Raw genomic sequence first — 72,089 nt, 5'->3', positions numbered from 1 at the left:
ATTTATCTTTGCTCAGATTTTGCTGCATTGGGCTTCAATGCAGCAGAATCAGAGGCAGAAAACTTGTTTCTCTTAGACGCTGATGATAAATCAAGAAGTTTATATTTTGTATATTCCTGCAAGAAATAAGGGCATGCTTTAAATACTATAGAAAGGATTTTCCTTCTTCCTGTTTTTTACTCCCAGCTCGACCTTCACAACTCTCCTCCAAACCATGTGTTGAACAAACAAACACACACCAACCAACTCCGACAAACATTCACTCACCCATCTCTTGATAGAAGTATCCATTCTTAGCCATCCCTGAGGGGGGAGCCTCTGGAAGAGAAATTAAAACCACAGTTAACAAAAGACTTCAAATTATCATGAGTGTGTGTTAAATAACACAGCATGAGTAAGTGTTTCTGATTACTGTGAGAGAACAAAGCAGGTGTAATCAAGCACCGATTCTTCAGAACTGGGACAAAACAAACAAAAAAAATAAAGGTTAAATAAAAAGTTATCTATCCAGGAATTACAGTATTATGGATTAATCTGTTCAACATGTTTGGTTGCTGACTCTGGCATCTATTTTCTCCCACAATGTGTTTTTCTGTCAACACCAACAGATACAAAAATAATGTTTAAAATAGTTATTATAAATATTGATCAATCTAGCATTCATTTTAATGAATGAATGAATTTAGACTACGGGATGCTTTCAAACTGATATTCAGCTTCATCTATTGAATTGTCACCACACTAAGAGAAAAACAAATACAATACCATATTACATTTAGAAGCTATTTTTTTCTGAATTTGGTTGCTACCACCAACATCAATTTAAAATTATTTACATTATTATTCACAATTTAAGGTTGACATATTATGCTGGGATATGTGAAAATATAAGCATAATTACTTATATTTATATTATTTAATATTATTTATTCATCTTTCACCCAATTTCATCCACGATTAAGATTGTCTGTTTGACTTTTTGAACTCACAGCAGGTTAAATATCTAAAGAGGACCTTCGGGATGAAGGTTTTGATGTTGACATTTCTTTTAAAAGAGTAATGTTTTTTTCTTTTTAATGAGCCTCCTTCTTCTGTCAGGAGACAGTAATAATTTTTCATAATTCATATTTATATCTCTGTTGTTTATTCAATTTTATATATATTTTGATGGATATGAAATTTTGTTATGGTCTAAGGACACTGAATTTGTGTTCAGGACATTCAAGAGTTAATCTTTGATTTCTTTCAAAACTGAAACATTGTTATCACTAATGGCAGGTAAAGTTGTCCCATGTGTTGTCCCATGTCTCAAGAATCAGTGTGTGAATATGCAACCGTGAATATGCTGTACACTAGTCATGCCCTTACAGTGGTCACTAAACAGCCACACACAATTCCACTGATACACATATACACACACACTCACACATTTACTCCAGCATGCTCACACTCAGATATAAACACATGCACATGGATCCAGCACACATATTCCCACACCTGTGGCCTACATTCATTTGGTGTGTTTAAGGGGATATTTATGAGGTGAAGTCAGCCGTGACTGAGGTTTCTCTTTTCCCACTTTCTGACTCACTTAATTGTCAGGTACCTCTCTTTCCAGCAAAACACCCTGCCTAGAGAGAGTATGCATGTATGGCTGGCATAAGTGTACCACAGCTCTCACATTTTGGAGCATGAAAATAATACACACAAAAACTTGCACATATCTTGTTAGGTCATACAGTGAACAGTCTACATCAGACGTAGTGACAGAGAGTGTGTCTCGTATTTCATTTCAGTGACATGAGCTGTTGTGCCGTCATATTCTGCAGGATGTAAAAAAGCGGACTTTTCCAGCAAAGGAAACAGACTGTCTAAATATTAAGCTGATATGAAACTCCAATCAGCTGAGACAGTCCAACATGAGAAGCCTCTGCATGCCTGACAACCCTCATTCTGTGCCTTAAATGAGCATTCCTTTCAAATCAATAAAAACTTTCACTGAAGACTGAAGATTTATATATAACAAAGACATAACTAAGCTAACATCCTTATGCTCATCACTAACTTAATCATTTTATACAATGATTTCTTGAGGGTTATTCTGAAAGCTCTGATATTATTAATTTGATGCCAGTGAAAACAAGGTTGTGAACGATAGAAGATCAGTCTTCTCAATATGGTGTACTGTCTCAAGGCAGTGTGATCTCATTAGTATTGTGACAACCTATGAACACACTCACACACATGCACATTAGTAAATGAACGAGACATGTTGATCTTACACTGCAACATTAAATAAACCTAGATGAAATGTGTTAATTTCGTAATTTACTAATAAACGCCACACACCACTCAAGTCTTACTACGTTTTAGATACTGTCAATATGCTTAAGCCCTGTTCACACCAAGGACGATAACTATAAAGATAACAATAAAGAAAATATAGTTCTTAAAATTGTTCTCAAAATCAAAGAATAGCAGAGTTCACACCACAGCTATAACGATAAAGGCACAGAGAAATGACATTGTTGGAATCACTTTCAGAACTATTTTTTTCAGCGGATGAATGATAAAAACACTGACACCCAATCAGAATCAATCCTGCTATCAAAAGCTCGAGAGTTGAAAGCGGCAGATGAGTGTGCACTTAGAATAAACAGACAATATCGCCCAATGGTGTGGACGTTAATATATAGTTATCATTCTCGGTGTGAATGGTCCATTGCATTAAACAATATGCATTTAAATAGGTGTCTTCACACATATGCCTTCTCCATTAATTTAACACTGGGGGGAACAATACCAATGATGTTTTCATGGGTACAAATGTATTTTCTATTTGTTCTAAAGAAATTTAAGAATGAAAGTGATTTAAAAAACTAAAAAGAAAGATTTTTTTAAATATAATTTATTTTAATGCATCTGGGCCATTTGTAAATAATATTTGCATTTTAAAATATCTATACAAGCATTCTTAAACCTGTGCCTAATATGCTGGAAAAGACTCTGACAATGCTTCTTGTCATGTCATATTCAATTACAAATTCCATCACATAAATTATATTAGGCTATTTTCAACTTAAAGCTGTAAAATTTGAGCAAAAATATATATATTTTTTTTTTTTGCAAAGTTGAATTTTTTGCATTAGGTTTCATTCTGTTGGTTGTATCTTTCGCAAAATACATGTTACTTACTTCAGACTTATTGTTTGATGAAACTAAATAATTGCACTGGAATTCATGTTTGACTTCTGTGAACAGTAAAGGTGGGTGAGTGGCTTGTCTTCTTCAATGTTTATAGTGGTTTGACTAGTGGTAGACCGATATTGTTTTTTTTGTTGTTGTTGTTGTTTTTTTGACAGCCGATGCTGATTTCTCGGAAAGCAGGGGGGTTGCTAACCGATATGAAGCCGATATATTTTTTATGTACAGTTGCTGAAAATAGTAATTTTAATTAGCAGTTTAACAGGTTTTATGTGTGAAAGTGAAACAAATGTTTAAGGCCTGAATCATGAGTTTTCTCCACTGAAGAGCTGTTTTAAGTTATATTTTAGTTTTTTCACCATCTAAATAAACAAAACCCAGGTATGCCACAGACAGTACAACAGCAAACAAACCTGTCCTTCGCAGTCTCATAGGTGCCTGCATCAAATAAAATACAGCATTTACACTAACTGAGGTCTATGATCACAGTAAAAACCCCAAGGTCACCGTATAAGGTCACCCTCCAACAGTAGAATGACTATTGTCAGGCTATTGCATTCCACCTCATACACTGCTATTACATGATGCTCACAACCCAGCCAGCTCTAATCAAAAACATGCACTAGCATTTGCATAAATGGCTTGGGCCAGCGAACCCATAATTCTTTAAATGTCCTCCCGTCGTAACATAATTTAGGAAGCCACGGATATGAGCTGGTGAGGCAGACAGGAAAAACGATGCTCTCCCTCCCCTGCCATTCAAAGTCAGTGACGACACAGCAGCCGATTGATATTCTGTGCATGTTGCCATCAGAACCGTCCTACAGACAAAACACCTTCAGCCCAGTCATGCCTACAGGCTCTCCAGAGGGGACGCAGTCACTGTGCTATTTACCCCTACTCTGACCTTTCACTGGGTACTTCGTCTCTGCTGCCTCCAGCTATGGGTACTGTGTGACCAACCTTTATCAACCCCTGGCTCAATGTCTTGTCTGAAGATATTTCTCTAATGTCACGTTACTGCATGCTTAGTTTCACCGCAGAAGCAGCTCATGGACCGCCCGTTGATATGTAAAGGAAGTGAGCAGGACTGACAGAGGAAGTGGAGCTGCAGCACTTTCCCCCTTAAATCACTCTGAACCAGGGAAGGGTATGACTTAAGCATCACACTTCCTTTTTTAGAGGTTACTGTAGGTACGGTAAGCAAGCTAAGCCAATACAGACACATTAAATCAAACAAGCCATGGTTTGCATTTGAATCCTCACCTAGGCATGAAGCACAAACAGACCCGTAAAGACACGCTTTCACCTTTACTGTTTTATTTGTTCACGTTTAAAATAAAAAAAAAAACACTACTTTTAGTCCTGCTTTTTCTTCACAGTCTCTTCTATAACAACATTTCCTGCAAACCAGAGAAAAAAATATGTTTCACATGGAGATGTGATCAAAGTGTCGAATTAATGAGAGATAAAAGAGACAAAAAGATATAAAAAAAGCTGATTTTTTTTTTTTTTTTTTTTTTGTATAAATCTTGGTTAAAAAAACTAAATTCCTGCCAATCACATTAATTCAATGAAACGTACAAATAATAACTCAAATCTAAAGCAAACAGAAAATACCTGGTGCAGGGTGGGTAGTGAACAGACTCCTAATATCTGATCATCATTACTAACACAGGAAGTGCTGTCTTGACAAACAGGAACCAAGAGCTAGCAGAGCAGGTCTTCATTGTGTGTGTGTGTGTGTGTGTGTGTGTGTGTGTGTGTGCGTGTGTGTGCGTGTGTGTATGTATGTACCTACTTAACCATATTTTGGGGATAAATTTGTACCCAAGACTGAGGAAAACCTGACAAAAAAAAACTAAATTTTTTATGTGTGTTCGCGTGAATATTTGAATGTCAGTGTAGTTTTACTCTCAAACGCACTGATCATCATTGTTTGCATGTGCATTTAATACCACAACTAGATACAGTTCAAGAGATAAGCTGATGTGTGAGTCAGACTAAAGCTTAGTAACCAGCGAGTCCTTTCCCTTCACACACACACACACACACACACAGGCAATTTCAGGCTCTCTGCGCCAGTGAGCAGTGAGAGGGGTGTCTCTTTAAAGCTTGGTGGTCTGGCTGTTAAGAAATACTCATGTATGTGGTTAGTGTGCAACAAAACCACAAACAGCCTTTGCATCTATTCAGATTCATAAGATAAAGATAAAGAGCATCAAATATGCCTCAGTATTACTCTCCCTCTCCTTTTCCTTGTCTCCGTGCTTTCATTTTTATGAAATATTTTTCAGACAAGAACAGACACGCTGAAAAAAAAAATACAGTCGAATGGACAAACTCTCTCTGGTGAAAAATGCAAATTTACAGATAAAAGTGTGCAAAGATGAAACAGTGCAAGAGCGAGTGTGTTGTTGCGCGCAGCTGAGGTGGCTGTGTAGTTTGTCTGGTGTGAAAGCCGGAGTGTGTAGTAAAGCTGTCCTCCCTCTCTCTCTCTTACACACACACAGTTAAATGAGCTCATCACAGAGGTGCTAGGTCACACAAGACAGCCGCTCGATCTCACTGCTGCCTTCAAGGCAGTAACTTTAATGTGATATTCTTCTTTGAAACTGAACCTTGTAATAAGTGCATCTAAATATGCATCTAGTTCATCAGAACAAAATCAACATTTGCAATCGCTATTCAAATGTACATTTTTAGATTCTTAAAGGGTCAGTTAACCAAAAATAAACATTACTGGGCAGACACTGTCAAGCAACAACAAAAAAGGCGTGTATGTTGTATATATCATATGTTGTATATTAGCAAATGCTTTTATCCAAAGTGACTTAAAAATAAGGACAATGGAAGCAATCAAAACCAACAAAAGAGCAATGACATGCAAGTGCTATAGCAAGGCTCAGTTAGCATAATTCAGTACATGTAGCAAGTATTTTAAAATCATATAATAATAAAAATAAATTAGAATAGAATAGAATAGAAAATAGAATAAAAAAGAATAGACCAAGCGAGAGGTCATTTTTGCTTTTGTTAATTGTATAATAAATAAAAAGAAAACAATAGAATACAAAAAGATTGTTTCTACTTAAAAGGTTTGGTTCTCATCTTGATGAGTCTTCTTTGGATGTATGGCATTGCACAGTGCTAACTCCAATTGTGCATTGACTCATTGTTCACTTTATATTAGGTATCTTAACTACAATGTACTTACGTCAATTCATTTATTTATTTAAATTTAATTTATTTTAAATTTACTTAGTAACAGTAAATTATGCAGAGTTACAAGCAAATAACTTTACATAACCAAACCATAAACCTAACCCTACAGTAAGAACATGTTGTTATTTAACATTACTTATTAGTAGGGCTGCACGTTCTCAAGTTTTTCATTAACCGTTAACCGAGGCCCTTAGCGGTTAATACTCGGTTAACCATAGTGTGCCATAGTAACCATAACCATAGTAATTTCCGGACATTGGCCGAAAAAAAAAAGGAATGTCCGACAAAATTTAATCTCTCCGGTCAAATTGTCCTATTAAAACTGCCTAATAATGCCGCCCATTAACACAATCTGAATTTGAGAATAAGCCTAAAATGTATAAGGCAAAAGGTAACAAGCAGACTCCGCGGCCGCCTCGCTAAGGCTATGACTATGACTATGTTTGACACGTACAATATTTGAAAATCGATAATTATTTATTTATTTATTTAAATTACATTTATATCTGAATTTGTCAACCTATAGACTTTCAAATATCAAAATGTCATGAATTAATATGTATTTTTGTACAAAATGACATATAAACATATTTTCCTATTATACTTTGCCTGGAAACGCTTCCAACAAGGCGTCGGTTCTATTCCTAGCATGCACGCGTCGAGCCGCGCCTGAGCCGCGCGTCTCACGCAGGCAGTCGGCAAGCTCTAACCCGTTAACATGGGAACCGAATTAAAAACAGACACGCCACGCAGCTGAGATGCTTTCGCCACGCATCCAGTGTGTCCTGGCCGGCCTAATGATGCCCGGGTGTTGGCTGTTGAGATTACAACAACGAGGTTGTACTTGAAGTATATCTAAGCACTGTATTGCAATACTTGCATTTTGCCCCGTCACTCGTATTAGCCATAGACAGTAAAAGAAATGGACACAGCGACCCCATTGGAACGCAATTGAGACAAATGAAGCCCAGTTTTAGCGGTTTTTAGCACTTCCGTTTCTGACGCGCAGACTCAAACGAAGCTTGACGACGTCAGCAACCTGTCTGCCAGATGTAAATCTTCTAGTAGCTGTGCGTGCAAACTGCCCTTGTTAATCTTGCAGAGACGGCGAGCTTGAGCGGGGAGTTCTTTGTCGTGAGTGAGCAGGAGTAAGTATTCTGATTAATTATTTTGTATAGTATTTTAAAATTTAACGCCAGTACGCCATATTAAGTTAATTGCCTGCGAGCTTCTCCTCCTGTCTGTACGGTAATGCGACAGAGAGCCGAGTGGTTATGACGCAATCGTTAGCCTATTTTTTACAAAAACTGTTTATACGGGGCCATAATGTAACATAGAAGGTAATGGAGCCCTTTATACATTGTCGTGTATCTTTAGAAATAAATAATGGACAAACAGAGTCTTTAAACGCAAATTAAATTAATGGGAGTCAATGGGAATGCTAACGCAAGTGAAGTTCTGCTAAAAGATGGCAGCCCCCACCCGACTTTAACTTCCGGTCGAGTTCCTTGCCCCTTGGTATTAGCCCGCTTCATATTAGAAAAATGACTTCTTCTTGTGGACATTACAAATGTCTGGGAGCGCTCTGGCGGTCTCTGGTGATGCAAAAATGTATTACAACTAAATTCAATGCACGCCATTGACGTCACTTAACCGAGCAAAATGTTTCACTCGGTTACACAATTTTTAACGGTTAATCGGTTAACTGGTTAACCATGGACACCCCTACTTATTAGTGCAGTTACACTGCAACAAGGACACGTTCAAATAACCCAATGCGTAACCCAATGTACTTATTGTGTTGATGTTGCATTGCAAAACCCTTTTGTTGCTACTGGGGAGGGATATGGTTAAGGTTAGGGACAGGTTGGGTGTGGTATGGGTGGGTTAAGAGGTCAACAGTAATTAAAGTAAATAAAGTCATGACATGCAGGGTTAAAAAATTTTATATATATAAACACAATAAAAAAAATTACAAAATATATGCATTTTATTAAATGATTAATTTAAATGTTAGTACACATTAGTTAATTTTACAGTTATGCTACAGTTAAGTATTTTTTTTTATTTTGATGAAAATATTTATTTAGTCAATATTTTGTCAAGCCACATCTATTCCTTTTGTTTATTAAAACACCATTCAAAGTTCAAAATCACACAAATATGCACATATTTGTATATATTAATTGAAACTTATCATACACACACACACACACACACACACATATATATATATATATATATTTGTTAATCTCAGAGCTATCATATGTCTTCAGAGGACTTGGAATATATTGGAATATATATAAGTCATAAGGACTTCTTTACAAAAATCTTCCCCACTATCAGCCCCTATTTCCATACATTTTCAATGTATGAGAAGGATATTCTTCAAAACATCTTTCATATTCCATGGTAACAAGAAAATCAAGAGGCTTGGAACAACGTGAAAGTGAATAAATGATTACAGAATTATTTGGGGGACTTTTCATCAAGAGAGGAATTCATTTATCACATAAATCTCACGGCACATCTCAGCAAGTTTGCTTAATGTCAAAAAAATAAATCTAGTAAATTGAGTTGAATGAATTGAGTGAGGCTGTTACATCCAGCCATATGGCACCACGCTCTGGCAGACCTAAAACATTAATCCCTGCCCTGACAAATGGACAATGTGCATTAAAAATTGGAGGTAAGAAACAAGGCACATGGCCTGTAATATGAAAGCACATCAAACATGTGAATGCATTTTTTATGTAAGCCATTACAGCTGTATCATGAGAGAATATACAAATGCAGAAAGCATGTGCTTTGGGTTTAGAAAGGCTGCTTAGGAATTTAGTCAGTTATTTCACAGACCTTAGGCTTTTTAGATCTTTTAATCCAGCTATACCTGTACGAGTAGGGCCATGCTTTGACCCAGATATGACTTTGGCAATGTGAGAGATAAGGTTTGAGAGAAAGAAAGCCATCTCTTGCAGGTTGTGATGGTATTTTGGTTGTCTAGCAGTGTGTAGTGATGGTCCTTTAGCTTAGAAACATCTCTAATAAACAGACAGACAGAAAGAAAGCCAGATTAAAGGTGCTCTCTGCCACTTTTTAATGTCACTTACAGCCCTGATCTATGAGAGAGCGAGCAGGAAAGAGAGAGAGTTAATATGCCCGCCGGCTTTTTGGCACTCGAGTCTCCGACTGCTTAGAGAGGGAATTCCTTCTGAAGACCAATAATGACACACATACATACACACATGCTGCTCTTTTGGGAATATGGGAAGAGTGTGATGAGGCGAGGAGAAGGAGAGAGACACGGAGTTGTGTCTGCACGTGTATGAGGCTGCTTGACAGAATACTGCAGGAGAGAAAAATCCAAACAGTTGAGTATTCATTCTCTCCACAAATAAACTGTGGAAAGCGGCAAAGAAATATTAATACACATGCAGTTGTCGGAGCAATAGAGAAAAGAAAGTTCAATGCTATAATTATTCAATGATAAAAAATTATGTTTCTGCGTGCAAATGAGCATCAACATATAAACACACATTAAAAAGATTTTAGAAAAGGTTAAGCTGAATTACTTTCTTCATGCAAGTTTGACATCAGATTCAGCATACATGGATTTTCCTCCACTGGAAGAAGCTTTTGATTCTCGGCATAAAGTCTGGTCCGGTTTGGAGCCTATTCTTGCCAAGAAATCGACTAATTATGTTTTATGATTTGTTTTTACACAACTTTTAGGAGCACATTTATTTCATAATTTGAAGATTTTGACATTTTATATTTTAACTGAAACGCATAATAACCCAGCATGAAAAAAAACCCCTGAATTAATTCAAACAAGGGCACAGCAGTGTTGATCTGTGAGAAGCAATGATCAAAAATATGTGTAGAAGTTTGCAGAAAATGCTGATTATTTCACATACATCATTAAAAAAGTCAGACATCTGTTTTGCTTATTGATAGTAATGTCATTGTGAAAAGACTGAACATCTTTATTCAGCGATTTCAGCCAGCTCTTGCATTTTCTTTCTTTTCTTTTTTTTTGAGTGCAATATGCATCAGTGAACAGACTGTGGGCGGTCTGTTGGCATGCCATCTGAGGATCTTCTGATTGTAATAGAGAAGATACCGTTCTGATGATAGATTTATTAAACACTTGACACAGAATAAGGTGTAAGGCAGTTCTAATGTTCTTCACATGTTCGGTTGAAATAACTGTTCATGGCAATTTGCAGGGAAATCCTGAAGCTGCAGCCATTTGCTTTCAAATGAATTTCATACAGCAGAAATGTTTCTGCAGCATGCAGCTAGGGCTGATGCGTCTGTCCCACCTCATTCTCTCGGTGTGATGGGAGCAATCACCAGGTGACCCTGATAGTGATCTGTGCATACTCTACACATCACATGGTGTTATACAGTCGAACGTGAGCCAGCAGCACCCCTTCTGCCTCTCTTCGTCTCACTCTCTATAAGCCATAGGAGAAAATACGCAGATCTGCATGTGTGCAAAAACAAAACACATCAAACAGTAACAGAAAAGCCTAGGTAATATTATGATGATGGCATCAGATCTCGCTCTCTTTAGCACATTTATTCCTATAAAACATACTCTTGGGCATTGGAAAGAGAAATGGAGACGATGATAGAGAGAGAAAGGTGGACGTCAAGATCTGGCGACTGCAGTGCTAACATGCTTCAACATGACAGCAGTCTTTAATCACACGCCACCAAGGGAATGCACAGCTTAAACATGTTTGCATGGACACTATTGTCCCGTACATCAAGGGAATACAGATTTTCCTTTCCTTCATATCTCGGCTGCTCTGGTTTCGTGAGCGCTCTGCTGGGGGATTCCTGCTAATTGCTTGCACATTCTCTTCTTCCTCTATTAAAGCCAGGCCACCATTCCCTCTTAAAATCTACAGTATCGCTGGCACAAGAGAAGAAGACCAAACCGGAGACAAAAAACACAAGTGAGAGAGAACAGACAAAGGATACAGCTATATAATACGAGTAATGTGAATTCTGAACTAAAACAGAAAGACTGTTTAAAATTCGAAGGACATGATGGTATCAAGTTTATGTCAAAGATGGTTTGTCAAACAGCCTGGCACGATGTCTGACTGTGTGCATCAGAATAGTGCTGTTTACATCTTTGTGTTTGTCTGCCGTATGTGGATCAGAATAGTGGCATGTGTGCGAGGTTTCTCCCCTGGCGCACGGGCAGCATCACAATCAAAGGTTGGAATTCATCAACATTGGCATCCTCCGACATCTTGAAGCAATCTAAGATTTACTCCAGGGGTGGGCGGGGGGCGCGTCTGTTTGCCTGAGCGTGGGTGTTTGTGTGTGAGTGTGGATGCGAGAGGGGGTTCCTGACATTCTCTTACAGAAAGTGAGGACCGAGTGTTTGTAACTTTTCCCGTGAGCTATATTTAATCCATTACAGAGAAGCAGAGGCATGTCTATCTGGGATCAGGCTTTTAGCGGAAGAGATGCCCAATTAATTAGGTTCAAGCAAACAAAACACAGCACTTGGCAAATCACACACATATTTGGGCCTCTAAAAATATCCACATTACGGCCGTGTCTGTAAATCAGAAGAGGGTCAAGCTCTCCATCATGTGAACGTCTGTGAAGGCTGTTTCTTTCGCGCCCACGGACGCCGCTCTTTGTATGAGAGAGGATGCCCATATGGCCGTTTTACAGCATACCATAAACAGAGGAGACAAACAGAGGAATGTGTGATTCTAATTTCCCTTTGCAGACTGTAATGTACAGTGGGTGGAAGACAAACAGGGAACAGAAAAGTCAGAGATGCCTAACTGCATTACCAATCTCTCTGGGACTCGGCGGATGACTGTACACGCACATACAGAGGAAAATAAAGGGACACACAGCCATGCAAAGTAAATCAGCCCTGCATAAAAATTACATCTATTCATATCCCACCATCTGCAGTGCAAATATGACGTTCAATACCCAAACATGATGGGAAATCGTAAATAAAGGAATCTGGGGACAAAATGTCCACGTTTCATGTGAGTGTAATGAGAGGCGGGTGAGCAATCACAATACTGGTTATTTACTGCTAATTACATAGTCCCATCACAAATTTTATTCTTTCATCCATCATTCATCTGCTAATCTGTTTAAACAACTTCAATCCTGTTGCAGCAATTGCTCACCTATGTGAAATTGTGAATCGCAGAAAGTTCTCAGGCGGCCACAACACGCCGAAGGCCTGTGACCTGCCCCAATGACATTGAGATTCTGTGGAAATTATGGTATTGACAGAGTGTCGCAATAGTTATCCACAAGCCAAGACTGGAACAAAGTAAGTACCAATTACAACAGCCTGATCAAATGCGCACACTAGATGCTGTGTGTCACATACACATGGAGAAACACACATGTAAACAAGTGAGGATAGACTATTGAGACATCAACTGATTTGAAGTTCAACCCTCAAGTGAAGGATGCAAATCACAGTCTCATTATGTGTGTGTGTGTGTGTGTATGCGTGTGTGTGTGTGTGTGAGTGTGTGTGCGTGCGTGTATTGGCAGAAGATGAGCACAAGATTTAGTGTCTTCCCACTTCTATTACCTACTGTGTTTACACTGAGGTTTGGAGTGAAGGGAAAGGACAGAAACAGAGTGATGTAGGTGCACTTGTGCAGTACGACAGCGCATGTGTGTTGCATGCAGTATTAGACTGACTTCTCACAATGAGACGAATTGAACAGCAACATTGCGTGCAAATAAGACCTACTCTCCCAGAAGACTACCAGCTACACATACCCACTGTTCTCACACACGCATACTCGAGTACAGCCTGTTCAGGCAGATAGGTTTTGTTTCTAGTGCTGCCCTACAGGTTCTTGATTTTGATCTGTGTTCACATCAGTCTCTTTTCTCACGTCCCCCTCTCCCTCATTTGTATTTGTGTGTGCATGCTTTACTAATGTGTGTGTGGGTCTCTCAAACTGTGTGATGGCATTTTTCTTTTTTCCTGTTTTACTCGTCTAAGATTAACAGCGTAAAAGTGTTTACGACGCATTCCGGAGAACAAGCCTTGAAAAAACCTGTCTCATTCCAGCATAATGCACCCCAAAAAACACCAGCGGCAGTAGCAGCGCGTGAGAAAAACAATCTACAGACCTGCAGGTTTCAACAGAGAGAAAACTTACAACACCACACAAACACACATGCACCCTCTCCACTGTACATGTTTAGCACACAGAGTCTCAAATTTCAGGGAACCCTCGGATGCTCAGTCGTGACAGCACAGGAGCATGTGCATATGTGTGTATGTGTGAGAGTGCATGTGGATCTTACCGGATGGCACAAAATGAAGAACTTTGTTTGCTTCCATCATTCCCTTCTCAACCCATAATCATTCTGTAGTCCTGACACTAATGGGGGCAAGATCACCTCTGCTCCGGTCTCCTCTCTCTACCCTCCTCTCTTCACTTCTACCTCTCCTGCTCTCTCTCTCTCTCTCTCTCTCTCTCTGTATCTATCTTTCCTTCTCTCTCTCATTCCTCAGACATATTTAGTGAGTCAGACGTACCCTGCCTCCGTTGAGGTGTGACTCTGGGTCCTAAAGCCTATGTTTCACTTTGCGTACTCGATGCTTGCAGGCATAAATCGACACAACAAACTGACTGGAATTTAGCATTACTTTTGTGTGAGAAAGGCATGAGTGTGCATCATAAAGTAGCCAGTAAAATGTGTATTCTGATAAATGTTTTCCAATGTGCGACATGTGTTGTGCCTGTAAGTTTTCATACTGATGTCACTGCAATGTCCTTTGTTTCTTTCACAATAAGGAATAATGTCATTTTTGCATCTAGTTAAATCATGGCATGATAAAAATACACACCCTGTTGTGAGGTGTGGTTCTTCTGGATTATTTGACGTTCTTATTTTTGGTGAAGACATGTTGGAACAACGTTTCAAAGAGATTTACTGCAAAGATGGCAGCAGAAATTGGGTATATTAGCTGAAACACATTTCAAGCTATACGGTTAAATGCAAGAGGGTAAAGACCAGTTAAATTAGATATCATTATGGATAGCTCTAATAGCACTAATAGCACTATTGCATTATTTTAGTCAGTTTGATTTTATATGGCAAATATTCTATCAATTTAAGCCAATGGAAGACTTAAAACATATTGATAACTTTAATTTAAAATTATAAAGATTACACACCAAAATATATTTTACACACTTAAGGGAATAGTTCACCCAAAAGTGACAATTTTGTTATAATTTACTAACCAAACCTGTATGATTTTATTTCTTCTGTGGAAAATAATAGATATTTTCAGAAATGTGTTTTTATAACCACACAATATAAGCAAATGTTAACCAAAACTTTTTACCAACATTCTTCAAAATAGGGAAAAAAAAGAAGTGGTTTGGAACAATATGATGGAAAGTAAATGATGAAAAAATGTGTAGTTTTTGAGTGAACTATCCCTTAAATGCTAAAACTATCTACAAATTGATCCACACATTTGAACAGAAGCTGAATAAATAGCGGAAAGAAGACAGTAGACAAAGAAGAAAAATAGGATGATCATGAAGAAAACAAAAAAATCAAGCAACAAACGATGACAATAAACAAGATGACGACAAACCATAAGTCCAACAAAAGAAGTAGAAAACAGAAGAACAGAATGTGTGAGTAATTTTTAGCAAGCGCGGTAATGGCTTATCATTCCAAGTCTTGTTTGTTTTATTTCTCTGTCGAGGGGGTGGGGGATCTCTTTTTTTATTTCAGCCATCACAATAATTTTAAAAAGTGTAGAACCCCTCTCTCGTCCCTCCACTGTGTTGCCATCAAAGACTCATTTGAGAATAAACACCAGCTGGCAGCATGTGAAAGAGTTTGTTGAGGTGTGTGTGTACATGTATTGTGATGCGCTGCTCTTTAAACTATTCTGTTATGGTCAGACTGAGTACCTCTCACAGTATGACATGCAAAGCATTTGATTCGGCCACCTATGTGTCCATGCATTCAGTGTAACAACACTACTGAAATATCATACCTCACAATCATCATAGTCCAATTTATTTAAAAGAGACTTGGTGTACGTGGGAAGTAGAGGGTTAAATTCTGATGTGGGCAGAGGATGCTGTGGGTACACAGACTGAGGTCAATCCCTGACCTTGCTATTGTCCTTGAGTTCAGCGGAGTTGTCCAGAGGTGCCAGAAAAACACACATTCTGCACCACAAAATATTTTGGCTAGATTAGGGACGCAATGTGCATTGGCCAACAGAAAGAGATCTCTACAGCAAATCAAAGAGTGTTCTGAGTGAAGCACTGCCCCCTAGTGCCCTGTGCGACTGTAAGAGATCTACACACCAACCTTACACAACGACTCTTTGGAGCCATCCCATAAGCGCGCGCACACACACACACACACATTTGATGAATACTTTGTGCTTTCACTTGTGTGTCCTAGACCTCACTTCCTATCTGTGTTTGACTGTGATAGTCAGATCATAAGCTTCACAGGAAATGTTTTGTTGTATTTCTGGACAAACAATGGGTATTAGAGATTTATGGGTAGTGACTGCTGACTGTAACACTTTAAGCTACCAATCTGAACTACCTATTCACACCGCAAATAAAAGTAATTGGTTTTCAGAAAAGTAAATCTAATAACATATTCCCAAAACAGTTTTAGTTCATTCCAATTAGTAGCAAAATGAGAGATCAAAAATATGTGATCAACTATATAGTATATCCAAAATGATACAGTTAATTAACTTGCATGTGGAAATAGAGGGTGGTTTTGCAGCACAGGTAGGGCTCAAAAATACAGAAACAGTTTCAACAAACATACACTATTTTTATGGCTTGCAAACATATACTGTATGTTTTTAGGTTCCTGTGATGTACTCTAGATTTTTGTTAAAAATATGTTTATTATGCTTTGTATCTTATTATCAAGCAGGCAGAGACAAATGAGGTTTTGGCGAATGTACCTGTAATGTAATAGTCTTTTTTTTTCTTTCTTTCTCTTTCTTTCTTTCTTTCTTTCTTTCTTTCTTTCTTTCTTTCTTTCTTTCTTTCGTTCGTTAACTATTCTAAGTAGTTAATACTTATAAAACAATTTAAAAAATTTAATGAGTCCTGCTGTTTTACTTCTATTTATGAAACAGAGGTATTGACAATATTTTTCTCCATATTGTGACATATCCAGGTGAAATGAATTATCGAAAAAGAATAGTGTAAGGCGGGACATAGATCTATACTTTATTAGTTGATTGGATGAATGCGGATCTAAATTTGAGTTTGAGGTTGATTGTCAGAAAGGAGTAGAGTTTAAGAGAACTAAATGATTGGTGAAAAATGATCATTGTTATAAGCCGAATTGAGTTGTATGACTGAATACATTTAAGTTTCAAGTTCTTTCTTTGGAACAAGCAATAAGGTGCAAACTCCAGATCTTTTTTGGGTTTGTTTCACAGACACATATACACACACCCACACACACACACTCACACAAGAACACAGAGTTGTATTGTACCTCCAGGAAGAGCCAACAGTCAAACCGAGTGAACAACAAAGGGTGGAGCTTCCTTCCCCTGGACCCTCACCTAATGTTCGAAACGTATCTGTGAGACCATGTGTGTCTGTGTGAGCGCATGTGCACGTGCTTGTGAGAGGGCATGCACGTGCATTCACAGTGAGATTTGGGATGAAGAAAACAATTATTTTATATCATAATATCTTGAAATGCTAGAATGAAAAATGAAGCAAACTTTAATACAGTCTGTCATAAGATCTATTGAATTCACAACCTAAGAACGATACAACAATAAAGAGCGAAACAAAAATTCAGAGTTACCTCACACTTGCAGTACTTCATCAGCTCCAAGGACAAGAGAAAATGTGGGAGAAAGCATGTTATGTCTACATGTCTATTAAGGGCACAACAGCTATGGTGGATGCTTATCATTATGGGTGTGCAATGATGCTTTAAAAAGAGGCTTTTCTTAATGTTTTGTAGGTTGATAAACATGATATCCTCTTTGGTCAGACAGCCTGATAGCTTTTGACTTTGTGAGACTAACAGCTGAAAGTCAGCAGAATAAAACGATGAATCTTTATCCAGCAGTCCCTCCTTCCCTCATTAACCTAGGAGTATGAGCCCAGGCAGCTTTTGTGCAGCTCTATTGTGTAGCAAGCTATTGGGACACTCATCCTTTCTTTGTTGTGTCAGTCTTGATAGGAAAGAGAAAATACAGCTAAATCACAAAGGTAATTGTGCTGATACAAAATCATTGTTCATACACATTTTTCATTTATCCAGAATTATTTATGTCTAAACTGTTCATCCAAAAAAATAAAATAAATAAGATCAGATAAGATAAAATCAGATTTCTGAGTTTTGCAGCGATATCTTTTTAACGAAAGACCTTCTGCAATGCCTGTCCAAATAACTGCACACACAGCAAATTAAGATATATATTAACATACTGTATTTGTATTATATTTAACATTATAATATAATTAATATATAACTATGAACAAACACTATTCGGTTGGGCGGTAGTTATCTCTTTTGAAGTCTAACTTTGGCCTTGTGCTTCTCTCAAATTACAGGACTAGATAATAGGACTGTGGCAGTGATAATGAAGTCTAGTGTTTGGATTTTTGGAAAATGCGAAATCCCTTTAATAAATTACCATGGTAACCATAAAACAATAACATATTTATAATTATTGAGATTTTACAGCAATATAAATATGAATACAAACATATTTGTGTTCATTTGATATTCATTTATAATGACCTTATAGTACAACTGTTACAAATTGATGATTGCCATGGTAATGTTTGTTACGATTGTCTGGATATGGTTCCAAGAGTAGCATTGGAAAACAAACATTTGTTGCTTTTCTATATTCAAACACGCAAAGAGTGAGACATTCACCAAGAATTTCACGTTTACCACAATAACAAACATGAAAATTCTTACAAGTACTGTAACAAGCATATTTCCTTACATATTTCCTTTAAAAAGTTCCTCAGCTTGTCCGTTTCGATACAAACATCCTTACCTTGAGCAAAGCGGTTGACAGTCACTCCCCTCATGCCTTCACAGTCTTTATCCGTCTTCATGATGTCTTTCAGTTTGGTACACCTTTTAATGTCTGAAATCACATCCACGGGAAGCTTTTCTAAGAGTTAGTTTATCTTTATATCCAGACTAGCTAGTCAAGTTGTTCTCTTTTCTCTTGAGTGTGAAACACAGACTGGCATTATTAACCGTGCGCGCGAGTGTTCCACAGGTGTGCATGACAGCACGAGCGCAAGAAGTGCAGCACGCGAACAAAAGCTCCTGAATCTGGACCAATCACGCTCCAGGAAAACAATGCGACTGGACAGCACTGATGGACCGCCGATATCATTTCTGTGTGAATTTAACAGGGAAAACCTGTTTCCCGTCCTATTTTAGACTATATTTTTAATTAAATTAACAGCGGACTGATAACTGACATGTATAAATTAAAACTAATATGCGGGAAAGGTTTCCCACAAGAGCGCGCGCAGAGAACGCCATACACGTGCTCTGCGTGCGATTTGAAGAGCCCTGCAGCAGTAATTTATTTTTTTTTTTTATCCTTTCTGTATAAATTCCGAGTGACTGTGAATTTAGGATTCTTTGTTCAGTTCAGTCTTGAGAACTTTAGAAGAGAACAATGTGTTACAGTACTCAGTACTACTGATCCTTGAGTATCAAAGCACTGGACATTTGTCTCTCTTATCTGATTCACCCAGGTCAGTTCGTGGAGCCTCTGCTAATGAGCTGATGAGTTGAATCAGGCATAGCCTAGTAGATAAGGGAGACATCCACTGTGAAGTGCAGGTCAATGATTGAGAACCACCGGTCTTTTATGTTCTGTCGACATAATATAGGTACACTCTTAAAAATAATGAATCCAAAAGTGGGTTTTCACAGCGATGCCTTAGAAGAAAACAAATTTTCATAGTGCAAAGAACATTTTAATATTCATAAAGAACCTTCATCTACCATAAATAACCTTTTGTGTAATGGAAAGGTTTCATGGATGGAAAGTGTTCTTTATGGAACCATAGAAGCCAATAAAGAACCTTTATTTTTAAGAGTCTTGGAGACAGAGCATGCCTCATAAATGTTTCTTATGTATATTGTTCAAGGCTACTTTTGGAGCTTTTTTATTACCACATCTTGAGAAGGAGAAAGTGTCACCTCATGTTATCTACAAGGCTGCATGTACATAGTTAAGTCTTCATGTTAACATGATACAAACCAGAAACAGGAAAACTTATGCAAGTTTTATTCCAAAACCTGGAGGGGAGAACTTCATAAATAAACACACAAATGTAGTCATTGCTATTCTGGCACACTGCCGATAGGTAATTGGTCTGGGGTAATTCAGCCTGCAAGAGGGGGTATGTAAGAAGACCCTTGAGGGCCCCCGACAGACTGTCTGACATGGAGCCCGAGCCAATGAGGATGTTTTCAGAGGAAGGGTCTCTATGTATGGAAATAAAAACTGCTTTGTTTTCCTGCATGGCGACAGTATCCACTGAAGTCAGCTACAATTTCCATATCAGTGATTTTATTTACAGAAGGACAAGTAATTTGGAGAACAGGGTTAACAAGTTCAGGACTGGCACTGAAGGAGATGATGATTACTGTGATTAATTATTGTTATGAATTTGTGTGTGCCACCTCCCATTTTTTTATCCTGAGTAGACTAAACATTCAAGCAAACTCTTTAATACTCTTAACAAGGTCAAGAAAAAACTTTATGCATCTTTGTTAGCTAATAACTTTATCAGTTACCAGCCACGACCTTCTTCACCCTCCGTGTCAACATCAAATGCCCTTCTTTCTCTCCCCCTCTCTTGTATCTTTGAGCTCATTGGCTGTCATGATAAGTCCAAGAGTATTTTTAGCACGCTATCCTCTCATAGGGGTGGACACAGGGAGAAAATAGATATATACAGACCCCTGCAATAGAATCCAAGACATAATATAAATCAGCTACTACCAACACTACTAGAAGTGACAGAAGGTATGAGTGTCACAATTGCAAAAGGTAAGATTTTCCATCTTATTGCATTTTAAATGTATTTTGGAGTGTTTTGAAACTAAGAAGAGATTAAAGTTTGACGTATGAACTATGTCAGATGTTGGTTTCTGAGTTTAAAATGATATAACAAGCAGGGTGACATACATTTTAGTTCAGCTGTTTCCTTTTCCTTTCATCTGCGCTGATGAAGCTCAAATTGATCAACATCCAATCAAGTCAGAAAACAGCAACCGAGGCCGCCAACCAGAAGAAGTTGTCACAGATTCAAACAGTGACACGCATAAACAAAATTTTGATTTGAAAGTTGAAAATGGCGTGTTGAAATACAAACTTCAGAATGTATCTGAAATCCAACAGACCAGCATGAAGGATGAGAACAGCACTAAAATCTGTTTGACTATAAAGAGCCAGCGAGGAGTTTCTTCACTGGAGAAAAATGACCCAAAGTCAGTAACCGCTGTACAGATACAAGAAAATGTGGTTTCACATAAGGCATCATTAGAGAACTATGAAGCGAAGTTATGTGAGGATCAACGGCCGAGTACAAAGCGCCAACTGTCCACTGAGAGTGCGGCGAAGTCAGTGAATGTAAGAAAGAGGAGCACTGTGAAAAAGAGCCAAGAAGAGATTGTGAAACTCTTCTCAGTTGCCAGCAGTGGAACACAGTCTGGGAGACCTTATCTGCCCGCAGTCTCCTCCTCTCAGAGGAATCCCAGAAAATTGCTGTTCTCCAGCACTGATATTTTCAGCAAAGTAGACACATTCTCAATCCAAAAAGGAAGAGAGGTAACAGACAACACACAAGTCTTTGCTTGTATGTTTTTATAAAACAGGTTTGTCCAATCACGTTCCTGGAGGATCAATGTTCTGCAGAGTTCGGCTCCTACTTGTCACAAAATACCTGCCAGGTAGATTCTAGCAATTCTGAAAAATTTGATAACCTTGGTTCGGGTGTGTTTAATTGGGATTGGAGCTAAATTCTGCAAGACAGTGGCCCCCCAAGAGCAAGATTGGACAGCCATGATGTAAACAATAGATTTTGGCATGAACGTGTTTTTCAGTTGAAAGAGAAGGAAGTATTTGATGCTCTGAAGATTGCTCGTGCAGTCACTGAGGGGTGCAGAAATGATGTGGAAAAACTCAGGGCCATATGGATCTGGCTGTGTCATAATATTGGTAATTGCACATGCAAAAAAATGCATGCTCAAAAAGTTTTTACTCTTCAGAATGATACAAATTTACTAGCTGTTTTTGAGTGAAAATATTTCTACACAAATCATTTTAGTAAGTCAAAAGACTTATAACTTTTTTAGTGAGGGTACTTCCTGTGGCACATTGTCTTATGTGTTTGTCTGCTTAGAGTATGATTTGGAGGGATACCTTGGTTTTTCTCAGAAGATTTGCTCTTCAGATGAGGTCATCAGGACAGGAAAGGGTGTATGTAGTGGATACTCTGGACTCTGTGTGGAGATGTGCAGGTAAACGGCCACAAGTGCATATATATAAATACATCATGCCAGTAGAATGTGGCTCTGAAATTTCTCTCTTTCTCCAGGGAGGTGGGCATTGAGTGTGTAGAGGTGAGCGGGTACAGCAAAGGCGTTGGATACCAGGCCGGGGACAGTTTAGCTGAGAAATGTTCCGATCATGAGTGGAATGCTGTGTTCGTGGGGGGTCAGTGGTGGCTGCTTGACGCTTGCTGGGGCGCTGGCACTGTGGATATGAGACGCAAAACATTTGTGAAGAGGTCAGGCTCCTCAGAGTGTCAGTTATTCATATCATACAGTACACACATACTGCAGACAATATACACACATATCATGAGTAGTTTTTACATACTACAACAAATCCAATATACTTTTGGCTGGGTTTCTGGGAGAAAATAATGCATTCATTTATCCATTGTAGAGAAATAGTTTTTGAATTTATTTAATTTTGATGTAATTGATGGTATATGCATCTGTTGAAGCCATCAGTTAGCATATAATTTCATATTAGCCATTGAAGAATTACACTACCCATGAAGAGAAATATCCAAGAAAGAAAGAGCTGTGGAAAAACAAATTAAGACAACCGTCCATTCTAATAAAGCACTTTAAATGAGTCAGTCTCCCTACACTCTTTTTTATGAATTTATAAACTGAAAATGTATTGTTTTTATACTTAAAACTCATGACTATAAATCAATATTTATATTTTACTATCATGTTTCATTTGGTTACATCATTAGTAATGCTTATGGGATAATAGTTAATTCCCATCATAAATTACATTAAGGAGACTACAAAACCTTTTATATAAAGTACATCTTTTTCTGATTTACAAATACTTTCTTCAAAAGCCAACTTTGTCATGCGATTCATCTCAGATCTGGTTGGTTTGGTTTAGCAGATATATGCAAATTAACAATCTTCTGGGAAAATGGAACTCATATTGCACTCCGTACTGGGAATGAAATATTCAGCACTAAATAGAAGGAAAATCAGTGGTGATGTCTGTCTGTTTCAGGTATGATGACTTTTATTTCCTGACTGAACCTAGTGAGTTCATAAACTCACATTTCCCTGATGACCAGACCTGGCAACTTCTTACCACTCCCATCTCCAAAGAAGAGTTTGAAACAAGACCCATGAAGACCTCAGCATTTTATCAGTTTGGATTGACCCTGACACAACCCAAACAGTACAAAACAATCACAGGTATACATACACACACAAAACATATAGTGATACAACTGCACATATGAAAAAAAAATAGAATAATGCACAAACTCAAAAGGGAAGATTAGTGAAGCACACACAATGTCACACTGTAATGAGATAATAGGCTGCTGCTGTCATCAGCTCATGGTGAGAAGCTCTAAAAAAAAAAAACAGATTAGACCGTTTGCTGCAGAGATTAGACTGTCTCATGGGGAAAAAAAGTTATTTTAACTAAAATTTCCTGAATCTGTCTATAGCATGCACTGCAGAATATGCAGGCAAGAGTATTAAGTTAGTGTAAACATTAGTGGAACCACAAAGAAAGCTTAACAAAGCCTCTGCTGGTAACCTTTGGGCAATGAATAACATGCATGCACACTGAAGCTAAATGCAGTGTCACTCCTGGAAAACACAGGGTCTTGAGATGAGTTTTTAAAGCTGAACTTCTTTAAAACTGAACACTCGTCCATGAGACACTGTAAACTGCAGCAAGACACCTAGCAAACACTTTGGTCTAATATGCCAACATTGAAAACCAATGAAAAGTATTGCAGTGCAATACAGAAACAACCCACTAGGGTTTCTGGGCTCCCAGAAATCGTGATCGCGTTCCAGGGAGGGGCGCTACAAAAAATAATTTTTGGGCATCTGTCTGTGTAATCCACTGTTGACAGATGAAAAATAGTGAACACTGATTTAGCACCCTCCAAACTGCTACAAAATTCTACTACACTCGAATGCATTCTGATTGACTAAACAAAGAATCTGACAGCAGCCAATGGCTACGTTTTATGTATTTTACCATTAATGGAGAGTCGTTTGTGGAAGATTTTTTTTTTGTCAAAATATTAATTGATCAAGCATAATCGCTTTCACAGAGATCCACATAATATCCCAGGTCTATCATTAATGTCTTAAAGTGAGTAAGATTGGCCACTTCAGTGTGACATTCTAATAAGCGTGCATATTTTTAGTTAACTTCCACCAGAAGCCAATTTTTTTATATATAAAAATAGGATTGTTATTACTATGTCAGCTATTGTAATTTCTGGAGAGGTCTTCAATGCATATATTTAAAGATTTTACTTCCTTATTTACATATTGTTGTCAGTGCTAGAATTGTCCAGTTTGAACATATAGGCACAATATTACTGTAACATTTTGAAAAATTTGTCAAAATGTGTTTTCTGCAGACGACGGAGAAGCAATTGTGTCCGTGAGCTCCTCTAGACTGTTGACCTTTTCGTACGAGATGAGGCAGCGGGATCCCCAGACAGGAGCTCTAAAGCAGGAGGAGGTCGACAGCTCCTGCGGTCTCATGTCAGTGACTCGTCAAGGGATGAAGTTGCGATTACTGCCCCCAGAGCCTGGGGCTTATGAAGTGAAGCTGTTTGCCCGGCGAGAGGGTGAACCTGGGGCTCTGCTGTGGATTTGCTCTCTTGAACTGGAGTGCCCGAGTATCCAGAAGAAGCAGGCCCTGCCTAATAACCCCTACCTGAACTGGGGCCTAGCAGCAGGGGCATCAGCACTAGGTGTCAGGGGTTGTAGCGTCGTAGGAGAAGAGGCCATAGAGGTGGGTGAGGGTGGCGAGTGCAAGGTGATCTTAAACACATCACGACCTCTAATGATGGTGTGCGAGCTCACGCACCATGAGCTTAACGCCACTGCAGCCAAGCGCTGCCTTGCGTCACAAATCACAGCAGAGCAGCTGGTGTGTAATGTCATGTGCCCGTACAAAGGATTTTACCGGCTGTCTATATTCGTGCAAGATTATGAAAGTGGAAGTGGGAATTTTCAAAATGCTGGGAACTACCTGCTGCACTGTCAAAACCGAGGGTTGAACCCAAACGCATTGTATCCTCCAGACTTGGGTCTGTGGTGTGGTCCTGGGTTGCGTACTCAAGAAGCCGGACTGTCCCATTTCAGCCACACAGGGGCGATAGTGAATGCACCCCAAGGCCGGTGCAACATTACCTTTCACTGTGCTTCACCAGACCTGCAAATACACGCGGCCCTCTGCGCTGAGCTGCATGAGCAGGCTCATTTTCCTCTGTCCCGATATGTACTCTTGACATTTACAGATGCAAGTAAGGTAACCTTGAGTGTGCATGCACCCAGAGCAGGAGTCTATCGTCTTGGTATTTATGGACGCAAACCCCCTCAGCAGGACTACATGTCACTGTGTGACTTTATAATCAGGAGTGTGTGTGAAAAGCCTTGTGATCCGTTTCCAAGTGTGTATTCAGCATGGAGGAGAGGGTGTGTGCTGCTGGAGCCCCACACAGGTGTGCTGGCTCCCCAGAGTTCAGTGAGTTTTCGAGTGCGGGTACCAGGTGTGCAAAGAGTGTGTGTCGTGGGAGAGAAACGGACAGATCTGAAGATGAATAAGAGCAGAGTTTGGGAAGGTGAGGCTGTCACTGGAAATGCCACACAACTCAAGCTCGCTGCTGTCACTGAAGAAAGCAATGACATGCATGTTCTCATGACCTTTGATGTCCTTAACCTGAAGAATGAACTGTGAACAGAACAAAATTTTGTCTAGAGGGCAAAAGGGCTACATTCACACTGCAGTTCAATGTTTTTACCAACACTGCAAAAGGAAAAAAAAATAAAAAAATAAACTATTAATATTTTTTTTGTTTAAATATAGTCACGGGAGGAGCACAAGACAGACACAGTGGGCGTGGCGTCAGGCCTCGGAGAGGCTTTTATTAACAGAAATCATAAAACAAAGGGAATAAAAGTGGCCAAAGGGGGTAAGTGTCCAAAATAACAGGGAATCTGGTGTCCTCGTCGTGCTGCGGGATTTGTGTAGGTCGGGCAGTGTTCATCAAGGAAGGGTCCAGGCAAGGGGCGGAGTCCGGCGGCCGCACGCGCTCCCCTCCTTGGTCCGGGGCGCGAGGGGCGGCGGCTTCTCCTAGCGGCCGCGTCTCTCTCGTTGGCCGCGGCGCTGGTAGGGGATGGACGGCCCGGCATCCTGGCCCGTCAGCCGTGTATACGGGTGCAGTTCCCATCCGGATCGCGGGTCCGGCAGCTCACGTCTTGGTGGCGCGGGAGTCCCTCAACGCACCCTTCCTGGACCCACGAGGACACCAGTGTGCATGCACGGGGAAGAGACCGGTCTCCTGAGGAGAGGCGCGTTGGGCTTTTAAACAGCGGCGGTAATGAGGCTCCACTTCCTTCAGGTGTGCCCCATCACACGCCGCCAGCCCTGACTCGTCCAGCGCCCCTCCTCTCACACACCCACTCCAGTCGGGAGCCTGGTGAAAGGCGGCGATTTAGGACGGGGTGCCGGTGATAATCAGGGAGGAGGCAGCTGACTCGTCACATTCCCCCTCCCAAGCGACATCCCCGTCACCAGGGCGCCGCCCACACGGGAGTGCTACCATCCTCAACCAGGCTCCAAACGGTCGGAGTGGGCGGGGCTTCCTCTCCGGGCGGTCCTCCCTCTCGCAGCGCACCAGAACAGGGACAGAGAAACCGGGTTTTAGTGACAGCCTCAACCAACCACAGGGTAAAATGACAATGGAAAAGTCACTTACCCCTTGTGTGGCTGGGAGGCTGTCCCCAGTTTTCCTCCGTCCCAGTCTGGGTTCTCACGAACGTTTGCAAGCGAGAGGGAGTGACGTCACCAGACGTTTCCCAACTGCGCTGTCTAGGCTCCGCCTGCCCGCATTCTCCACCAGTGTCACGGGAGGAGCACAAGACAGACACAGTGGGCGTGGCGTCAGGCCTCGGAGAGGCTTTTATTAACAGAAATCATAAAACAAAGGGAATAAAAGTGGCCAAAGGGGGAAAGTGTCCAAAATAACAGGGAATCTGGTGTCCTCGTCGTGCTGCGGGATTTGTGTAGGTCGGGCAGTGTTCATCAAGGAAGGGTCCAGGCAAGGGGCGGAGTCCGGCGGCCGCACGCGCTCCCCTCCTTGGTCCGGGGCGCGAGGGGCGGCGGCTTCTCCTAGCGGCCGCGTCTCTCTCGTTGGCCGCGGCGCTGGTAGGGGATGGACGGCCCGGCATCCTGGCCCGTCGGCCGTGTATACGGGTGCGGTTCCCATCCGGATCGCGGGTCCGGCAGCTCACGTCTTGGTGGCGCGGGAGTCCCTCAACACCAGTGTGCATGCACGGGGAAGAGACCGGTCTCCTGAGGAGAGGCGCGTTGGGCTTTTAAACAGCGGCGGTAATGAGGCTCCACTTCCTTTAGGTGTGCCCCATCACACGCCGCCAGCCCTGACTCGTCCAGCGCCCCTCCTCTCACACACCCACTCCAGTCGGGAGCCTGGTGAAGGGCGGCGATTTAGGACGGGGTGCCGGTGATAATCAGGGAGGAGGCAGCTGACTCGTCACAATATAATAATAATATATAATATAATGTGTTCCTGTAGCTCAATTGGGAGTTCGCTTCCCCGGGAACATATGATAAGTAAAAATGTATAGGTTGAATGTACTGTAAGTCGCTTTGGATAAAAGCGTCTGCTAAATGCATACATTTAATTAAATTACAATTTTTAATTTAAATATGAAAACATATTTAAAGCAAAATACATTTACATAAGATAAACTTTGTAAAATAATTAGAGTACAAATCTTTCACTATCTTTCAATATGGATAATATCCACTCATATTTTTGAAATAAGCTGTTTCTTAATGACATTTATGTCACTGTATGTATGTGTGTGTTTGTGTGTACATGTGTTATATTTGCATGTTGACACAAAGAGTCCGTATCCTCAGCTGTTCTTAGGAACTGCAAGTATCAGGGACATAAAGTGACTACCAGATTAAAGGTCTCTGTGGCCTCAGTGTATGCGCAACAGAAGGGAACATTACCATCTATCCTACACATCAGTCCCTGGCAGTGATCAAAAGACAGAGATGACCAAACAACTGCCACATTCAGTGTAACCCAAACATGGTGCTGCATGATGCTCTAGCAATACCAAGGTCATGGGTTTGATTCCCAAGGAATGCATGCATTAAAAAAAAAAAAAAAACTATTTATTCTAAACAAATGTTCATCCTACTTTTAAATGCAGACGGATACATGTAGCCAGTGTCAAAATCTCTCTAAACTCCACTATGAGGAGTTATGAGAGACAAACAGACCTTAGCAAGGTTTACATGATGCAGTCATAACCAGTCAGTGCTTTAGAAATGAAACCTTGAACTCATCCCACTGGCCAGTGAGAAACAATGGCTACTATGTGTGCAAAGGGTGGGTACCGTCTCCAGGGAGAGATGAAGAGAGCCTGATGTAAGTTGAAAGAAATGTGGGTATTGTATCTGCAAGAGGGTGAGCGCATTGTTTAGACCCACTTTGGAGCCAAATGCAGGTTGTATAATTGGCCGAGGATGGGCTGGGAAGCATGTGAAGATCCTTGGGGTGCGTTACAGTAGAGTCTCAGTGGATCGAATACAAGTATTTTGGAAGGTGGGCTTGGCAGAGACCAAAATTTAAGCCAGGAAAAGGATGTGTGTGGTAGATTTGACACACAAAACAGTGCTCGATTACATATTACAGATACACATACTAAGTTATAAATAGCTTCTGTTGTTGCAGGGTCCAAACTGGGCTTGGCATACTAAAATATGTTATCACCATGTGTCAAATCCACTGCTGATTTGATAACCTTACACACACACAAACACTTCTCTTCCAGGCTGTTTCTGTCAGAAGACACTGTGAGTGACTGATAATAAAAATAACTAATCAACGGAAATAGCTTATAAATATTTTAATGTGTTATTTTGTCATTAATACAACATATATATTAGAAAAAAGCATCAGTCACAGGAGAAAACACGAGTTACAGTAGTTTTGTGCAAACGACACTCAAATTGAGATTTTTCACAAACTTTTGTTTAACCCCTTTAAACAAAAATATAACCAAAAAACTAAAGTTTTCTAAAACTTCAGTTTTGGCACTTTTCAAGTATACTCATCTGAAATCTTGCTCAGTTATGAAGATATCAAAGCTATCATGAATTCCAAGCACTGGATATTCTGAAACTTAGGTCAAGACTTCTTCAGAATCTTTATGAATTTCACATTTTCCCTCTGGGTCAAAAAGGTCCAATGTTTCCCTAAAACACCAATGTAAGACCTTATGGGTGCATGTTTAGCTTTGTGCAAATAACTTATAATATCTACTTTTAGCTATTTCAATTTTCAGGCTCGTTCCCAGCCAGCCAGCAGCAATTGGAAATAATTTATCCCTTTAGCTTGTCCTAATTTTACTGTTGCCCCCAAAGCACAGCACATTCATCCACAACATAATGCACTGAATGTAGGCTAGTTGTGATGGGTGTTTGAAATAAAACTTCAATGCTGGTGTTGCCATCTCTACTAGATACCTGAGAACACAAGACATGTGCGGTCTGAATAAAATTCATTATTAAAACAACGACCAGATTTAGGGGCTGGACAAGGTCAAACGTTTTTGTCAGGAACAAGCCTTCAGTTACCACTGAAGTTAGAATATTCATCTAATACTAATAGGTTGCCACCAAAGACAATGTTAAAAAAAAGTGCTTTTCTTTGAATGTCTGACCTTTTGGAAATCCCAGTCCTGTTTGCGTTCAGCAAAACAAAACGAAGAAGACATAAATCTATCCCTCCTATCTGAACAGCACTGCAGCCGCAAATTTAAGATTATTATTGACATATTCATGTCATAAATCTTTCCACCAAACTCTGTTTTATTCCTCTAACTTCAGCTCTGCGAGCACAGCTGTGCGGGCCAGAGGGGGTTCGCATAACATCAGGAACTGCGTCTGGAGGGCCTCACTAGGGTCCTCTATGATGAGGAACAATCCAGATTCAATGCTCATCTATGACCAAAAGTCTTCAAAAACCATCGGCCCAAATTTCTTGAGTTTTACATGGTGGCCCTCCAGTGCCTTTTTGTTACTCAGCAGACCCTTACTGGCCCTTTACACTGACATAGACAAACAACTCTTCATATCCTTTCACCAACACTGGCTCTTGGCTCTGCCAGGGGATGCCCCTGCTCTCTGCCAAGACTCTGCAGCGGCAGCCAAATATCTCTCGCAGGAGAGAATCTGCTTCGCCTGAGGAGTACTATCATCTGGCGCCAATTTAATTGATTTCACAGTATTAGAAAAATAGAATTTGCAAAGATAAACCCATTTTTTTCCAATATGAAAAATAGATCGAACTCTTGCTATTTCTTTCTTGGATGTTCCAGTTTGGTGAAAGGCATTTCAGTTAGCATAAATAGAACTTGATAAGACATCTCAACACATGCAGATAGTATGTGCTAAAAATGGCTTCTACTTTGAACTACACATTATATAAGTGTTACGTAGCCCTGTACCCTTTAAGGACAGCTGCTTTGTAGAATCTGACTAACAGCAACAGCACCAGCTCAATGAGTGTGTGTGTGGCTCTGCGGCACTGTGATTGTGTTTCAGTACTCTTGAAGTGACTGCTTACCTCTGAGGCTCTGTCACCTATTAGCGAGTAGTCGGTTTCTCTTTGCTTGCTCAGATCTACATCTCAGCAACGTCCTTTCAGAGTTTGTTCACAACAGGGCGGCCTTGAGTAAAACTGCACTTGCATACTGACAAGGTACAGAAGTGTCAAGAGACATAAAGGCAACGTCACAATAGTATAAATCTCAAAAGGACCACTAAAAAGGCCAAGAGCAACATTAGCACTATGTGGCTCATAAATCTTCACGCTAAAGAGTGAATATGGCTTGGTGAAAGAGCTGCTAACCATGTAGTGTATTAACACCGGTACAGTATATTGCATCACAGAGGAGACCAGCAGTGTCAGGGTTTCTTTGGAAGTGCATGAATGGTTCTTTAATAGCGCTGTAATTGTAATTTATAATCAAAATATAACATTTAAGGCTTGTCTTGTAGACAAAAGGTCACGTGTGTGTATCTACACACAAGACACTGCTGCTCTCCTGCTGTGTGTCCTTATTTGAAGTATACATGCATAGAATAACACACACCCCAAGATAGAGTTAAAATACGACCGTAATATCGAACGATACGGATCTAGTAAGTACAGGGGTGATTTAAGCAAACTAATTCTGCTTCTACCACACCTTTGCACCAGCATGCTCAGCAAGCATGGGTTTAACACACCAAAACGATCCCTGGTGCTACACACATACCCGACACCAACAAGTCAATCTGATAAAGAACACATTAGAACCTCTTTTAATAAACCCTTCATCGTACCCTGACTCCCTAACCCTCCCAAAATGGGGTGACTTGAAGCACCGGCGTGTCAGTTAATTACTTCAGAATGTCTGAAAAGACAAGAGCAGCACATGAGAGATCCTCAGCCCTGATCCACACAGTGGGGTCGATAGATTGGCAGAGGCTGAATGAGGGCAGGTGCAGTGCACCTGTCTTTCCAGATGCACACGGCTGGAAATGAGCCTTCTGTTTGATCACTTTCAGCCTCACTGATAAACTTCATTACGATTCAGCTCAATATGTCTGCTAGGCACTGGAGTTACAGTAGAACAACCTTCACAGCATGGAGCCTTACCACTACAGTATGAACACCGCAGAGAGCGTAATGATCTGGGTTTCCCTTGTACCCTAAATATAAGTTTCACATTTCTGTTCACCTTCTATTTTATAATAAAGAGAAAATATTTTTCTTTCCCAGAATGTTTTGACACATCATGGGCTTTAGCATTGCCGTTTTACACAACAGCATTTCAGCTTTCTCAGGGCGCTGGTACTATTTACAGTCATGGTATGTTGGGCAAAGGATCTCTTATTAGGCTGTGATATTTCTTCCTGGCTGTGAGCTAAATCCTCTTCATCCCTCAACAGTAAATCCCTCATTGTAACATATGAAATGGAAGGTTTTGAGTGGGTAATTGGATAGTGGACGTTAGTGATTGTAAAGTGACCCTCCCCTCCCTTTCCCCGAAAAGTGAATTTGTCAGATGAGGGGATTAGGGGTCGAAGAGGTCCGCGTGTGGCTTCAGGTCCACCTCTCTGTTGAAGCGCTCAATCTCTTTATTGGCCTCCTGGACGTATTCATCAATGAACTGATCCAACACTGAACACACGCATGTAAGGAATCAACATGTGGTAGACAATACAAGACTAACACAAACACATGGGTTCTGACAATCAGTAATATTCAAAACTATTCAATATTAATTTTAACGCTGCTGATTACAAGCGACATTAATATGAAATGATGCCTCAGTGTGTATAAATGCCTTTACAGTAATACACTTTTAATGAAAGCGTAGGCTTGCAAATGTGCTGCTTTTCAACACTCCTGATTAAACACTAAGCCTACTTATCGGATTAATAAAAGTAAACAGGACGTTCCTGTTCGTTTATACAACACACTGGGACGAGTTGAAATTATTTTCTGTGGTAATCAACAGCATGCTACTGTTGCAGCATACAGACATTAGGTTAAAAGTATACTACTGTTCAAAAGTCTGTGGTTGGTATGATTTTCAAATGTAATGGAAATTTAATGGAAGTCTCTTATGCTCACTAAGGATGCATCTATTTGATCAAAAACACAGTGAAACAGTAATATTGTGAAACAGTGTTTCAATTTAAAACAACAACATCATTTATTCCTGAATTTTCTGCATTAGTCATCTTCAGTGTCACAAGATCTTTCAGAAACCATTCTAATACGGTGATTTGAACAGCATTAAATATTTTCTAGCATTATCTTTACTGTCTCTTTTGATCAAAGTAATGCATCCTTGATGAATAAAATCATAGGAATAATAATAATAACAACTTTTTTACGGATCCCAGAAGTTTGAACGGTAGTGTAACCCAGAAAATTGAACCAAATCTGGTTAAAAAGTTACACTACAATTTAAAGATACGAGGATGAAAGTTCTGCTTTTCTCCAAAGAAACTGACAAAGTGATGACCGTTGTAGAAGTAACCGGGAGGGAGAGGATCAAGGTGTCTTTTCACCTAGTGTCACATAAGATGAAAATATTTAAAGTGTTAGATAAACTATTTGCTTTGGTGCTAATTTCACGAAAAAGTGTGTCTATACTCACGTGAATGTATCTGATCTCCTGTGGGGTGAGTGTCCTCTTATTCTTCTTGACTTTTTTTTCCACTTTCTTTTAAACACAAAAACACGGACATTTTAAAGCCCTAACCCTCAAATGATTCTTATTTCAGTAAAACGTCATTCTCTAATATATATAGGAATCTGTGCTCACAGAAGCCTGCAGAATTGCACTGTAGCTCTTAAAATTGTTTATTAAGTATTTTGGGTTATAAGCTACCAATATGTTGTTGCCCTCAGCACACATTTTATTATGCTTAAATCAATGTTCATTCCTCCCACAAAATTAGGGAAGAAAATACGGGGTCTAAAGTCTGTGGATTCCACCTGCTCATACCTATGAGAATTTACCTGTTTGGCACAATGCCGAAGCCAGTCTTTCAGCCCCTCCTGGGTGAGCCCCACTCCGTGAAACATTAGATAACAGTTGTTTGTTGTCCGTGGGCCATGGTGAGTCCCCTGATCTGGGGCAATGGTCACATTCCCACTGATAGAGTTACAGTTTACCACCATCTGTCTGTCATTGTCTACAGTGAAAACAGACACCGCATGCAGTCAGATACATACACACACACACGCTTCACTGAGTCCAACATGCCGCACACTAATTTATCAAACATGTCATCAGACGGAGCTATGTCTAGCATGGCGTGCCAACAGCCATCCATCCCATCAGTCACTCCTCTGCAGTGTGGACTATGACTCTGCACTCTACAAACAAGCAAGGAGTCAAACTTGAAAACAACTGACCACAATGCACTGAGTGTTACGAAAATGTTTTATCACACACCAAACCGAACATAGGCACCAAAACTGAAAAGATTTCTATGACAAAACACAGATGACAACTAGGCATCACAGATGGTGTTCAGACCATATGGGTCCTAAATGAACTACACTATCTAGCGTGCTTTAACTCAGGCTCTGTTAAATCACTCAGCTCTCTCCATTCTGTCAGTCTGCCCACTCTCTCCATGCAACTACAACACAGATTCAAAGGAACAGAGGAGTCAAAAATGCTCCTAAAAATGTGACCACAGGAGGAAACGACTGAGGAAAAAAAAAAGAGTGAGAACAGATCATTTTGAGGATTCGGAGGTGAGAGTCCTACCGTGTGGCGTTACCCCACAGGCCCCCTGCCTACTACTTCTCATAGAAAAATCATACATTAACCACACAAACAAAACCAGAGCAAGAGACATCCGGGAATCAAACAATACACATTTATAGACAATCGTAGTTGATTTGTGACTATGTCACACTGTATTTCCCATAGGAAAAATTCATATTAAGACAGATTCGGAGGAGGTTATGGAGAACGACTGTCCTACCAGAGAATAGCACTTTCCCACTGATGTGATAGATGTTTCCGGTGAAAGGACTGGGTTTGATAGAGGATTTCAAAGCTAAGAAAAGAAAAGAGACAGAGAGACGGTAAGTTGTGTTGTCTTTGATCACTTACTTTTGATACTTCCATTTTTAGCACATGGTTGTACAGCATCCTTACATATACTGTCAGCAGTCACTTTAATTAAACCCTCTTGAATATTTATCACTGATGATTAGGCCTCTCACAATTATTATATAACCACCTGATCACAATTATTTGATCGGATTGCTATGATTTAAAAAGACCCCAATCATTCTGCATGTTAAATTACAATCACAAATTGGCATCAAAATAAAGTCATTTTAAATAAATATGCCATTAAATGCACACTTTTTAAAGCATTAATGCATTATTGCAACATTCTGATAATCTCAGGAGGTGGTGTTCACATCTTACTGCAACTAACCCTATGTCATTTCTTAATCTTTAATTAAATATACATTTTAAGGTCTCCTTTTGTGCAACATGAAAGTTTGAGGGCTTCATCTAGAACCCCTTACAATGCTGTGTGAATAATTTAGAATGGAAATAATAATAATAATAATAATAATAAATATTTGTATAACTTTTCATGTCATTCTAATCTGTGCCCGTGCTATTTAGTATTATGTCTATACTATTATAATTATTTTTAATTCGTTTTTATTTTATTTCCCACTCAGCAGTTTTTATTTTAGCATTAGTTTTAGTAACTTAGTAATTCATCTTAAACTTAAATTCAACTTATTCCAGTTACTTATTTCCAGTATTTCTAATTCTCATTTTATTTTGCAAAGTAAATTTTAAAGCTTTACTTCAATTAACAAAAACTATTTCAGTGCTCTCAGAACAATAATAATAGTACTCAGTGCAATATTTTTCTGTTACAAAAGCTTAAAAAGTTTTCTTTTTTAATTGTTCTTCTTTTGTAAGGCAATTAATAAAAACAAAGAAAACAAAAACAAATGTGCCATGATTGTCATGGTCTTCTGGGTGGTGCTAAATACACACACAAACAGATGCTTACCTTTGCAGCGCTGCAGAAATAATGCTCTCTCCAATGGACGACTGAACTCAACACAATGCTGAGACATAGACAATGATCCACTTCCAGAAACAAACCTGCCTTCCCACCTGAAACAATAAATAGTATCGTCCAAAACATTCAACTATGTGTACGCACACATACACTGAGAAGAGTACAGAACGAAACAATATTACCAGCCAGGATACAGCAGGTATCGTGCATTGATCATATGAGACTGTGAGAAACCGCTGTCATTCAGGATAAGCCTTATATCTTCAGTTCTACAATACCAAAAAAAAAATTATAATCCATAAGTACCATTAGAATTGAGTGTGCATGTCAAAGAATTATGAAAGCACAAACCTTTTAACTACCCCTTTCTCTGCTGAGATAAATGCAGTGCTGGGATTGGCTGCGCGGATCAGCTGTTGCATGTGTTTGAGAAGTGGATGCTTCTGCTCAGTCAAACTCGTGAAGACAACATTGCTGACGACGCCTACAATCATTGAGCAGACATTTTATCCAAAGCCACTTACAGTGCACTTATTACAAGGGCAATTCCCCTAGAGCACTGAGGTGAAATGAGGCTGCTTTAATTAAGGGCGCACTGTTGATGTCTCACTGTCTTCATACACTGAGTACACTTTGATTGATATTGTTCATTTCAGACCGAAATGATCAGGGACACTGGTAAAAAATAATGCTGGTTCCTACCCATGGGATTCTTCAGATGGATATGTGGATAAATGAAGTTGCTAAACACCAATTAAGCATTGTTGATGCACTTTTTCAAGGTAAAGAAGAAGTTTCAAATACTGAAAATTGTAAGTTCCAAAGATCCAGGGAAATTGGATTCCATAAGATACGACCCCACAACAGTGACAGATCTGATCATCTATTCTGCAACATCCACACACAGGCACCATATTGAGAGAAACTCACCCTGACTGCACTGCTCCAGGAGCTTGGGGAAGAGAAGCCTGTAAAGAGCAGTTTCAGATACGACATCAAACAAAGGTAATTACAGTGTGTTAACAGGCCCGTTATAAACTTACATTATAATTACATAATTACATTTATTTATAATTATCAGAACTACAAGTGTTTGCCTGGAAAAGTAGGTGTGATAAATGTCATGTGGAAAAACTCTTGCCTGTGTTTGATGAAGGAAGTGAGTGGGTTGATGCATGCTGAGACGGCACCCACTGTCACTTGGCTATGAACTTGTGGGTCTGGATGAGCCGTGATTGCCTGGATTACATCTAGCACATCGGTGTACCTTTAACACATACAGAGACATAAAATGACAAAAGTATGCATAAAAACTAATTTAATTGTTTTTTGAGTTGTGAAACAAGTTCAATTTTGCTATAAGCAGCTCTAAAGAAGGAGACAGTGTTGTTATTCGCCTCATGTCCATTCAGTGTTCAATAACAGTGTCATGTTGCAAAATTTATCAATAATGAGCCGCTTAAATGAACAGGATCCTCAAGTTTTTGAGAATCAGTGTTCATGCCTGTCTTACCCTGGTACAAGCAGCACAACTCTGGATGAATTCAGATCTGTCTCCGTCTGTTTGGCCAGAAGGCTGCTCAGGTACCGTTGAAGGTGTGACGCACTGAACTCCTCAGAGCCCTCCAGAGCAGGGCAAAACAACTCCCACCTGTCAATCAAACAGTCCTCAGTTTAGGATTATAAGGGTATAAAGACAGTAATTAGTGCACCAGCATTCAAGATGCTTTCCACTGAACTCAGAGTCAGAATTTCCAACCTTCAATTTGGATAAATGCAGTAGAACACAAATTACAAATAGCCATTTGGTTTTAATGATCTTCCAGTGGCAGTGCAGCAAAAATCGTTATGGTAAAAGTCAGAAATATCACTCACTAGGAATCTGCCACATCCAATCTAAAATGTTACACAACATTACAGTTATAATGATTATAGTTATAGTTCATGACGTCTTGATTGTTCTCTCACCAGGAGCGATTTTGATTCACTTCCATCAAGAAATCACACAGATTCTCCTTATGACTGCCTGGCAAGCCTGCGATGATAGTGAGGACCATCTACACAAACAAACACATAACTATTATCTATTATTATTCATATGCTCTGTTTCCTCCAGGCTGACCTGTTGGCTAGATTATGTATGACTGCGTTACATTTATACACATGCATTTCACCTTTCTCTTGCATTCAGGTTTGTTGATTTCAGGTGCTGTGTCTGAAAACACAGTAGACATGTGATCGCTACAGACAGATTCTTCACCCACACTGCTGCTGATAGCAAAATGCTGTAGGAACCTGAGGAGAAAATGTGATAGTCATAATCGTGCATGAGCAAAGCCACATATTCAATGCATGACAGCACCATTTTCAATAGTGGGCTCAGAAATGTGGACCCAACTGACAGACAGGAACCAAGCAATTGGCAAAATGTCTTGTTGCTTGTCATAGTCATATCTGGTTAAAAACTCAGAATAACAAAAAAAAAAAAAAAAAAGAGACAGAACATTCTGTCACAACCATCCCTAGTTAGGACAGGGTGGAAGTGTGTATATGCGCGTTACCTGTCTAGCTCTGGAAGATGTGGATAAGCAGTCTTCAGAACAGCTCTGTTGCTGCTTGCCGCTGGTGTATGTATCTCACGAAGCTTTAACAGCCGGAAGTACCTGAGAAGAAACACGTCACTGGATACATGTATGTGCTACATCATGACACCTCAAGCACAAGAAGATCTTAACAAATCAGGCTGCATACTGTTGGCTGAGCTGATGCAGAATGAAGTGTTAACTCACATGCTCTTGTGCTCAGGGCTCAGCTGATCGCTGAGGACGTGCTGCACTCTCAGCCCAGAGTCTGACTTACGCCAAGCTGGCAGGACCTGAAAATCAGATCACAACTCGTTCACAACCAAATGCTATTCAGAATGCAACAACTCTGCAGGACCACAGAAAACGAAATGTTCTACCTACATATGTATATATGTGTGTGAGAGCACCTGTGAATAGAGGCTTTTGTAGCTCTTGGTTTTGGCAAGCAGACCAATAGCCAGACAGAAATCAGCACTGTGTAAAGGGAATGGAAGGTGTGGAAGCAAAGAGGTCTGATAGTCAATGAAAAGCATTGAGATATCAGACAGAGAGCCCTGTGAAAACAACATTACATACATTTAGACAAAGCAATATTGATGATATATAGAGTACCGTTCAAAACTATTGAATCCTTTAAAGAAATCATTTTGACCCCAAATATATTGTGTATGACAGCATTGCTCACCCCATCATAGAGTTTAACAGTGTTGATGTGACTCATAGAGAGTGTAATGGAGCCGTGATGGGGATGCACAAACAAGATTCCCTCAGAGAAAAACACCAGCTTCCCTGCAGGACAACAAACTCATTAATGCTTATATGCACAAAGACTACCTGAAACCTTGACATTGCAGTAAAGATGAAATCTGACCTTCCTCAGGTGTAGACAGCAGGCTGTTAGAGAACATGTACACAGAGTCTCTCACTGTTAGAGGAATGCCCAGATATGTACCATCCTCTTCCTGTTTTAAAGTATTAAAGTATATATAGCAATAAGTACAGCATAAGGAAGCAGCTTCAATGGTTTGTACAAACCAATGCACTGTAAAACATCACCTTCAGTAGACGTTGAGCCTGTTCAGACATTCTGACATCAGCCTCATCTACCTATCACAAAGAAATCAATGAAACAATTAGCTCAGCATTATATATATAAAAAATATATATAATTCATAATAGCACTGTTAACATATTTTGGCATAATTTATCATGTTGTTAAGCAGAAATGCAAATTTTAGCACAATTGGGCAGAGAGACAATGAGTCCACTATACCAGCCAGCAGACATGACGAGGAACTGAGGAGGTGAGCACTGTGAAACAGCTGTCAGAGCAAAGAGCACCATCTGCAGGAGAAGAAGTGCCTTACAATCTCACATGACCTGTGTTTTAACAGAAATTAATTAATCTCCAACAGAAAACTCAAAATGGATTCTTACCCCTTTGCTGAATGTACACTCTGGACTCTAGAAAGGACTCAGAGAAAACTATTGAACCCAGGTTTTCTCCACACTGGAGATCTGGTATATCATGCACCGTCATGGATGCCTGTGGAGGAGTCAGCCATTTAATACAATTTGCAGTACAATGAAAAGCTTGGAGTTTGCATTTTGGATGTAAAGTTTTATACTCACAGTTTTAACCATAAAGCGACTGTCCTCATCACTGAGGGGAATGATTCTGTTTAAAGGAAGATTATTGTGAAATACAGAAAGTGGAAAATGCAAAATGGGCTATTTTGTGTGAAGGTAAAGGGAATAGATGCATTGTGTACAGACACTCACATTCCCTCATTGTTGACAGCCTGTATGCTAAACACAGCTTTGGATCTGAATTAAACACATGAAGTAGAGTCTCAATTTACAAAGCAAGCACAAAATGTGTCCTACAGTGAGACATAAATAGAACTTCACTTTTAATAACCACTGTCTAATAGCCAAGACCCACAAGGAATCTGCAAGCTCAGAACCCCAGAGAAAGTTATGCAGAATTGGAATTTCTGCTAGTTCTACACATTCTCTACCCCTTGTGTGTTTAATAAATGTTTTGGATAATTTGATCATCCTTCACATCTCTATTAAATGCATTCCATAGAATTCACCGCCAAATCAGCTCAGCAAAGTCAAAAGCTCTGCAGATATCTTCTGGGCCATTTCTTTAATTTTGGTGTGCATTGCATACCTGAGAGCTCCCCTGTACTGAATCAACCCAAAGTTGTCCAAGGCCAGTTGAAACGTTTGCTCTGCTACATCCTTCGCCTTGAAATAAAAAATGTGTGCATCATTTCCTAAATTGATAATCTGAGCAAAACTCTTTCTTAAACCTGTAATTCTGGCATCATTAAATTACTGATGCAGTATAAGGACTCATTCACTCCAAGAATAAAAACTATAACAATAACTGTATTAGGGTCCTTGCAAATGGACGATAACTTTGCGTTTACTTTGTATTCTAAGAAGGCTTTAAATGTTTTTATTTTTAACGTTCATCACTGAAAGTAATTCCAGTGATATTTATTTATTGTTATAGTTCTGGTATGGACTCCACTGTTCTGCTATGCTGTTCACGCATTGCTACATGTGACAATACACAACAACCCCTTTATGCCCATAAAACTTCGCCAATGTGTCCACACCTTTTGAGATTTTAAAATCTGTAGTTATCTGTAGTTAGTTATAGTTATCGGAAGGCTGTTGCTGAAATCAAAATTTTTACCCACATTTAAAAACTGCCTATTAAGTTGCCTTTCCCATCCTAAGTTGCCTTTTAATTTCATTTGTAAATAAGCTTTACTTTTAATGTGATCTTACCTTGCTAGCACTGGAGCTGATGGAGAAACATTTGATTCCTGCTAGTACAGACTGAACCACAGCTGAGTAGATATGTGAAAGCAGCCTGCAACACAACGAGACTACCTTTAATACCAATCCAAACATCAGAACACAGTACAAAGCACAAATGGAGTACTAACTGGAGATCTGTGCCCTTCTGCTGGGTGTTGTCATTTCCTGTCAGATTAAAACAGCGAAATTATGAGAGAGTGCAGAGAAATTAAAAATGACTTAATGAAAATATTTTCTAGAGGTTTTCTAACCCAAGTATGGGACGTGTGTGCTTCCAAAGAAATAGGTTCGAGCACAGGCTAGTGGCCCTTTAGGAGCCACACATTGCAGCAGCTGTGAGAGAGGTAACAAACACAGTTATTAAATTGCTTTATGTAGAAGAATTTCAAGTCATCAAGTCATCAGGCCGCTGTGTGGAGCTCTTACCATGTGTTTGGCAACACCCCCACCGGGACCAGTGTTGCGAACCTGGTGGCCTTCAGAGGGGAAAGTGAAACAGTAGTTCTCCAGATCTTCCTTAGTAGAGTGGCTCCCAAACAACGCAAATGGCTGCCTGCTTTTACTGGCGTACAAAGTAAAATGAATTACTTGCCTTTCAAAAAGAAATAATTCCTGTAGAATGTCTTAGAAATAGAAGCTACTGTATCCTACGTAATTACCTCTTGTCTGTGATGTTGCTGGAAATAAGACCATGCGAATAATATGTTCTGAAAGGCTGAAAGACAGAAAATTATATTAAGCATCACACAAGGAATCATATCTGAAATCATATAACATTATTTTCAGTGACTGTTAAAGCCAACATGAACCACAATAATAATTAACCATTTAAGTGTAAGTTCCATTCTAGAATGGAGAACTACAATGCCTTAATAGCTATTAAAATATTAGTTAATCTTTTTTTTAGATCCTAGGTGATGTCATCTGAATGTAAATAAACCATATTTTAGTTCATTTGGACTATAAATGGTTGCAAAATTATGGTTGTGATAATATAACAATCAGCACCTCTGCGACTTGGGCTTCTGACAGTTCCTGCATGGAAAGTGCACTCTCAATTTCCAAACTGGAGAACAGACAGCTCCACTGTCTTTCAAAAAGCTGAAGGTCCTGCGAGAGAATATCACATCCACTCTTGTATAAGAAAGAAATGTGTGCATGGGCATTTGACAAAAAAATCAAGCTTCGATATATGTAAGTGTTTTACCTTATTAAGAAGGCAGTCCAGAGACACTGGATCCAATCTGCTGTAGACTTGCCAAAGCCTCTGACTGATATCTGTGAACTATAAGATGCAAGAAACAAACAATTTGTGTGAAGGACACAATAAAAACAGGCGTTAGTTTATTTGCACTTACTCTAGTATCAATCATTATTATGTAACATATGATTGTTATAAAATGCATATGTAACCCATTAGTCATTTATAAGTAAAGGTCATAGAGTACAAATACAAAACCTTATATTTCATGGTGAAAAACACTCCAGCCCCAATTCCTTCCAAGGCAAATGCCTGAATGATGGGCCATTTCTCCAACATGAACATGTCAAACTTCTGAACATGGCCTATGGAAAATATGAATCAACCATAAACATGATGGTTAAAAGTACAATGCTTTTGCAGTGCCTTCATCAGTGCATCACATCATGCTTACCATGTGAACTGTAGGGGATTCCAAGGCAACGGCAGTCTTGAACCATGGACACAAAACTTGAAATTTTGAATTCCTCCGCAACCTCTTCATCCTCATACTGAAACATACAAAATGAGGAGAAAACAAAAATAGTAAGCAGATGAATGTAAGCATGTGACAACCAATATTGGATATACATCATCCAATATTGAATAGTTACATTGTTCACGCTCGTTTTCCCTTTTTTAACATTTAGATTATCTTTGCCATCATCTACATATTAAAGTTAATATGTAAGGAGACTAATAATTTGATCACACTGATAATTGTAATCGCTAGCAAGACAAATTTATATATACTTTATTAATTTATAATAGTTTAAAGTGTTTTTTATTTTTTAATTATAATATTTAGTATATTGTATTATATTACTAGACATACAGACACAATTTGTTTCCATTATATATAATCAAAACAGTATAAAATTTTAATATCTGCCATCACATCAAAATGAGCCTATTGTATCGGCCTGAATTGTAATACTGCTGCATCCCAAGTACATGTGTGGAGATCATGCAAAGCAGTGCTGAAGATAATTACTTCTGTCTCAGTCAGACAATGGAGCTGCAGATTCCTCCAGTGAGATACATAGGGAAGCAGGTATCCATAATTTACTGGGTTGCAGTACAGATGCACACTCTCCGCCTTAATAAGGATGATCACATCTAGGAATAATCACATATACAATCTGAGTACCAAGTAAAATACAGTGGGTATAGAAAAGAATCACCCCACTTTAAAATTATCACATATTGTAGCCTGAAATGAAGACAGACAGATTTCTCCAGCTGGATTTACTCAGTGCAACTTATAACATCCAGGTAAAAGATACAGTATAACCAAAATGTCAGATATTAAATAAATAAATAAAAAAAAGAGAATCACTGAGTTGGAAAAAGGCTCAATCCCCTCCTAAAAATGACATTACATTATATGACTGATAGACTACAACGGTTTCAGTTAAAAATCTCTGTTTGTGTTCTACTGAAGAAACCAAGTCAGCTACATCATGGATGCCCTGGGGGTAAGCAGGTAAACATCAAAATTTCATTTTTGGTGAACTACCCCTTTAAAGCTAAAGGTGGTTCAACAAAATACTGACACGAGGGGGTGATCATTTTTTTCAACTCATTTATTCAGTTTTTTCTTTTTGTTTATTTTTTTTTTCTGAAATGTTGTTGTTATATCTTTCACTTGGATGTAAATACAGCTGGATAAAATTACAACTCCATCCTCATTTCAAGCTGCAAAGCAACATAATGTGACTAGTATTTTAAAGGGGAGTGATTCTTTTCTATACCCAGTGTATATGTACAACAAAGATGCTCATTCCAGCCAAGAATGACTGACTGCAATTAAAACAGCTTTTTAACCCTATGAGTTAGAGCTGAAGATCTTTGCTTAATTTCTATCATCTGACGCGGGCTCGGGCCGGGCTCGGGCTTGCGCTCCGTTTTGCGAGGTAAACGAGCGGTCATGTGATGTGTTTCGATTAGCGCGAGAAAGATGCGAAAATGAATGCTGAGCAGGTGTAACGGAGGCTTGCCTCTGGTGATTAGGTTTTGGTTGCTCCAGCAACTAAAGCAAACTCTGAGGTGTGGAAAAGTTTTGACCATGTTTATAATGAAAATATGAGTGAATAATGACGCACCATCAGTGAGCGCAGGAGCGCGCTGAAGACATCTACAGTGGATTCAATCATTTTCCTCCACATAAACATGTAGACCTAGCCTAATCTCTGTGAGGAAAGGTTTTTCAAATGATAAATAAATATTCATTGAGTCTTAGATGCATAATGTTGACAGAGTATTTACGCTAATGTTGGCATTATTCTTTTATTAAATAAAGCAAATCCGGCGGAGCCTTTATCTTAATTTCCTTATTGCCAAATACCCATCTTAATTTAAAATTTATTTTAATTTTTTTTTTAAATGACTCGTTTTTATTGGTGCGTTGGTCTATTTATAGGTTAAATGAGCCTATGTCTAGAATGCTGAGATGTTACGATGTTACAGAGGACTTATTTTATTTATTTATTCCAACTTCCAAGTGGTCTAGTCTACGTTAGTTATGAGTAAATTATGTTAAAACATGAATAAATTGCTCATTGTTGGCAAAAGGCAAAAGAGCTGTGTGCGTGCGCACATTTGAATAATGTCGGGCTGTAAACGGGTTCGGGCTTTAAAAAAGCTGTCAATCAAAATGTACTTATCGGGCTCGGGCCGAAACCTGTCGGGCTCGGGTCCTGTCGGGCCTAACTTTTAAGGCCCGATTACAGCTCTACTATGAGTGAATATGAATGGATATGTTATTGTCGTACCATCCAGCACTTCCTCTGGAAAGTCATCTGGGATCTGCTCCATGTCAAAATGGCTGTGTTTATACAAGCCACAGAAAAGAAAGTTGGCCAGCTCGCTGCAGCCTTCATTGTAGCGACTGTCAATACCTGAAAAATTACATACAGCATATTACTTACAGGTGGCTCACTGGAGCAAGTCATCTCTGTCTGTCTCTTTTGGATCATATGAGTGAAAGAACACAGGAGATATTAATTAACTAACTCACCCAGGGAGCAAAGGATGCCATCTGGAGCTGTATTAACATCATCTCTTAGCAGAGCCTGGACCTGACGTAAGCGGGAGCAGCTGCAAGAACAGCATTGTGTTACATTCAATGAACATGGTTCAGGAAAATAACAAAACAATACAATCCTGCATTACACAAAATAGGAAGGAATGACTCCTTATAAGACTCGTACAGAGAAACAGTTAACAAAAATTAAAATTCTGTCATAATTTATTTACCATCATGTCTGTCCAACCCTTTACGCAGCTTTTTACCATGCAGTGATACTTAATGGTCACCAGGGGACGTCAAGCACCAAGACAACATAAAAATACCATAAAAGCAACATAAAAGTAGTTCATGTGACTCGTTTACAATATTCCAAGTGTTCTGAAGTCCTATGATTATATCTGTGAGGCAAAGATTGAAATTTAAGTTGTTATTGATCATCAATCTATCAGTCATCTGCACTGATGTAAAGGACACCAAATGCCACTGGTTCTTGCTTGTCCTTACTAGTGATGGGTGCTTTTAAATCACTGATTCATGAAGAATCAAAACATTTATGAATGTTTGTTTCAAATAAGTAATTCAAGCATGTATTAAACTTGTGTATTCAGAAATTGAAGCTGCGATACTCCATACTGCTTCGAACCTTGGTTTCCAAATGTTGCAAAATTCTGATGGTTTGTCATTGGAGTTTTACTATGAGTGTGGGTTAGTTATGTGAGGTCAGTTTTAATTAAACTGAACAGCAAATTCATATCATGTGAAGATTTGTTGCCAATAGAAGATCAGCGTTAGCTCTTAGCTGAATTACAAGAACACCATCTTTAAATCTGCAGGATTGCATTGATTCCTTATTTTTACATTCTGAATGTATTATATATAGAACTATGTTTTTCAAAGAGACGCTTCTGAGTGTGATATCTTGACCATTCATAGTTTTCAGTCATGTGACTGGCTTGGAGACCTAGTGGGCAAAACATCCATAGAACTGCAGCACAAAAATTGGACCTAGTTGTTAGAGAGTTTGACTCCTGACCTTAAGGTTGTGGGTTCGAGTCTCGGGCCGGAAATACTATGACTGAGGTGCCTTTGAGCAAGGCACCGAATCCCCAGCTACTACCAGGGCGCCGCAGCATAAATGATGCCCACTGCTCCAGGTGTGTGTTCATGGTGTGTGTGTGCACTTTGGATGGGTTAAATGCAGAGCAAATTCTGCGTATGGGCCACCATACTTGGCTGTATGTCACGTCTCTCACTCAAAAGCCCATCAATTTGTTTCCAATCCACAAATATTTTGATCACCTCTCAAAAGGATAAAATAAACGCACGTTTTAGCCATTTGCAATACATATAAAGCACCCGTCACAATATTTCAAATAAAAACAGCATGACATCCTAAAATGTTTCATATGAAAACATTTAAAGTGGCTTTAAAAGAGTGATAACAAAAGATCAAATACAGTACACACCTTACTGTTGATGTGTGCTTTATACAGGCAAGCACATGAGCGCAATGCGCTAATGGTTAAGTGTCTTCTTTATAATGGTTTTCAATGGGAAAACATTTAATATTAAACTTTGAATATTGTGTTTTTATTCTGGGTTCATCTGCTTGTGTGTGCAAAGTCTGCATCATCAATAGGTGTATACTGAATGTGGCCTTTTTAATATCACTGTCTTACTACATTACTACTTAATGCAAACCTCGTAAAAATAACTAGCGGTCAGTGAAGGAAAACCTTGTTTTGCCCTCGAGGTGGGCATTCCTGTTGGTGTGACATTGCATGAAAACTGTGAATTGCAGTGTCCAAAGAAATCTTGCATGCTCAAATTCTAGTGTGAACATGGCTTTAAGCGCGTATAATACAAAAAGGAGAATGATAGCTATTTGTTTCTAATAGGCCAAGTTTAGCAAGGCCTGCCTAAGGACACACAAACAAGCACTATACATTGATAAAACAACTCAGGTCATACAGGACCTCCGTATTTTATGGCATTTAATTATTCATAGATTATATTTTTACTAGTTTATGCTTTCATTAAAAAAAAAATTTTTTTGCAAATGGTTTGTGTAAGGTGTCACTGAGTGGTCACTACACACTTTTGTTGTTTGGAAAAATCGGACAGAAGATTCTTCAAAATATTTCCTTTGCTGTTCCACAAACGAATCAACAGTGCAGGAGTTTGGATGTGAATATTAACAGAATTTTCATCTTTTGGTGAATTATTAATTTAATATTATCAAATAGGGTGCTGAGAGTCTGGGGGCATGTGTTCTTGAAAACAGGCCACAATAAAGGCTCTTCTATCAGAGAATCTTCGGCAGAAACATGATGGCCCTCCCTCTACACCCAAATCCACCATATTCATCATTGGACATGATCTCATGTAATGGCAATGCTTACTACAACGTCAAAATCAAGATTTTTATTGTACTATTTATTTTAACAGTTTACGTATATTAGATACAATACGTGTAAGTTAACTAACATGATTTACAGACAAACCACATGTCGTGTGATATTACATTCAGTCTCGACAATTAACCAGTGAATGTTCGAATGAAGAAACGATTTATTTGATGTTTTATATTCAAGACATAACAACATCTCTATCTTTAAGCTCATATTTAATCAAAACCAAGGCGAACGGATGTTGACAGTGCTCCAATGCTGACACCATCTTGGACACGGGAGAAGTGTCTTTGGGGATCAGAAATCAAGCGAGAATAAAGGATTCACGCTGAGGGGGTGGGCGAGGGCGCTCGACAATTATCTGGTAGCTAATTACATTTTTATCGAATAACTTTGAATGTCTGTATCTTACTAAAGTAACGTACATGGAAACCTTTTCTTCTGACACTATGTCTGTATGTTAGATGGAGGAGGCGAGCGCGGACGGATGGCCCGCGAGCCCCAGCAACGGTCATTTTTGCTTGAAATAAAAAAAGTAAAAAAATAATAAAAACTCGTGCCTATAATATAACCGGCAGGAAAATAAACGACGAGAAATTGTTACCTTACGGCAGCGGTCATTATAGGAGATTTGTTTTCCTTTATAGCAGCCATGGTCGTTGTTTGGTATTTAGAAAGCATTTGGAGATCTGTCACTATTTCTATTGCTGTTAGTGTCCATAGTAAGCTAATGATTCACTGTAGGAGAGAACAACAGACTGGAGCGCTTAGGAACCGCGCATACCATTTTCTCAAGGAGGGGGGGGGGTCGTAATATCCAGCGTTTTAAAGACGACAGGCAGTGTGACAGGGAAATCAACATTGTTTGTGACAGTTATTTATCACTTTGTCAAAAGATTTTATTTATTTTTTTCTGAACACATTAATTGCAAAACCAAACAAAAGAATGAAACGTTTGTCTCCTCCTCCTCCGCTGAGGTCGAATGAAGAATAGTGTCTCGTGCAATCCTCGAGCAATGTTATTCGCGGTCAAACCCCCCGGCTTTTTTTTTTTTTTTTTTTTTTTTTTTTATACAACATACCTCTAACTCAAATTAAGACTGTTTCCAGTTCTTAAAAAAGAGATTTTAATATTAATGTATATTAATCTCATAAATTGTTAAAAAGGAACATCAAACTGATGCAAATCAATCTTACAACTTTTGTCTGCTCATTTTACTGATTTACTTAACCCATTTCTGTTTAAAAAAAATCAATTTTAATTTCATAGCTCATTTATATTGCGTTTAGGACATTGTAGCTTTATAGGTAATGTGGTCATTATCTGTTCCAGGATGGTCATTTGCGGTATATCAGCTATGTTTCAAAAACAAGACTGACCATCTGTGTTTTTGCTGGTCAGACAACTAAACATGATCCATTAAACCCTTGCCCTGAGCACAAGGGTGAAATATGTTAAACATTGTTTTAATATAGCACCATACATTGTTTTAATATAGCACCATACATGTAAAAAAACAGCTGTTTTTCCCTGGAGTCTTGTCTTTTTCAGACCCGTCAACCTGCCCTCCTCCCAGTTAGTTATTTCTCCCGGGAAACTCACCTAATTTGTATGGCCCAAACCTCTTATTATCTATCATAACATCAACATAATTCCAAGGTTGTCCAGTTGGCAGATATTGTAAGAAACGCATCATACAGTCATGCAGTTTAATTTGGCCATTTGACCTCAACCTGTTGAAACTATATAGTAAATATGCTGTCTTATTATGTTATCTATATTTGTAATGTTTTTTGTTAATTTATGCTTCACTTTGTAATGTCACATTTTGTGTTGTGTGACATTATCTCGAAACACACTATACTGTTATGTATTCCATTTGTGTGATTGTCAGAATTCTTGACTTTTTTTCTAATAGGCCCAGCAAAGAAAGTTTTAGAAATTTCTTGAGCCTTTATTATTATACAAGACACATTATGGAGCTTAGAGATGAAGAACCACTAATCACTTGTGCAACATATCAGAGTAAAATCATGTGTAGGTCTGAGACCAGCAAAAACAGAAAAACAGGAACTTTGGTAGACGGCTTTGTGTGTGATAACACAAAGATAAAGTGGCAGGCAGTTTGCAAATACACTCTCGGACAAGCCTCTCATGTCCAAATTTTATTATCCAGCTTATGTTTAAAGTACCAAGGATATCCCCTGGTTAGATGGCTGGGTTAAGTTGCTGAAAAGACTCAAGTACAACTTTGCACCTACCATAATAGAAAGAAAATGTCTTTCCTGAGCTCCTCCACAATGTTTTACTTGACATGTTTGGTGAACTTTACTGCTCCAGAAACAGGAGGTCAGTCATTGGACAGCATTCTGGACCCAGAGGAATTGGCTTTTGTGATGTCTGTTCTTCTTCACTGTTTTGACATCTGATTTAGACTGTTAAGAGCTGAGCATCATGACTAGCTAACACATGCAGTTAAGCAAAATCAAATGCCAACCATGGCTGCAGCTGTGAATGTTGAAGATCTCTAACTTGCTAAAAGCAATTGCTTCCCTCATCTGACTTACACATCCTATTATTTGCAAAGGCATTGTGTCAATGAAAAAAAAAATACATACATTTGGACGGCAGAGGTCTTCTATTGTGAATATACATGGCTCTTGGAAAGCCTCCTAGAGTTGAGATATTGTGTTTACATAAATATTGGAATAAACTGTACACTCACCAGACACTTTATTAAGTACACCTTATAGCAGGTTGGACTACATTTTTACCTTAAAGAGTTAAGGCCTTAATTCTTCAAGGCCTAGATTGAACAAGGTGCTGGAAACATTCCTGAGAGACTTTGGTCCATACTGGAATGATAACATCACATAGTTGGCTGCATATCCCAAAGTGTTCTATTGGATTGAGATCTAGTGACTGTGAACTGTGGGTAGAGTGTGGTCATAAAGGGATGGACATGGTCAGTTAATACTAAGGTTTGCTGTGGCATTTAAACTGTGCTGAGATTATACTGATGGGCCCAAAGTGTGCCAAAAAATATCCCCCATCCAATTACACTACCAACAGCAGCTTGAACCATTGATACAAGGCAGAATGGATCCGTGCTTTTGTGTTTACACCAAATTCTGACTCTACCATCCAAATGTCACAGCAGAAATGAACAGTCATCAAATGAACAACCTTTTTCTAATCTTCAGTTGTCCAATAATGGTGAGCATGTGTGAACTGTAGGTTCAGTTTCCTGTTGTTAGGTTTTTTCAGTCTTCTGTTGTCCAGCTTTGGTGTGTGTATATGTATCATATGTATCTTTTTATATATATATAAAAAAATGTACATTTTGATTCATAGTACTACAACAGAGTATAACTTTAGCCGAAACAAACCTGAACTTGACAAAATAAATAAATAAATAAATGTGTTAGCAAAGGTTACCTCCAAAGAACAGGTGCAGCCATCAATGCTTTGCATCATAATGGCCTCCCATGCAAGGAAATTGCTGCAAATAATATAGCACCTGAAAAAAAAAAAAAAAAAACATTTACTGGATCATCAAGAACTTCAGTGGGAGAGGTTTCGACTGCAGTGATGGAGTCTTCAGGATGTCCCAGAGTGTCCAGCAAGTGCAGGACTGTCTCCTCCTGAGGAGTCACCTGCAGTGCAGAGATTGCTCAGGAATGGCGGCAGGTTGGTGTGAGAGCATCTGCACACACAGTGAGGCCAAGGTCTCGAGAAGGGCAGCAAAGAAGCCACTTATCTCCAATAAAATTGTCAAAGACAAATTGAAATTCTGCAGGAATTCAAGTACAAGTACAAGTACAAGGATTGGACAGCAGAAGACTGGTGTAAATTCATTTTCTCTGATAAAGTTGCCTTTCCACTGTTTTGGACATCTGCAATATATGTGGTTCAGAGAAGAAAAGGTGAATGCTACCATGTGTCCTGTGTTGTGCCAACAGTGATGCATCCTGAAAACATCCATGTGTGGGGTTGCTTTAAAACCAAGGGAGTGGGCTCTCTCATATTCTGCCCAAAAACACTGCCATGAATAAAAAATTGTATCAAAGCATCTGCAAGAGCAACTTCTTCCAACGATCCGTGAGCAATTTAGTGATGATCCCTGCGTTTTCCAGCATGATGAAGTACCATGTAACAAAGCAAGAGTGATAAAGAAGTGGCTCAAAGATCACAACATTGAAATTTTGGATCCATGGCCAGTCAACTCCCCAGATCTCAATCCCATAGAGAACCTGTGGTCAGTCCTCAAAAGGTGAGTGGACAAGCAGAAGCCCACAAACTGTGATCAACTCGGAGAACTAATACGGCAAGAATGGATCGCCATCAGTCAGGATTTGGCCCAGAAGCTAATATCCAACCAGAGCGAATTGCAGAGGTTATGAAGAACATTGGTCAGTACTGTAAACATTGACTCTACATTTTTGCCAATAAATGTCGTTAAAACGTATTATATGCTTATCATTATTTTTCAGTATAGCATAAAAACATGGAAAATAATCTACAAATACTGAAGCAGCAAACTTTATGAAAGAAAATTTATCATCAAAATTGGTCATGACTCTGTAGTATTTTGTCGTGCCACATCGCGCCGTTCACATCCGGTGTAGACGGTGTTACATAACACAGTGAGCAGTTTATCATTGCAACATATTAGATGCAAATCCATAAAAGTGTAACATCATGCCGTTGAACTGTCAGAACATGTGGAAATATTTTATCTATCAATACAGAAGATCACTACTCTTATCAGCTTGTGCTAGTGAGTCTCATTGCAAAAACTGTCTACTTCTACTTCCTCCTAATATTATTTCTTAGAAATGATGAGAAGTATAGCAGTTTTGGTTTGCTTTTTTTTTTTTTAAATGACAAATACTGACAAAATATAACTTTTGATTTTGCTCATGTCAAATATAATATAATATAATATAATATAATATAATATAATATAATATAATATAATATAATATAATATAATATAATATAATATAATATAATATAATATAATATAATATAATATAGCCTTTTTAATCACCCACATGCTGTAAAAGAGATTCTGATTCTGTCTTCATTACATTGGTTGCCTGTCTGTTTTGGAATTGATTTCAAAATTTAACATCTAAAATCTTTAAGATTTTTTAATGCTTTTGCTTCTGATCTTTCAGACTTGCTGAGTTCCTATTAACCAACTAGAATTTTGAGATCAGAAAATGTAAAATTAATTGTCCTGCCAAGCTTTTAAATGAATAATGTGTCCAATAATGTGGAATGGCCTATAATCTTGTGTGAAACATTTGTGTGGATTGGTAATGTTGCATTGTCTGGATGTTGTTTGTAATACTGGTTTATGTGCAAAGCACTTTTGGCACAGAGGCCAGCTGGTAGGTGCTGTACAGTTAAAACCTCACTCCCCTGATTTCAAGAGGCAAACTAGATACTGATGCTTGGGGCTGCAGTCTTTAGCCTCCTCATTAGTGCACGCACCTCTCGTGCTGCCGACCCGGGTTCGAGTCTTGTTTGGAGTGGGTGTGAGTAGTAGGACCCCGGGGAGGTTACATATATATCACATGTATACTCAGGGCTTTGTGCAGAGACCTTTGGAGGGGCAGCTGCTCAAAGTATAAAAGGGGGACATGTAGCATGGCTTTTAATAGGGCAGCTCCTTGCTGATATGTGTATTGAAATGGATGCTTTTGTATCAATATAGCAGCAAATACCATGATGCAGTTTTGAAAAAGAAACAAAGAACAGAAAATAACATTTTAGGTTTAAAAGTTACATATTTTTTTCTTTGCACCTCTTAATGAATCTGGAATTATAAATTGAAAAATATTATTATTATTGAGTTTACAGGGTATGGTGGTTTTGCTGTTGTAAACACTATTGTTGTTGTTGTTGTTGTGGAAAATAAATATTTATGTCTTATTTAAAATAGAATTCTATTCTAATCGTGTTCTGAATTTATACATTTTTAAATGATAATGATAATAAAAATAGCATTGATAAGTATAATTCAGAGGATGAGATAATCTGTATAAGCCTGTTTTACCAGTGTTGTAATAATTATTTTTAAGGCAATCTACGTTTTTTTAATAATTACTGTTATAATAATAGTTCAAAGTATGAATAGTCAGATAACATAAAAAAGACCAGAACCCTCGCTTTAGACTGTTCCCAATCAAAAAACAAGAATGAAAGAGAACTGTTACCTTTGCTTATATTGTTGTGTGTAGAACTACGTTAGCTGCATTTTTTATATTTAATAAATATAAAATTTCAATCAAATGTTAATTCATCCCCCGCACTTTATTCGGACTGTTGTCTTCACAGAGGTTTTTAGACTTAAATATAGATTTAAATTCAAAGAGACAGTATTGATAGTCTTTGAATGACCTGACGTTTTATTCGTATCCAAAATGAGGGGATGTGATCAGGAGTGCAGATCACTCTTATGAAGTTGCATGATTAATTCATACTCGAAGCCAGAGGGTGCTGTCGCGCAGAAACTCCTAAACAGAATCATAGTAGTAATAACTAATAATGACATGCAGGAAATCCCTAATATGGACAAAAGCATCCAGCTATCACTGTAGCTAAGTTTAAAGGGGGGTGAAATGCTATTTCATGCATACTGAGTTTTTTACACTGTTAAAGAGTTGGATTCCCATGCTAAACATGGACAAAGTTTCAAAAATTGAGTTGTACGTTTGAAGGAGTATTTCTGTTCCAAAAATACTCCTTCCGGTTTGTCACAAGTTTCGGAAAGTTTTTTTCGAGTATGGCTCTGTGTGATGGGTCCTAGGGCACTTCTGCCGGAAGAGCGCGCGCTCCCGTATAGCAGAGCAATGAGAGGCTGAGCACAGACAATCACTGATCAGAGGCAGAGCGAGAGCGTCGCGAAATGTCACAAAAGGAGTGTGTTTTTGGTTACCAGGGCAAGACAACCCTGCACAGATTACCAAAGAAAAAACAGCATTAAGGGACCAGTGGATGGAGTTTATTTTTACAGAGCATCAACGTAGTTGTGCAAGTGTTTGTTCCCTGCATTTCGAAAATGCTTGTTTTACAAACAAGGCCCAGTTTGACGACGGATTTGCGTATCGTTTATTTCTTAAGGATGATGCAATCCCAACGAAAAAGGGTCACGATCGTGTGTTGGAACCGCAGGCGGTGAGTAAAACTGCTTAAAATATCCCTGCCTCCTTGTTAGTGCGCCCGCCTCCCATCGGAGACCCGGGTTTCAGCCTCGAGATCTGATTCTGGATCATAAATAAACGGCTGAATCTGACTGTTAGCCATGGTTTGTTTTGGATGATGTTTTTTTCCTCAAGGTAATGTCAGCTTCCAAACGCTCTCAACGCAAAAGCCTACTGGCGCTCGTGATTCTTTAGCTCCGCCCACACGTCACGCCTCCAGCCGGTCGTGTTTTTCCGGGAAAAATCGGTACAGACTATCTTTCACTTATGAATATAATAAAACTAAAGACTTTTTGGAGTTATGAAGGATGCAGTACTACTCTATAGGTACTCAAGATTAACATGATATTGAGTGAAAACGAGCATTTCACCCCCCCTTTAATAATAAGCAAAAACGTTTTTACTGATGAAACGTGAAAACAATAAACACACAATTGCGATTACTTTCATATATTTATAGTTTATATATTTATAGTTATCTCCAGGTAATAAATAAACTACATTAATAATGCAGTACTGACTGACATATAATTTAGTGTAGGAAATCTAAAATATATATCCTGACTTATTCTGTGCTAAAAAAAGGCATGCAAACTGAAGGCATGCTGGCAGCGCACTAAATTACTAAAGGTGTCTGAACATGAACTATCATCACAGATGAGATCATCAGGTGAAGATTCATCATGTGGATCATTTCATTAAATTAAATTATTATTAATTAATTTTTATTAATAGTTAGATTGAGCATGAGTTTATTAAAAGTGTAAGGGGAATCAACGGGAATCAAGGGGAAAAGGGGCTTGTGCTTAAGCACCCACCAGACCCCCCTCTGCACGTGCCTGCATATAACTGTATAACATGTATGTACAGTATGTGCATAAAATGCGTGGTATGTTTGGCCTGGAAGAATGAACATCTTTGGGTTGTCTATTTCTATGCATTTCCTTTGATGTCATGTATTGTCTGTTTTGGGCTTTTTTCTTTGTATATAGACACTGAATAGTGGTTTTGATGACACACTTTTGTAAAAATTATATTTTTGAAAATAAACAAACAAAACCACTGTAAGTAGATTTAGGTAGATGTAGAAAAGTTTTTATTAATGTAGAAAATACATGTACAGTGACTACATGTTTTGTGATGAAGCCACATTTCTTCCTTCCATTAGAGGTTATTCCCACAGCAATGTCCTTGTATAAGAGAGGACCTCCGGAGTCACCCTATTAGACCAAAAGACAGCAGAAATGAGAGAGGTCATGTATAAGACTTTGTCTTTACAGCAGTCATTTTCATCTTGAACTGCGTTATGAACTATTGCAGTGAACTTACATCACAGGTGTCCTTTAGTTTTTCTGCAGCACAGAACATGTTATTTGTGAACTTTGTTCCATAGTAGTCCCCACGGCCACAGCGCCACCGTTCCAAGACTTTGATAGTGAGCTCTTGCAGTTTGTCTGGTCGTCCTCCCAGGTTGTTCAAGGAACCCCACCCAACTGTTTTCACATCAGCATCCTCCTCTGGGTCAGACCCACCTTCACGCTGGAATTTCACTGGTTTCACTGCATTGCTCTCAGTGATTGGCTTATCCAGCTGTCAAAAACAACAGCAGCAACAACAGTCTTCTTATAAAAACTATTATCTCTCTCTCTCTTTCTCACTCTCTCTCACAACAAAACACACACACACACACACACACACACAATATATGTTGTTGATGTGCATGTGTGTGTGTGTGTTGTTGTGAGAGAGATTTTTATTGGTTTATTGTTTTATTAGGATCCCCTTTAGAGGCCCATTTAATGGCAGCTAGTCTTCCTGGTCCTCTTTAAAAATCTTCACAACATAAAATTACACAAAACAAACACAAATTACAATCAAGAAAATTCAAACATTACAGTCACATTCAAAATATTACCAATTGAAAGAACATGACAATTTCCAGCTTTCACAAGGTCATTTGCAGCTGGAAATTGTCATGTTCTTTCAACTGGTAATATTTTGAATGTAACTGTAATGTTTGAATTTTCTTGATTGTAATTTGTGTTTGTTTTGTGTAATTTTTTGAGTGAGAAAGAGAACCAGTGACAGATATTTTGTACCTTTTTTCTGAGAGTGAAGGAACTAAAATTGTGAAATATTTGCTGGTGAAATCACTTCAACTTTGCATTGCAATGCTGTCGGACAGCTCACTAGTGTTGATGTGTTACATACCCGTCCTGAAAGCAGTGTGCCGCACTCATCACCCACTGCCTGGAGATCAGAAAGCCACCGCACTCATGTTTTCCATTCCACTGAAGTGAAGCCATGTACGGATAAGAGTGTGCTACAGCTTCTTTTCCTCCTGTGATGCATTCACCTGCACACAACACAATAATGTAGAATTATAATGTGAGAAAAACTTCATGAATCAAATCAAATATAACATGTTCAGGGTTAAAATGTAGAGATGCTTAACAGAAATGCATATTGTGTTGCATAAATAGACTTAACTACTGATAATGAATATTCTTACCAGTTTGTGATGCTCCATGAAGAAGCAAAGAGGCAAATATTAGTCTATTCATAGTGAACAGTCAGTGTTTGTATATTTCTGAGAATGAACACCACTGAGTCTGGGCTGAGCTTTATATAATGCCCAAACGGGAAAGAGAGTCAGAGGGTGTGTGTGTGGGAGTTGTTCTCGTTCACATTTCTGTCCCCGTTACTTCTGAAATGATGCCATGAAACAATGGCATCTAGCAATGATGCATGACAGCCACTCTGTTTCCCAGATTTTGCTACCAGTATACCCAAATATTGACATACAGTATGCAGTATGGGGGGGGGAGGGGTGTTCTATATGTGTTATTGTCATATGCTTTTATTTGTAATGTCATATTTTGTTTTGTGAGACATTAGCTTGAAACTTTCACTTGCAAGTTACTGTTTACTTCCTTTTTGTCTCTATTTGGTCCTTCCTGTTCCTATCCCGTTTAGTTCTATTAGTTCCAGGTGTTTCTCATTATTAGTCATCCTCCTCACCTGTCTGCCCCTTGTTATCTGCCCTATTTGAGTTCTAGCCATTCTGTTCTCCTTTGTCTGGAATTGTTGATGTCAGCACCATGCTGTGTGAGATTGTGAAAATTCTTTTCAGTTTTTTGTTTTCATATTTCTCTCCGCAGCCATGGATATTGCTGCTCTGTTCTCCGCTCTAGCCTGCAGGGATCTTCACTTCATAGAGTTCGCCTGGGAATTCTGTGGGCTCGCTGCTACTATGGCATTGGACGATGCCAAAATTAACTTGCTGTTCTCGACTGGGGCCAACCACCATTGCCCTGTGGACCTCCCAGACAAGCTGGAGGGAAGGGATCCTCCGGTGTCTGGAGAGTGTCCATCTTTGATCCAGAACTAGTTCGCCCGCTTGACCAGCCGGCCTCTCCTACGTCAAGCCCGCCGGCCATCAATGACTCCACCTTCATGGACATGGCGCTACCTCGAGAGTTCTCAGCTCCTATCCTCATGCCAGAATCTGCTCCATAAAGTTCTCCTTCATCTCCACTAGTTCTTTCCAGCTCTCATTCGTCTCCTGATTCCCTGAGTTTGCCAGCCCTGCACCTCCAGAGCGCCCTCAAGTGCACACCCGCTCCTCCCAGAATTCCTAATTTTCCCCAAGAAAATTGGGGGGCATATGCCTGTGGCCGTGGTGGCTGAGCCGGCTAAGGTCACAGTGGATCTGCCATGGCCTCTTAAATCCCCTTATCCGCAATGACAATCAGAACTGCCTGCTCTGCCATGGCTCCCAGAGCTCCCTGATCTGCCCTGGAGGCCTGTCCTGCACCAGCCTCTGCACCACAAGGATATGTTTTCTACGTGTATTTACACTTTGATTTGAATGAAAATATTGCATCCTTGTGGAGTGGCTGACACCGAGCAGCTTACTGCGTTCAGCTCATATTCTCCAAAATGGCGCTACGGTGATGTGGAGCGACACAGAGGAGACAAATTGTTGAACAAAGTCATTATTTTTGACTTTGACATTTATTTTTGTTTTCTCACTGTACAAAAAGTATTCTTGTAATTTCATAAAACTCAGATTGAACCACTGATACTTTTTTGATAATTTTACTTGGCAGCGAATGGGACAGTCACAAGCCTCCTGGTTTTCATCCAAAGTATCTAAATTGTGTTCCGAAGACGAACAAAGCTTTTATGGGTTTGGAACGACATTGGGATAAATGACTAATGACAAATTAAATTCTGAGGTGGAGTGTCCCTTTAAGACGCAAGTTGCATAATGCAACACAAAGCTCTGAATCTGTTTTGCGCAAGATCAGTGGTTGCGCGGAAAAAAAACTTTACGAACATTCAAGCACAAGCAGCAGAGCAACACAAATATTAGGTTAAAAAAAACTATGGCCTTTTTTGAAAAGCAGTGAAAATAACACCCAATTTATGTGGTAATTGTGTTACATAAGGAATGTGAAGGCCACAGCCATGGCCTCACAACCAGTTTAAGAGCGGTAACCTCATGCACCTATAGTTTATGCTGTTTTTCTTTAGGATTAGTTTATTTACATTTTTCATACACATTTGTTGCTAATATTTTAGTTACAAATAACTCCCAGGACACGAAGGTCATTTCACATACATTGTACTTTATTTAGTTGACCATACAGAAGTATATTTTTGGAAGCGTGCACCATTAGTTACTTTTGGATTGTCATTCTGTTTGTATAATTTGTTTCTGAGCTTACCAGTGTTAGACTCCACACCCAAGTTGGCTGGCTTAAAGGGGTGGCGTTTGGAGCAGGAGCGGTTTTATAGTGAGGTGGCCTATTTGGACACTACCATTGTTTATGTCCTGGGGGGATAGCTCGTTCTCTGCTTAGATATTCTGGGGTTTGGACTTATATTATGAGTACTTTTTGTTGAATTAAGGTTCATTAAATGTTTATTCCTTTTGGAATAAGTTGTATGTAGATTTTTGCTGTTACTTGTAGCTTATGTAGTAGTGTTGTTGTTAGTCTTCCCCTGTGTGTTGGTCTGATCAGCCAATATATAAGTCCCCGTTGTTTATTTTGTAAGAGATCAGTTGTATTTTTTGTTTAGAGCTTTAGTTATTGTTTGTCTATTTGACTCGTTTTTGGGCCCAAACCTTTGTCATTTTGTCATGATTATTAGGAAATAAAATCCTTATTTTTGAATAGAGATGTTCCGATACCCTTTTTCTCTTCCCGATTCCGATACCTGGGATCAGATACCGGTATCTGATCCCAGGTATCGGAATCAGGAAGAGAAAAATTAGTATACTGATGTTAACTTTTTTAATGTGGCTGACACTCCCACATGCACTCAAACAGTACACTGACTGAACTGCTGTGAAGAGAGAACTGAAGATGAACACTGAGCCGAGACAGATAAGAAGAATCGAGGAGCTGATGATACTGTGCATGTGTGATTCAGCGTGAAGCAGACTGACGCACAGAGCGCCTGAACCGAACTGATTCTTTTGGTGATTGATTCTGAACTGATTCTGTGCTAGTGTTATGAGTGCAGGTAAACCGAAGGGCATTACGCCGAGGGCAAAAGAACCGGTGAATCGTTTTCTTCAACCGGTTTATTGAATCGAACTGTCCAAAAGAACTACTGGTGTTCCGAAAACCGATGCAACCGGTTCTTGACTCTTGAGTCAGTCTATTGGTCATTATCTGTCTCGGCTCGGTGTTCATCTTCAGTTCTCTCTTCATAGCAGTTCAGTCAGTGTACTGTTTGAGTTGGTTAACCGACGCAGTGCTGCATTCACTGAAATTGATTTTCATTTTACCAATATGTCAAAATCTGCCAAAAGTACTTCGTGGTTGTCTTCTATGTTATAAAGTTAGCAAAACCTCAGAGTCCAGTCTATTAGAGTCTTCCAGTCTTCATAATAGAAACGAATGTATAAATACAAATAAATAAAACATCTCCAGTTATTTAGCTGAGCATCAATTGTATGTTAGTACAATAAGTTTAATTTAATAAGAGGCGATCTAGAGTTGAAATGTTTTATTTATTATTATTTTTTTATCAAGTGATCAAAGTGTTTGTTGTCGCTGCGATCAGTGGCCCGGATGCTGTGTACAGTCTGCACTGTATAAGGTCTGCACTCGGACACGCGCTTCAATCCGTTGTGGAGACCAGACGGTCTATTCGTTCCGGTGAAATAAATATACACAAACGTATCCCTTTCTGATATACAACAACTGATAAACATAATCAGTTTTGATAAATACATAAAAAAAAAACATAAGAGTGTGGTTTAAAACCCAAACCCGGACCTCTGACACGCTAGGCAAAAGTTCTACCACTGAAACATTTGAGCTGACAAAGAGATATATTGTAGCTTGATATTCACTATAGGAAGAAAGTGCAGCATAAAAAATAGCATATTTTAGCATTAAAATCTCTTACACATTTATGGTGATCTGAGAGGGCAGGGGAGTCCAGTTAATGGGGCGTAATTCATTGGCTTTAATGAGAATTTTATATTTTATAGGCCTACATTAAAGTGTATTTTGTTTTTTATATTTTACATTTATTTCTTGAATGCTACAATAACATCAACTGTAGCTGAAAAGAATAAACCACTGTATATTTAATTTGTATATTATGTTGTTTATATTCTTTGTTTTTATATTTTTAATAACAGATTGGTTACCTGTGTACATATGTATAAAGTACAGTCACACTGTATGATTGTGAATTTTAATTGCTGTTTTTAACAGATTTAACAGATAAGAGATTTTTGTCTTTTCTGTTCTTATACAGATCACTATTGCACACCAGGTAAGCAAAACAACATTTTTGATTTAATTTTATTTTATTTCTGCGAACAACTTGCACCACTTGCAATTGGTTTTCCAGCTCAAAACCTTGTCAAAAACTGAATGCAACGGTTTTTGTCTATTATTATTTTGTCAAAACATCTTTTGTCTATGGTAACTCTAATCTACATTAACTATTTCATTAGTATCCAGTTATTTATTAAATTTGTGGAGTTAACAACTACTTCTGAACTAATAAAATAATAAACATAAATTTTTTTGAGTCAATTGGCCTCATACATTTTCTTTATGAAAGAGGTCACTGCAAGCTAATCCTTTTTGCCTCCCTTTAATTCGAAAACATCCATGAACAGGCAGTTTTGAAAAGTGCTTTGAATATAGGGGAAATATGATCTAGCCTACAACACTACAACATGAATGTCTGTGCTCTCAGTGCTCTGCTATACGGGAGCGCGCGCTCTTCCGGCAGACGTGCCTCAGGACCCATATAAGGAAATTCCGCTCCATCTAACGTCACACAGAGCCATACTCGGAAAAAACTTTCCGAAACTTGTGACACACCGGAAGGAGTATTTTTGGAACAGAAATACTCCTTCAAATGTACAACTTAATTTTTTAAACTTTGTCCATGTTTAGCATGGGAATCCAACTCTTTAACAGTGTAAAAAACTCAGTATGCATGAAATAGCATTTCACCCCCCCCTTTAAACACAACATTAGCCTACTTTTCTTGTCAGGATATCACAAACATTTAAAATTAAAACTCCCCACTGACAGAAACAGTCAAATCTCGTGCCTTTTGCATTTAAATCTTTATTACATGCAATCCAATGGATCTTAAATCACTTTGTTTTTCTGCCTCTTTAAAAGTGCATATGTAATATTGCCTTGTTTCTCTGAAGTTGCTCTTTTTCTTGTTTTAAATCGCCATATGTTGCTTGTGAAACACAGTAGGCTTTAATTAGTATACATTTATTGTGAAATGACTGCATTTCCATGTCAATCCATGTTCATCTTTACCGCGAACAATGCGCTGTCACTTTAATTCAACGCATGCTGCACAGCAAAAATAGACTCTGTACGTAAACGATCGCTGCACAGCTCCTGGAACGCATTGACGGACCGCAACGGCGTGCAGTGTGAACGCTGGAATCCGTTAACATGGGTGCGTAAAAAATTACGCAACGCATACGTACCGCAGACTGAGTATGTGTGAAACGGGCGTTAGGCAAAGCTAGCGGTCATAACTAGGTCTTGTAATTGAAAATGGTATTGGATTGGTGTATGGTTTCATGTACTCGCCGATGCCAATGCCAGAATTTGTTATGGTATCGGAGATATTTCCGATACTAGTATCGGAATTGGAACAACTCTATTTTTGAACTTCTCTTGCGACTCCTCTTGCTTAACTGCTTGGTCCCTGACAATGAATAAATGATGACGGCCACAGAATTTTTGAAAAATTAAGCACACAAGATGTTAAATTGGCCACAACATTAAGTCAGTTTACTGGTCCAGAATTAATTATTCTGCATATAACATGGTTTCTACACTTCAAGACCTTTTCTCAGATGTTTTCTTTCAATATTATATATATATATATATATATATATATATATCTATATCTATATCTATATAGATATAGATATAGATATAGATATATATATATATATATATATATATATATATATAGATAGATAGATAGATAGATATAGATATAGATATAGATATAGATATATATATATATATATAGATATAGATATAGAGATATATATATATATATATATATATATATATATATCTATATATCTATATCTATATCTATATCTATATATATATATATATATATATATATATATATATATATATATATATTAGGCTGCTGGTTACCAGTATTTATTATTTTCAACAACAGAAGGTGCTGTGAGCTACATTGATTGCTTGATAATGTGCCACTACTTCATTCATGAAGAACTAAATCGGGAGGACAGCAGGGCATTATTATCAATTCTCAATTCTCAAAAGAGACCCTGATGTCCCTATCAATGTAGTATGCAGAATTAAAATAATATTGTTTGTATGTAATTTACTGCCTTTATAACTCTACCTTTATAACTATAACTGTATGACTTGTGCTGTTTTAACAGAGATTGAAATTGATGGGGACACTTTAATCAACCTCACTTAAACTACAAAGCTTAAAAATTCCAAAAAATGAAAGATTAAGGTCTTTGCTCACTGAGTGAATTTTTGCATGTTGAAAAATAAATAAAAATTTTTTGGACCAGGTTCGATTTTCAGTGTTTTCGCATCCATAGTATGCATTTTGATAGGGAAGGATGGTGAATACAAAAAATTGAAAAACAAATGCGAAAATTTTGGTCTCAGTGTGCAAAGACCTTTAGGTAAAACTGATAAGATTACAAGAGAACATAAAGTCCAAGGTGCCAGCAAGACCACATACACCATGAGCAAGTTACTAGATTAGATTTTAGAATAGATTCAACTTTATTGGTCTAACGGGCTTGGATGACATGAGGGTGAGTTATTAATGACAATTTTTATTTTAGGGTGAACTAACCCTTTAAGCAGAGTATATAAATAGGAATGCAATGTAGGGATTATATATACATTATGAACAGCAGCAACATAAGAGCAGTGGTAATAAATACAGCTGGATGAGTGTGCAATATCATTGCTAAACAATGTATTCTATGCAAAGTAATCAGTAGTGCAATAATATTTTTAGAGAAATGGTTTACTGTGCTATGTACAGTAACAACGCTAGATAGTTTACAGTGTGATATCTTAATGTATATGCAAAATATGAGTAGTGCAAATACATGTAAAGTATTGGACCATGTAAAGTACTATGACCAGTACTACTCTACATGTTTTAAAATATGTGGGTACCTTTCCTAATTATTATTATCTGTAATATTGTGATTTGGCACACAAAAGTAATAAATCACTGATTTGCATGAGCAGTAGAGCTAAGAATCACTGTGGTAAGCATAGTATGCCATATTAAATTTGACAAATTTTAAATGATTTTAAATGAAAGAAATGCTAAATCCACTTCTATTAAAGGAGGGCCTGATATCTGTCATTAGTGAGGTGAGTGTACTTGTATCCATATTTAAATCTGAGTTTTTCTTTTCAAACCCTTCTCTTGGTTATGATTTCTTCTAAACGTTTGTTTATGGGGTTGTTCTGTGGAACTGTTTGTGTCCATGCAGGTTCCACAGACAGCAGCTAATAATAATAGGCACCTTTCTTAACACTCAAGGACACTGCACAATACATTTATAAACAAGACCATAGAAAACAAACAAGAAATACCATATACAAAGACAAAACAGAGTAAAGTACGACTAGAAAATTAAACTTTAGGTGTGATTATGCAAGCTTAAACAAGTGTGACTTAAGTCTAATTCAGACAGGACCACTTTGGCAAGTTACTTGAGTTTATAGAACACAATTTTTCTTTGGTGGTATGGGGGTTCTTGCTCCCAAATTAACTGAACATACAAGACCTTAAACATTAACCCCTGAACCATCAGCTTGGAATACATGACTATTAAGACACTTAATAAATGTCTTTAAAAGCAAACAGTGGTAACCATGTAGATGTGGCAGTGGGGCATCTATCCTGTAGCTTGGTTATGATGAGTGTCTCTCAGCAGTGAGGTCCATGCCAACCGGTACTTGAAAGCCTTAGTGATATGAAACAAAGAAATGACAACCAGAAGGCTCATGGTAATATGCTCATGCTTGTAATGGGGAGGAAGGGTTGCGAGCCATTTAAGCATATTTGCCACGCAGTAGTGCGACGTACTGTATATATGTCCTGTGTCTAATAGGAGAATGGTAGTGATTGGAGTTATTTGACAGGCTGTGACCAGCTGATACGGTCAGCTTTGCCTCCGTGGCCTGACTGAACTAACGCTGCGCTCGATATGTAAAGTGAGAGAGAGAGTCAATATTTCCGATGTCTGGTGGTAATGAATTCCAGAGATGGTGGAGAGGCTAGCAGAAGGAACCGAAGGTGACTAGAAGAAGTGAGTGAATCGGTGTATGGATATGTAGGAGGTCGGAAAGATATGAAGGGGGAAGATTATAGATGACTTTGAAAGTGAACAAGAGAATCTTAAAGTAAATGTGAAACTTAACCGGAAGCCAGTGAAACTGCTGTAAAACGGGTGATGGGGTGAGTGGGGCGGTGGGGGGATTCTGGCGATAATACAGGCTGCTGAGTTTTGAAGCAATTGGAGCTCATAGAGGGATTTGGGTTGCACTTTATTTTACAGTACATGTACTTACATGTACTTATAGTGTACTTACAGTGTATTTATCTAAGAAAGTTCTGTTAATAAAAGGTAACTACATGGGGAAGGGTTGGGTTCAGGGGTAGGTTCAGGGTTAGTACCTAGTTATTACATAGTTATTGTAATTACTATAATAAGTACATAGTATGTACATGGGGAACAGGACTGTAAAATACGTAAAGTGCTACCGGGATTTGTGTGGAAGAGAATTACAATAATCAATGTGGGAGATGACAAAGACTGTAAACAATAATAGCAGTAGCATGAGAGGTAAGAGAAGGGCGAAGGCAGTTAATATTACGTAGATGAAAATAAGTGGACTGGATCACTTTTATTAAAATGTGATTTAAAATGAGGGCACTCAAACTCTTAACCTGAGGAAAAGGGATGACTCAGGAATGATCAATTCAAAGAAAAACTTTTTGTGCTGGGTAAAGCTGACTCAGTGCCAATTCAAAGAAATTCTATTTTGTGATGGCAGCCATAGTGCGCCAGAACTCCACACACCTGCTTACTGGTGGAGAGGAGATCGAGTGATGAAGCCAGTCAGCAGATATGGGGACTGTGAGAAGGCCATGATGGCCAGAGGCCAATGGGCAAATTTGGGATTTTTAATGACCACAGATAGTCGGGAACTCTGTTTAACATCTCATTCGGAGGACGGTGCTTTTAACAGTAGAGTAAAATTTCTTCCTTTTATGAAGTCTGTTCTTCTTCACTGTTTCATATCTGATTTAGACTGTTAAGAGCTGAGCATCACGACTAGCTAATGCATGCAAAGTTAAATGCCAACCATGGCAGCAGCTGTGCACTGTTCAAGATCTCTAACTTTCTAAAAGCAGTTGCTTTTCTCATCTGACTCACAAATCCTATTATTTGCAAAAGTGTGATGTCAAATATAAAACAAACAAACAAAATGTCATCAAATGAACAACCTTTTTCCAATCTTCAGTAAGTTGTGTGAAATGTAGGGCAGGCTCAGTTTCCAGTTGTTAGCTTTTTCCAGTCATCTGTTGTGCAGCTTTAGTGTGTGTATATGTACAGGTATGTGCATTTATACAAATGTGCTATAAAAAATACTGTAAATATATATGTTGCAGTGTAAAACAATGCATTTCAAATGCATATTTGTAAAATACATTTTACAAATCTTAAGGGTTTTTTGGACATTTTTGTTCAGAAAGTGGACACATACTTAAGTACTCTTTGTAAAGACTTTCTAAACAAGAACAACTTTAGCCAAAACAAATCTGAACCATCATTGTTCACGTACTGTTTAATTTCTATGTTGAATTCAGATAAACAAAATTCTCCTGTTTCCAGAGGAGTTGACAAACTTTCTCTCAACTCTTATTGGAAGACGAGAAGACAGTAACCAGAGCCAGGAGTAGGATAATATACTGTATCTAATCATACTGCAAAGAAGGATCCTTTTTCCAAAAGAAATACATGAGAGAGTAACATTCTTCTGAAGCATTAACACTATGAAATTAATACAAAGAAAATGAGTGTAGAAAGCTAAAGTTCCTGTTAAAGAAATTTGGAGATGTGGCAGTAACATTCCTTTGTCTTTCTGCATGTCAACAAAAAACAGTTATCAAGAATTTATCAAGAAATCTTAGAACATGTTGGGTGGGCATTTGGAAGATAATGTTTTCCTTTTCATCCATTGCAACCACAATAGAAATCTATAGAACCTAAAGAATATACAGTATGTGACCAACAGCCTTACCGGCATGCTGGAAATAGTTTGCAGGCATCTGAACAGACATTGCAAACAAAATCAATGGAAATTTCCAGAATATTGGTAATTATAGCTAGGTCGAGGAGTTATTATCTGGCATCCGAATGCTTGCAGCCATACACAGTATGGGGATTATGCAACACCTAAAACTGAAAATGCTCTCCTCAAAAGACCTGAAATAGGCTATCTAAGTTAGAAATAAAAAATATTTCAACACCGTTGCGTGTTGAGTGGTCATATTCCGTTAGATTCAGAGGTTAGATTGTACTGGCATATCATATGTAAATAATAGGAACAACATTGTGTTTCATAAGTCATATTTAATGAAGCATGCAAAAATCTTACGTAACACAGTGAGCAGTTTATCATTGCAACATTGCTAGCTTGTGCTAGTGTGTCTTATTGCAAAAAAATTCTCACTTCCTCCTAAAATTATTTCTTAAAGGTGATTTTCTTCAGAAACATTTTTTATTATACTGTTTGAAAATCTCTTCACATCTGGATAGCATTCATTAAGTTACGTGGTCTAAATGTATTTATATATTCAGTGGAAGGCATACCAGGAAGTGTCTCGCTTAGTTAACACACTCGATTCAGATATCCAACTCATTAGAAGTGAGCTATAGTGCATGAATCTATATGATCCCTACACAGTGTTCATTGCTCTCTACTTCCTAAGCAGGGAATATCCGTTGGAGTTTGGCTTTCACCGGCAATTGAAGGGAGGGTGGGATGATCGCTTTCAGTGCTATCAGGCTAAAGTTAGCATTTTCCAAGATCTCCCACTGCACCTTTAATAATATAATATAATATAATATAATATAATATAATATAATATAATATAATATAATATAATATAATATAATAGTATTTTTAATTAGCCGCATACTGTGACAGAGGTTCTGATTCTGTCTTCATTACATTAGTTGCCTGTATGTTGTGGAATTGATTTCAGAATCTTAATAATTTAATAATTTGGCTCCTGATCCTTCAAACTCGCTGAGCTACTATAAATCCATTAGAATTTTGAGACCAGAAAAATCAAAAATGAATTGTCATGCCCAGAACAACAAGGTGATGATGAAGCTTTTAAAATAATAATGGTTCCAATACTGCCTATAATCTTGTACATTTGTGTGTAATTGCTAAAGTTCTGTTGTCTGGGTGTTGTTTGTAATACTGGTTTATGTGTAAAGCATTTTAGTCTACTTCATTTGTTTTATGGTGCTATGTAAATAAAATAAAATATCACATGTTATAAAATGTATGTGCATAAAATGTACAGTATAGTACATTTGGCCTGGAAGAATGAACATCTTTGGGATGTCTATTTCTATCATATGCATTTCCTTTGATGCTATGATTATTTTGGGCTTTGCTCTGTGTATATAGCCCTCATGTTTCATTTTCTTTTGTTTAGCTTTGTTGCCTCTTACTATCGTGGGTGAGTTGTGTCCATGTTTTGGTTTTGAATAGTCAAGCTAAGCCATGTGTGTGTTTATTATTTATCTGCTCACTTTTGGGATACTATATCTTTAGTTCTAGCAAAGATACAGAGAGGCAGGACTGTAACTGAAAACTCAGTAGTCACATTTATTTAATCTGTACCAGAACAGCACATCAACAACAACTCTCTTAAAGGGGAACATAACTATTAACCATTTGTGTCGGTGATGAGTGAATTCTGTATATTAATCAGTAGTGTGAGATGCTTGTATCTCCTACAATATAATAAAACTGCACTTGGGTTCTCACAATGCTCTCCTTCAGTGGACTATCACATGACATTGGGTCTCCTCACACTGAATAGTGCTTTTGATGACACATTTTAGTAAAATTACATTTTTGAACAAACAAAACAACAGAGAGTAGATTAAGGTAGATGTAGAAAAGTTTTTTATTGATGTAGAAAAGAGCAATACATATACAGTGCCTAAAAAATATAAATTTCATGCAAAGGATTCTTATCTTGAAAAAAGCTTCCTAAGATTAAATGGCTTACATTTTGATTAAATTCTTCCTAGGATTAAAATGGCTTTTTTTTTGTTCTTTTTTTTTTTACTGGGTGATTTTACTGTCAATCCACTTGGTGTAGTGGGAGATGATTGTGTAGAGACCAGGCTTTTTGGAGGAACCACATTTCTTCCCTCCATTAGAGGTTATTCCAACAACAAGGTCCTTGTATAAGAGAGGACCTCCGGAGTCACCCTATTAGACCAAAAGACAGGAGAAATGAGAGAGGTCATGTATAAGACTTTGTCTTTACAGTAGTCATTTTCATCTTGAACTGCGTTATGAACTATTGCAGTGAACTTACATCACAGGTGTCCTTTAGTTTTTCTGCAGCACAGAACATGTTATTTGTGAACTTTGTTCCATAGTAGTCCCCACGGCCACAGCGCCACCGTTCCAAGACTTTGATAGTAAGCTCTTGCAGTTTGTCTGGTCGTCCTCCCAGGTTGTTCAAGGAACCCCACCCAACTGTTTTCACATCAGCATCCTCCTCTGGGTCAGACCCACCTTCACGCTGGAATTTCACTGGTTTCACTGCATTGCTCTCAGTGATTGGCTTATCCAGCTGTCAAAAGCAACAGCATAGATATCTTCTGATGAAAACTATATATATATATATATATATATATATATATATATATATATATATATATATATATAGACAGAAAACACACATATACAGACTACATGATTGGATCATAGCATATACCTTGAGCAGGGCAATATCATTGTCATAGTTGCTTATCTGGAAATCAGGATGGTTGTAGACTGCAGTAGCTTTAAAGGTTTGTTTAGTGCCCTCAGCATTTGAAAGTGAGTGAGCACCCAACACAACCTTGACATCAGATGTTCTCCTGCAACACACAGAACATTTATCCATTATATAATAAATGCATAAAAAAATAGTATATAATATAGTATATAATAGTTCTGAAACAAACTCTTAATACAAATCACACCACTACCAAGGAAATGTACAAAAGCAATTACTAGGGCAATACCATTTTAAAAGTTACATTTTTGTACCTCATTTACCTGTAAAAATTGCATCTTAGTACTTTAAAGGAAGATTTTAGCACATTAATGGTACATTTGGAAATATTTTGAAAAGGAACCAGTAACAGATTTTGTAAAATTTTTTCTGAGAGTGTAGGAACTTGAAATTGTGAAATATTTGCTGCTGAAATCACTTCAACTTTGCATTGCAATGCTGTCGGACAGCTCACTAGTGTTGATGTGTTACATACCCGTCCTGAAAGCAGTGTGCCGCACTCATCACCCACTGCCTGGAGATCAGAAAGCCACCGCACTCATGTTTTCCATTCCACTGAAGTGAAGCCATGAACGGATAAGAGTGTGCTACAGCCTCTTTTCCTCCTGTGATGCATTCACCTGCACACAACACAATAATGTAGAATTATAATGTGAGAAAAACCTCATGAATCAGATCAAATATAACATGTTCAGTGTTAAAATGTAGAATGCTCAACAGAAATGCATAATGTGATGCATAAATAGACTTAAGTTCTGATAATGAATATTACTCACCAGGTTGAGATGCTGCATAAAGTAGAAAAGAGGCAAATATCAGTCTATTCATGATGAATGATCGATTTTTGTGTATTTCTGAGTCTGAACAACACTGGGCTGAGCTTTATATAATGCCCAAACGGGAAAGAGAGTCAGAGGGTGTTTGTGGGAGTTGTTCTCTCGCCCCACACCACAAGATAGAAAACAGGAATATGCCTCAAATCTACCTCTCCATCTTTTATATGTTTTGTCTTTTATACTGTTTCATCTTTTATATTGTTATCATGTCTTTTGTTATATTATAAGTTTTATATTCTATGATATAACTGTAAATATAAGGAAATCTTAAATAATGACTTTACCATTTACTTTGATCACCCACAAATGCACTGTCCTTATCAATCTGGAGTGGACCTGGAGCAGCTCCCATATCCTTCCACCCTCTTATATATAGTTTTTTTTTTTTTTTTGGATCAGTGTGTGAGCTGTACATGGTGGTACTATCAGAATAATATATGTAAAACTCTTGGAATTTTCATGGACACTGACTCTTAAGCTTTCAGCTTGAATTTTCGCATGTGCCATATAGAAGAAACCTTTTAGTGAACAGTTTTTTAGTCTGAATTTAAAGAACATTTTAATAATCTGGAGAA

General features: G+C 38.5%; 4 protein-coding genes across 5 annotated transcripts; 1 reads left to right on the top strand and 3 right to left on the bottom strand.

Moving 5' to 3' along the window:
* Nucleotides 1-20,184: 20,184 nt before the first annotated feature.
* On the top strand, nt 20,185-25,874 carry LOC113112850 (kyphoscoliosis peptidase-like). Its single transcript, XM_026278767.1, has 7 exons — nt 20,185-20,536; nt 20,721-21,316; nt 21,592-21,706; nt 21,891-22,008; nt 22,086-22,277; nt 23,039-23,229; nt 24,426-25,874. The coding sequence occupies exons 1-7, from the start codon at nt 20,515-20,517 to the stop codon at nt 25,751-25,753; spliced, it is 2,562 nt and encodes an 853-aa protein (XP_026134552.1). The 5' UTR covers nt 20,185-20,514; the 3' UTR covers nt 25,754-25,874.
* Nucleotides 25,875-28,947: 3,073 nt separating this feature from the next.
* LOC113112847 (uncharacterized protein C20orf194 homolog) lies at nt 28,948-48,592 on the bottom strand. Of its 2 annotated transcripts, XM_026278762.1 has the most exons (37): nt 48,408-48,591; nt 45,381-45,460; nt 45,136-45,261; nt 43,356-43,480; nt 42,777-42,873; nt 42,581-42,687; nt 42,329-42,406; nt 42,130-42,231; nt 41,781-41,836; nt 41,548-41,683; nt 41,373-41,454; nt 41,250-41,286; nt 41,089-41,173; nt 40,460-40,536; nt 40,063-40,107; nt 39,913-39,958; nt 39,718-39,826; nt 39,554-39,624; nt 39,337-39,387; nt 39,152-39,242; nt 38,966-39,069; nt 38,688-38,834; nt 38,485-38,570; nt 38,257-38,358; nt 37,870-37,990; nt 37,664-37,752; nt 37,209-37,346; nt 36,837-36,962; nt 36,626-36,663; nt 36,047-36,179; nt 35,878-35,964; nt 35,684-35,790; nt 34,619-34,693; nt 33,639-33,814; nt 33,274-33,339; nt 33,091-33,184; nt 28,948-32,285 (listed from the first exon to the last, which is right to left on the bottom strand). In XM_026278762.1, exons 1-37 carry the CDS (start codon nt 48,482-48,484, stop codon nt 32,179-32,181), a joined length of 3,474 nt encoding a protein of 1,157 aa, XP_026134547.1. In that variant the 5' UTR covers nt 48,485-48,591; the 3' UTR covers nt 28,948-32,178. The 2 variants fall into 2 exon arrangements, with proteins under 2 accessions (XP_026134547.1, XP_026134549.1); XM_026278764.1 differs by lacking the exons at nt 37,664-37,752; nt 37,870-37,990 and having other exon boundaries at nt 48,408-48,592.
* A 7,845-nt stretch (nt 48,593-56,437) lies between these two features.
* On the bottom strand, nt 56,438-57,627 carry LOC113112849 (complement factor D-like). The gene is made up of 3 exons (XM_026278766.1): nt 57,531-57,627; nt 57,230-57,374; nt 56,438-56,608 (listed from the first exon to the last, which is right to left on the bottom strand). Exons 1-3 carry the CDS (start codon nt 57,580-57,582, stop codon nt 56,575-56,577), a joined length of 231 nt encoding a protein of 76 aa, XP_026134551.1. The 5' UTR covers nt 57,583-57,627; the 3' UTR covers nt 56,438-56,574.
* A 12,139-nt stretch (nt 57,628-69,766) lies between these two features.
* Nucleotides 69,767-71,562, bottom strand: LOC113112848 (complement factor D). The gene is made up of 5 exons (XM_026278765.1): nt 71,455-71,562; nt 71,154-71,298; nt 70,616-70,760; nt 70,211-70,471; nt 69,767-70,101 (listed from the first exon to the last, which is right to left on the bottom strand). Exons 1-5 carry the CDS (start codon nt 71,504-71,506, stop codon nt 69,952-69,954), a joined length of 753 nt encoding a protein of 250 aa, XP_026134550.1. The 5' UTR covers nt 71,507-71,562; the 3' UTR covers nt 69,767-69,951.
* Nucleotides 71,563-72,089: the final 527 nt, after the last annotated feature.

The sequence above is a fragment of the Carassius auratus genome, chromosome 13 (assembly GCF_003368295.1).
Source record: "Carassius auratus strain Wakin chromosome 13, ASM336829v1, whole genome shotgun sequence".
NCBI classification, from domain to species: Eukaryota; Metazoa; Chordata; class Actinopteri; order Cypriniformes; family Cyprinidae; genus Carassius; species Carassius auratus.
This window is presented reverse-complemented; position numbering and strand designations above follow the sequence as displayed.

Bases quoted from the DNA above. Each gene is read 5' to 3' on its own strand.
- LOC113112847 (XM_026278762.1), bottom strand. From the start codon at position 48,484: ATGCTTTCTAAATACCAAACAACGACCATGGCTGCTATAAAGGAAAAC. The intron at 39,388-39,553 runs GTATAGTGGACT...TCTTTGTGATAG, and splicing joins CTCGTCATGTCTGCTGGCTG to GTAGATGAGGCTGATGTCAG. The intron at 38,571-38,687 runs GTGCTCTCACAC...TCTGATTTTCAG, and splicing joins ACAAAAGCCTCTATTCACAG to GTCCTGCCAGCTTGGCGTAA.
- LOC113112850 (XM_026278767.1), top strand. From the start codon at position 20,515: ATGAGTGTCACAATTGCAAAAG. The intron at 21,317-21,591 runs GTAACAGACAAC...CGTGTTTTTCAG, and splicing joins CAATCCAAAAAGGAAGAGAG to TTGAAAGAGAAGGAAGTATT. The intron at 23,230-24,425 runs GTATACATACAC...TGTTTTCTGCAG, and splicing joins ACAGTACAAAACAATCACAG to ACGACGGAGAAGCAATTGTG.
- LOC113112848 (XM_026278765.1), bottom strand. From the start codon at position 71,506: ATGAATAGACTGATATTTGCCTCTTTTCTACTTTATGCAGCATCTCAA. The intron at 70,761-71,153 runs GTATGTAACACA...TGTGTGTTGCAG, and splicing joins GCACACTGCTTTCAGGACGG to GAGAACATCTGATGTCAAGG. The intron at 70,472-70,615 runs GTATATGCTATG...TGCTTTTGACAG, and splicing joins ATGATATTGCCCTGCTCAAG to CTGGATAAGCCAATCACTGA.
- LOC113112849 (XM_026278766.1), bottom strand. From the start codon at position 57,582: ATGAATAGACTAATATTTGCCTCTTTGCTTCTTCATGGAGCATCACAA. The intron at 57,375-57,530 runs GTAAGAATATTC...TGTTGTGTGCAG, and splicing joins TCATGGAGCATCACAAACTG to GTGAATGCATCACAGGAGGA. The intron at 56,609-57,229 runs GTATGTAACACA...TGTTTTTGACAG, and splicing joins GCACACTGCTTTCAGGACGG to CTGGATAAGCCAATCACTGA.